Source organism: Neophocaena asiaeorientalis, unplaced genomic scaffold (assembly GCF_003031525.2).
Source record: "Neophocaena asiaeorientalis asiaeorientalis breed wild unplaced genomic scaffold, Neophocaena_asiaeorientalis_V1.1 scaffold64, whole genome shotgun sequence".
NCBI classification, from domain to species: Eukaryota; Metazoa; Chordata; class Mammalia; order Artiodactyla; family Phocoenidae; genus Neophocaena; species Neophocaena asiaeorientalis.
In genome coordinates, this window is record NW_020185334.1 from 5,562,468 (window position 1) to 5,634,556 (window position 72,089).

Sequence of the window (72,089 nt, forward strand, 5' to 3'; positions counted from 1 at the left end):
TCCAATAGAACGTTCTGTGATGATGAAAGTGTTCTATGTCTGAGCTATTCACTATGGTAGCCACTAGCCACATGTGTCTATTGAGCACTTGAAATATGGCTAGTACAAAAAAGGGACACCATTTTTAACTTTATATAAGTTTAATTAATTTAATTTAAATTTGAAATAGGCACATATGACATGGCTCTCATATTGGACAGAACGGCTCTAGCATAATGTATCTTTGTTTGATTGACTATTTACTATTGATTACAGCCCAGACTCTGCAAAGTTAAATGTTAACTTCTAGAAGACTTATAATTTGCAAATGATTTCTGTACTGTACTACAGGGCATAAAACAATTTTATTGCCCTGTAGTACATTAACCAGTTTTGTATTTAATTAACAATCTTATTTCAACATTTTTTTCTTTCATTGACAATACGTGCTTCAGTCTTTTGAACTCCACTTTGATCCAACTTTACCATCCTGCTGATTATACCATTAATGAGTTTCTGCTATTAATTAACATATGTTCCCTATATATTTGAGAGAAAGTAGTGCTTTTGAAGTTTTTGAAAATTATACTCTGAAGTTTTTTGCCATCTGACTTCATTTACTATTTACTGAGTCCATCTAGTCCTAAGATTTTGCTCCTGGATATAATCCATAAGTAACCTCTAATTAATTAGCTGTTTGGGACCCAGTTCCTGTTTGTATTTGGTAGAGGAAAAGAATATGGATTTAAAAGTCAGAGTGGGTTTTATTCAACAGAGTATTGGAAGTCCAAACCACACAAATCAAACCAGAAAAAAAAAATTAATAAAAGGAATTCAAATTGGAAAGAAAGATGTAAAACTGTCACAGTTTATAGATGTCATGATCTATAGACATGACATGACATAGAAAATCCTTTAGATGCCACCAAAAACCTATTAGAAATCATCAATGAATTTGGTAAAGTTTTAGGATACAAAATTGATATATAGAAAATTATTGTGGACAACAGGGGAAGATGGCGGAAGAGTAAGACGTGGAGATCGCCTTCCTCCTCACGGATACACCAGAAATACATCTACACGTGGAACAACTCCTACAGAATATTGTGTTTCTATACACTAACACTGAACAATCAAAAAGGAAATTAAGAAAACAATCCCATGCAAACAATAAAAAAAGAGAAAGAAAAAAATCCCATTTATCACAGCATCAAAAAAATTAAATACCTAGGAATGAGTCTAACAAAGGAGGTATAAGACCTGTACTTGGAAAACTATAAAACACTGATGAAAGAAACTGAAGATGACACAAATATATGGAAAGATATAATGTGCTCAAGGATTGGAAGAATTAATATTGTTAAAATGACCACACTACCCAAGGCAACCTACAGATTCAATAAAATCCTTACCAAAATACGAATGGCATTTTTCACAGAACGAGGACAAATAATTCTAAAATTTGTTTGGAAACAGAAAAGACACCAAACAGCCAAGATTATGTTGAGAAAGAATAAAGCTGGAGGTATCAGACACTCTGATTTCAAACTATACTATACAGCTACAGTAATCAAAACATTATGGTACTGACACAAAAACAGACACATAGATCAATGGAACAGAAGAGAGAGCCTAGAAATGAACTACATTTATAAGGGCAATTAATCTATGACAAAAAGGGCAAGAATATACAATGGGGGAGAGGACGACCTCTTCAATAAATGGTGTTGGGAACACTGGACAGCTACCTGCAAAAGATTCAAACTGGTTTACTTTCTCACAATTCAACATGGATTAAAGACTTGAACATAAGATCTGAAATCATAAAACGTCTAGAAGAAAACATAGACAGTACACTCATTGACATCAGTCTTAGTAATATTTACTTGGATATGTTTCCTAAAGCAAGGAAAACAAAAACAACAAAAAATGAACAAATGGGACTACATCAAACTAAAAAGCTTTTGCATGGCAAAGGAAACTCAACAAAATGAAAAGGACTCCTATTGAATGGGAGAAGATATTTGCAAATAATATATCTGACTAGGGGTTAATATCCAAAATATGCAAAGAAGTCATACAACTCAACAACAATAAGCCAAAAAACCTGATTAAATAATGGGCAAAGGACCTGAATAGACATTTTTCCAAAGAAGACATACAAGTGTCCAACAGGCACGTGAAAAGATGCTCAACATCACTAATCATCAGGCAAAGGCAAATCAAAATCATAATGAGATATCACCTCACACCTGTCAGAATGGCTATTACCAAAAAATATTTTTTTTAAAATAACAAATGTTGGCAAGGATGTGCAGAAAAGGGGGCGCTCATGCACTGTCAGTGGGAATGCAAATTGGTGCAACCACTATGGAAAACAGTATGGAGGTTCCTCAAAAAATTAAAAATAGAATTACCATACAATCCATCAATTCCATTCTACTCCCAGATATTTATCCAAAGAAAATGAAAACATTAACTAGAAAAGATATGCACCCCAATGTTCACTGCAGCATTATTTACAATAGCCAGGTATGGAAGCAACCTAAGTGCCCATCAATAGATGAATAGACAAAGAAGACATGTTATACATATACAGTGGAATACTACTCAGCCATAAAAAAAGAATGAGATCTTGCCATGACAACATGGATGGACCTAGAGGGTGTTATGCTAAGTGAAATACGTAAGACAAGTAAAGACAAATATTGTATGATTTCACTCATATGTGTAATCTAAAAAACAAAAAAAATGGGGTTTCCCTGGTGGTGCAGTGGTTGAGAATCTGCCTGCTAATGCAGGGGACACGGGTTTGAACCCTGGTCTGGGAGGATCCCACATGCCATGGAGCAACTAGGCCCGTGAGCCACAACTACTGAGCCTGCGCGTCTGGAGCCTGTGCTCCGCAACAAGAGAGACCACGATAGTGAGAGTCCCGTGCACCGCGATGAAGAGTGGCCCCCACTTGCCACAACTAGAGAAAGCCCTTGCACAGAAACGAAGACCCAACACAGCCAAAATAAATAAATTAATTAATAAACTCCTACTCCCAACATCTAAAAACAAACAAACAAACAAACAAAATGAACAAACATAATAAGCAGAAGCAGAGTCGTAGAAGCAGAGAAAAATCAGGTGGTTGCCAGAGGGGAGAAAGTGTGGGGAGAAGGATAGGTGAGGGAGATTAAGAGGTGCAAACTTCCAGATACAAAATAAAGAGTCATGGGTGCAAAATGTACAGTGTGGGGAATATCGTCAATTATTATGTCATACCTTTGTATAGTGACATATCATAACTAGACTTTCTGTGATCATTTTGAAATGTATAGAAATACCAAATCACTATGCTGTGTAGCAGGAACTAACATAGTGTTGTAAGTCAATTACACTTCAGAAACAAACAAACACACACACACACACTCAAAGAAAAAGAGATCAGATTTGTGGTTACCAGAGAAGGCAGGGTGTGGGGGGAGGGAGAATTGAAGGAAGGCAGTCAAAAGGTACAGATTTCTAGTTACAAGATAAATATGTACAAGGGGTGTAAGGTACAACATGATAAATATAATTAAGACTTCTGTATGTTATATATGAAACTCGTTAAGAGAGCAAATCTTAAGAGTTCTCATCACAAGGAAAACAATTTTTTTTCTTTATCTTTATATCTATATGAGATTATGGGTGTTCACCAAACTTACTGTGATAATTGTTTCATGATGTATGTAAGTGAAATCATTATGCTGCACATCTTAAACTTATTCAGAGCTGTATGCCAATTATATCTCAATAAACCTGGAAGAAAAAAAAAACAGAAACAAAAAAACTGGAGTTGCAATACCAAAAAATGATAACAAGATGAAGGAACTGCATGTGTGTTACAAGCTAGAGGGAGCTTTGGGTTGTTTGGTGGTGGGTAGTCCCTAAATGATTTAATCCAAAAAAATATGAAGTACAAGAGAGAGAAAGAGAGCCAGAAGGAGAGGAAGAGAGATTTACTGCCAGCATGGTCAACAGGCAAAGACTGTGTTTTCATAGAGGAAATGAAGTTTGATACTTTGGAGGGAGAAAAATAGGATTTAGGTGAGAAGGAGAGAAAATGAACCGTTTCTCAATGAACGTCCTTTAGGAAAAGCCCACAGCTGAAACTCGGTAAGAAAGGAACAAACCTGTTAAGTTCCTGAAGATGAGGTGTTTGAGGTAATTGTCTTTAGCAGAGTATTCCTTTCCATGAAGAGATGGCAATTGACAACACAACCGATTTACAAAACTTTAAAGATACCTTAAAATAAACAAAGATTGTCAAATAGGAACAGAAAATTAAAGCAGCAAAGACTGTGTGTGTGTGTGTGTGTGTGTGTGTGTGTGTGTGTGTGTAAATCAGGAGACAATACAAACATCTCTCTGAGGAAGAGACTCCATAAAGATTCCAATCAGCATCTTTAAAAATGAATCAAATAATAAATGAAATGCTGGTAGAAAGCATACTTGTTTGGGGAAACAGGAAGTATAAAACACAAAAGCAAACAAATAAAGGAAACAAAATTAAACAAACAGAACAAGGTATTGGAAGGTGACAAGTCTATGGAAATATCACAGATATTTTCAAGGAATTCTATAAAACTCTGAAAGTGAAAAAAAGTTCTAATGCAGCTAAACTCGGCAAAGAGAAGATGAAGTTTAACTTCTGGCAGGTTCAAGAGAAAAAGATCAAGACCTAAGGAGAGCATGGAGCAGTTCCTATAGGAAACGTCCAACCAGAATGAAGGGAACACTGAGCTGAGAAAACCAGTAAAATTACAGTTTATTATAAAATTCAGAAAGAACTCGAGGAAACCCTTGTTTACAAAGAAAACGAATTTGAAGTTTTGAATAATTGCATTGGGCAGCTGAAATAACTGGTAACTCATCAGAGTGAGGAGATAAAATAAATCAGAGATGACAGATGATATATATCTCCTGGATATAATCTTTGTTAACAATACCTGGAAAAGATTGAGGCCATTTCTCATCCAAGCTGAGCGATGAGGTGTCAACCAGGCATGAGCTGGAAGAACAAAGCCAACATGAGATTTGTTCTCTGCATTCAACAAAGTTCTACTGGAAAATGTATGCAAAACCTTGCAGCACAATGTAAGGATCTTAAAAGCAGATAAAGATGTGGCTTTGTGAAAGAAGCTGATTCAGGAAGAGAAGAAATAGGAAAAGAAAGAGCAAAAACAATTGGCTGCAGAGGAGATGAAAACTTAACCGGTGAAGAATTGAAGAAATGGGGGGGGGAATTATACAAAGATCCATACACAATTCATAAGAAAGTTGCTTAAGATTAAAATTAACACCATGATATAAAAAGAGGAATGCTTCAAAAACCAGAGACTCTAAAACAAAAACCAGGAAGACTTGATTCTGAAACAGCCCAAAAGAAATTTTTTAATCAATGGACAAACTACATGGTGCATAAAATCATTTAGAGGGCTTGTTGAAATAAAGATGGCTAGGCCCCATCCCTGAATTTCTGATTCAGTAGATCTAGGGTAAGGCCTGAAAAACTGTATTTTAACAAGTTCTCTGGTTATGATGATACTTCTGGTCTGAGGACCGCACTGTGAGAACCACTGCTCTAAACCAATCCCAGTTGCTTTTTAGAATTGCCTGGGCCCCTTGTAGACCTATTCAATCGGCATCTTTGTGTGTGGGGCTCAGGCATCGGTATTTTTTGAAGCATCTCAGATGATTACAACACAGCCAGGGTTGAGAACCTCTGCACTTAGCCACACTGGTTCTTCTGACCAGTTCACTGAAATTGGCAACATATTGCCTCTCATCCTTACCTATGACACATTCATTTTTGATGTCTTTCTTTTCGCTTAACAGAAGAGATTTGTCCAGAACTAAACAAGTCCAATGCATGGGTCTCCACTGAGTCTTAGGGAGTCCTGCCTCTGTTTGGGCTTGTTGAAGTTTCATTGAAAAATCCAAGGAGCCACTCTGATGATAGGTCATGGGTTTAAGTCTTTTTGTGGACATACATTTTCATTTCTCTTGCATGCACTTTCTCCCAGGAGGGCACTTACTGTATCATAACCATAAATTTTTAATTTTATAAAGACTTTTTTCTAAAGTTGATCATACCATTTTACACTCCAAACAGTTCCAGTAGCTCTACATTCTCACTAGTATTTGGTGTGGCCAGTCTTTTTTATTTTTAACCATTCTGGTGGGTTTGAAGTGATAACATTTATTATTTTTGAACAATTTTTTTCAATGTATGCTGACCTGAAATTATCCCTATTTGAGCCAAAGTATTTAATGCTATGGTTCGTATTTTTTTTTAAGTTTTCTACAGATGGAAATTAATTTTTGAGCTCCAGTCTCCTTCTATAATATGACCTATTTCATTTTTAATGAAAATAAATAAATTCCTTTCAAATAAAAATAATTTAAATCACCAGAAAAAGAAACATGGGCTAGAAGAGAAATTTGGAATACAGAGTGTAAATAGCACTGATTTAAGTAGGTTAGAATTTAAGTAGGAAACCAAAGGAAGGCTAAAAAAGGAAGGTTATGATATCGTAGATCAGTATTTAATAAAACCACTATTCTGAGAATAACGTGCAGGTTTTCCATGAGCATTTAGTACACAATTCAACTATAGCTTCTTCTGCATTAAAACAAAATAAAATGTTACTCCTTCATTAGACTAATACTTAAATTGTTTCCACTTAAGATTAAAATTAATACCATGATATAAAAAGAGGAATGCTTCAAAAACCAGAGCATTTAGTACACAATTCAACTATAGCTTCTTCTGCATTAAAACAAAATAAAATGTTACTTTTAATTGTATTTATTATGTTGTTTATTAATTTTTTGGAGTAATATAAATTTAAAAACTTTTTTCATGGGTGTTCTGCATAAAACAATTGCTCAAAATATTTGAGAAAAACGTGTTCATAATCTATAGCAGTGATTCTCAAACTTCAGTGGGTGTGAGAACTTGGTAAAAATACAAAGACCGAGGCCCTGCCCTGCTTCAAGAAACTTGATCATGTGTGTTCTTTATTAGCTCTTCAGGTGACGCTGAGACACACCAAAGTTCAATAACCACTGATCTGCAGCATATTCCAGCATGAGGCCACATGGAAAGAAAACAAAATGCAACTCAATTACGGTGCAGTTGTCAGCTATGACCAACAGGTGGCTCACTCGATCACGACACTGTTTAGCAAAACGAGTTCATTTGCATATCAAGGCATCTCCAGAAAAATAAGTAGTAAGTAAACATAAAGACTACACAAAATGCCCTTTCTTCACTTTCTTTGAATGTGTGATTCCTCACAAGTCTTCTAGACAAACATGTAGGAACTTCCATTCTTGAATCTGAAAATATTTCTTTAGACTTTTTATGTTAGACTGCATTCCTTCTTAAGAAAAATTCAGTAATGTCAAGATAAAATAATCAAGAAAATACTCCATACATTATCCTGCACTTCACTTCACCAAAAGGTCAGGAAGTGATTCATTCCGCTCTGGTTTGGGTTCACCGGGTAGATAACCTTATAGGTTCACATTGGGAATCACTTTAAAGATTAAAAGACTGCCTCTTAGGCCTGGATTTAATTACAGATGTTCAATTGCAGTGATTCTGGCTGCAAAGTTGGCTTTCTTTGAGTTTACTCAAAAAGAACATGCTGTTTAGAATTGTACAGCATGTTCTTCCTGGGTGACAGCTAGGTAGGGATTATTGCTTCACATTAAGCCCCCGGTCAAGGTGGCATGTTCCAAATTAGGCAGTGATTTCCCAGATCTCTGTTTATAGGTAGAATTTCAATGCTCAATTCACTCGGAATTTTCCCACGTGCTCACAATTTCCAAATAAAGGGCTCCAGATAAGCCTGAAGAATATACTTCATTTTTTCACTGATCATGGTAAGCATTTATTGACTGCCCACTCTGTGCCAGATAATGAGTAAGACCTGAGAATTAAGACATAAAAGATATATTTTAGTCTTGGAGGCAGACAAGTGGTCAACTTGTTATAGTTGTGTGATACTCATCACTTCTGTAATTGATGGGTGGACGCCTGCCATTTTCACTGTTATATCCTCATTGCCTAGCACAATGCCCAACCCAGGGCATCAACTTAATCAATATTTTCTCAATTATGTAGCTAGTATGCTTTTAGAAGTTATCAGAGGTCATCAAGAGAACACAATGAACAGTTACATAACTCAAATGAGGGAGAAAGATCTTTGGAGAACTTCTCTTGGGTTAGTTTCCTTTGACAGGGTATGTTTACAGAGGAATCCTCTGTAAACATTTCCAATTTTATAGTGAAACTGACATTATCCTGCCCATATGCCCTCAGCACTCATTTCTATTCTACAGACAACTTACTGGGAACACCTAAGACTCAACACTTGAGGGCTGTTTTCCTGGCCTTAGAACACACCCAGTTGCTGCTGGAAGTCCTCCCAAGAGCAGTAACTTCCAGGAGTTTGTGGATAAATACCTCACCCTTTTTCCTTCACAGTTGAGATAACTCTGAAGTTGTTCTACACTGTCTCTTAGAGTTCCTCAGTGGGATAGAATTTCTCTAATTGCCCACAGTGGTAAGGGGCTTGATAACACACCTTTTACTAGATTGCTTCCACTCTGGTTCATTTTCCTTTCCCTTAGCTGTGCTTCCTGGCATCAATTCTCAAATAAAACTCTCACACTCAAGTTCTTGTCTTAGGGTCTGCTTCTGCTTCTGCTTCTGGGGCAAACTCAACCCAAGGATAAATATGAGCTGTCCATGTACAGATGCATGAGAGATGGGGAGAAGGTGAGCGACATGTGCACATACATGGAAGCAGGAGGGAACTTGAGACTGTGAATAGTTACAATTTGTGGTACAGAGGATGAAAAGTCTGGAAATGATGATAAGGGATCTTGAATACTAATCCAAAAAATCTGCATTTTATTTTGAAGGCAGTGAGGATCCACTAAAATATTTTTAAAAGGAGGGGAAGGGACGTAGCTGTAAGACACAGAGAAGTGTAGATGAGGCTTCAATAATGAATGGAATAACCCAGGACAAGGGGTACTACTTTTAGAATCTGACAAATTCCTCCACATAAAAATGCACATAAACACATATGCATAATTTGGCAAAGGAATTTCCAGGTGTTCACTGACTGCCTTTGAAGTATAACCATAAATGACCTCAAGGTTTCCAGAAGAGTGGTCAGGAGCTCCAAGCATTGAGTGAGAAGAGGGCTGGGAAGTTTAAGTACACACAGGCATAAAAAAAGTAGAATAAGAAAATGTCACTGGGACAGGAAAAGACTCAAAGCAGAGTTTTACTGGGAGAAAAACAAAAAGATGCTCTTGGTTGAGCCACTTTTGATTAGTAGGCGATGACAGAGAATACCGCTGTCTAGTTCTCCATTTTTTGTTATTAATCACTCAAACAGGAAAAAAAATGGTAATCATCAATCAGGAAATATTCCGTGGCAGAGGACAAAAATGAAAGCTTTCAAGTGAAGTTCAGCTAATAAATGTATTGTTTGGTTCTAACAATGTTAGTTGTTTGGTTTTCTTTTTTTTTTAATTGAAGTATAGTTGATTTACAATGTTGTGTTAGTTTCAGTTGTACAGCAAAGTGACTTAGATATATATAGATATCCTTTTACAGATTGTTTTCATTATAGGTTATTATAGTTATTATAACATATTGAATACGGTCCCCTGTGCTATACACTAGGTCCTTGTTGTTTCTCTATTTTATATGGAGTAGGGTATATATGTTAATCTCAAGCTCCTAATTTATCCCTCCCCCAACCTTTCCCCTTTGGTAACCATAAGTTTGTTTTCTAGGTCTGAGTCTGCTTTTGTTTTGTAAATAAGTTATTTTGTATCATTTTTTTTTAGATTACACATATGTGATATCATATGGTATTTATCTTTCTCTGTCTGACTTACTTCACTTAGTATGATAATCTCTAGGTCCATCCATGTTGCTGCAAATGCATTATTTCATTCTCTTTTAGGGCTGAGTAATATTCCACGGCATATGGACGACATCTTCGTTATCCATTCATCCATTGATTGACATTTATGTTGCTTCCATGTCCTGGCTATTGTAAATAATGCTGCCATGAATATTGGGGTGCATGTATCTTTTTTTAATTAGAATTTTCATCTTTTCCCAATATACACCCAGGAGCGGGATTGTTGGATCATATGTTAATTCTATTTTTAGGTTTTTAAGGAACCTCCATATTGTTTTCCATTAGTGGCTGCACCAATTTACATTCCCACCAACAGTGTAGGAGGGTTCCCTTTTCTCTACACCCTCTTCAGCGTTTTTCATTTTTAGACTTTTTGATGATGGCCACTCTGACCAGTGTGAATTTTTTTGGTTTTCCCTAAGCTAGTTGTTAATATTTAAAAGTAAAGTGACTTCCCTGGTGGTCCAGTGGCTAGGACCCCATGCTCCCGATGCAGGGTACCTGGGTTCTATCCCTTGTTGGGGAACTAGATCCCACATGCCACAACTAAAAGAGCATGTGTGCTGCAACTAAGACCCAGTGTAGCCGTGTAAATAAATAAATATTTTTAAAAATTAAAAAATAAAAGTAAAGACATTTTTAGATTTTCTTGAAAAAAAGAAAAAAAAAACATCTAGGACAGCATTCCCATCCAGTTCGCACTGACTAGCTGTTGCCCCCATAAGATGTTGTATGGGATCTCCAACTGAGCACAACTCTTTTACCTGTACTCATTTACTGACCCTCAAAAACTTTTCAATCTTTTTGAATCTTAGGATTCTTACAGTGAAGTCTCATATCTCAAAACTCAACTCCACTATTCATTCATTCATTCAGTTACTCATTAGCGTTCATTGAATGTCTGCTCTATGCTAGGAACCATGCTAGAAGCTAGGAATAAGAAAGACAAACATGACAGTTCTTACTCCAAGCTATTTATAGCATAGCCAATAGAAGCCCTGCAAAAATTGTAGACTTAGAAAAATCCTGTTGTCAGTTGTACAACAACAAAAGGGTCCCAAGGCACTGTGAATTTGTGTGCTTTGATCACAAAATTCAGAGGTCTACTCTCTCCTGATAAGTCATTACATTCACAGGTTGGGTCAATTATTCAAGGAATAATACAACCATTCATAACTTTTAGGAGTGGAACAAAGAAGAGCATGAGTACTAAAGAAAAATGAGAAGGGAATATGAAAGAATACTACAAAGGAAGGCAAGCAGGAAGTTTTCCCAAATGTAAAAGAGAAAGGAAAATGCGGTGGATGCTTTTTGATCACCAGTACCAGCCTGGCGCACCCATGGGCCAGTGTTCCCATATCCCAGCTTCTCTAAATACTGGTTGCTAATGGCTCACAGCAGCTTAGAACTACCTTCGGTCAATGGGAGCCACCTTCTATGGGAGGTTATAAACCAAGAGAAGAAAGATATCCCACAGTCAGCAACTGATGGACACAGGGGTACAAAAGCCCAGGTGAGAAGTTACAACCCACACTCCAGAACTCCCTGTGGGATCAGATGAGGCCAGATTTCAGCTGAGACCATGTCCTTGCTTACTTTATTTCCCCTGTTCTAACCTGGTTTCCCCATTCCTCTTCTGAGAACTCTTCCTCAATTAATCACCTACTCCTGAATCCCTGGCTCATGCTCTGCTTCTAGGGATTTCTGTACAACATAAAACACAAAGACCAATAAAAACTTTTATTAATAATTGTCTCATTAACAGAGAATAGCAAAATATGATATTCTTAGAGTGCAATCAGATTTTGAGAAACTAGATCAGGGTATAACGATATAGTAATTGTACTTCATGATTTATGTGACACAAACTCAAAATTCAATTTGTATTTCTCTTTAGGGAAAACAGTAAACCGTCCTAGAAGTTCATATATTTCCATATTAGAGATAAGACATTATTAGCTTTAATTCCAATGATAAACAATACCAGTCTCCATAAGCTTCTTTTTTTTTTTTAACATCTTTATTGGAGTATAATTGCTTTACAATGGTGTGTTACTTTCTGCTTTATAACAAAGTGAATCAGCTATACATATATCCCCATATCTTCTCCCTCTTGCATCTCCCTCCCTCCCACCCTCCCTATCCCACCCCTCTAGGTGGTAACAAAACACGGAGCTGATCTCCATGTGCTATGCAGCTGCTTCCCACTAGCTATCTATTTTACATTTGGTAGTGTATATATGTCCATGCCACTCTCTCTCTTTGTTCCAGCTTACCCTTCCCCCTCCCCATGTCCTCAAGTCCACTCTCTAGTAGGTCTGTGACTTTATTCCTGTCCTGCCCCTGGGTTCTTCATGACCATTTCTTTTTTTTTTTTTTAGATTCCATATATATGTGTTAGCATACAGTATTTGTTTTCCTCTCTCTGACTTATTTCACTCTGTATGACAGTCTATAGGTCTATCCACCTCACTACAAATAACTCAGCTTTGTTTCTTTTTATGGCTGAGTAATATTCCATTGTATATATGTGTCACATCTTCTTTATCCATTTATCTGTTGACAGACACTTAGGTTGTTTCCATGTCCTGGCTATTGTAAATAGAGCTACAATGAACATTGTGGTACATGATCCTTTTTGAATTATGGTTTTCTCAGGGTATATGCCCAGTAGTGGGATTGCTGGATCATGGTAGCTCTATTTATAGTTTTTTAAAGGTAGGTTTATTCCTAGGTATTTTATTCTTTTTGTTGCAATGGTAAATGGGAGTGGTTCCTTAATTTCACGTTCAAATTTTTCATCATTATTGTATAGGAATGCAAGAGATTTCTGTGCATTAATTTTGGATCCTGCTACTTTACCAAATTCATTGATTAGCTCTAGTAGTTTTCTGGTAGCATCTTTAGGATTCTCTATGTATAGTATCATGTCATCTGCAAACAGTAACAGCTTTACTTCTTCTTTTCTGATTTGGATTCCTTTTATTTCTTTTTCTTCGCTGATTGCTGTGGCTAAACTTCCAAAACAATGTTGAATAATACTGGTGAGATTGGGCAATGTTGTTTTGTTCCTGATCTTAGTGGAAATGGTTTCAGTTTTCCACCATTGAGGATGATGTTGGCTGTGAGTTTGTCATATATGGTCTTTATTATGTTGAGGTAAGTTCCCTCTATTCCTACTTTCTGGAGGGTTTTTATCATAAATGGGTGTTGAATTTTGTCGAAAGCTTTTTCTGCATCTATTGAGATGATCATATGGTTTTTATTCTTCAATTTGATAATATGGTGTATCACCTTGATTGATTTGCATATATTGAAGAATCCTTGCATTCCTGGAATAAACCCCACTTGAACATGGTGTATGATCCTTTTAATGTGCTGTTGGATTTTGTTTGTTAGTATTTTGTTGAGGAAGCTTCTAAGGGGCTTCCTGTTTGTGATAATGACAGGAAAGCTGGTTTATGTTGGTTTGTGCTAGGCAGATGGGTTTCAGTCCAAGGACAAGGACAACAACTATTAACTCTGGACTTCTTATTTCTAGGAAATGCTTGACCTATAGATTATCTGGATTCTCACTTAATCATTAGGTGAGGAAAATGAACTCAAAATGGAAAGTGCTGCAAGATCATGTCTTTATACATTAAGGGAAGTCTTCCTGCCCTTGTGCAAAACATTTAGCCGCTACCTCACTATCTTTCCTTCCACTGCTTTCAAATTTTTTCCTGCTTCTCTTTCCACCTCCACTTACTTGACAGACCACACACACTACTGGGAGCGAGTCTGCATTTTAAGAGGACTGAGAGGAATTAGGGTTGAATATTTAGGAATGTCCATCTTTTGACCAAATAAATATCAGGATGGTCTTGTTGGTTGCAGTTCCCATTTCAGATATATGTGCACATCTGGAGTATGCAGTTGGTTTAACAAGGTAAAATTTCACTTGAGGAATGAAGTACTTGAGCTTCTGATGGAATGACATTCACATTCACAGCAGAGAGGAAAGAAAAGATAACACAAATCCACCAATCCCCAATTGGGATTGGTGGACAGCAAATGTTCAGACAAGTCTACAGAAAAATTTTTAAGTTATGAAGAATAATGTAGAACATTTTCAGAAATGTATCAACTCTGTCACCGGGATATATATTAATTCTTAAACTAAAAACATATGTTGGCGCAGTGGTTGGGAGTCCGCCTGCCGATTCAGGGGGCACGGGTTCGTGCCCCGGTCCGGGAGGATCCCACGTGCCGCGGAGCGGCTGGGCCCGTGGGCCATGGCTGCTGGGCCTGTGTGTCCGGAGCCTGTGCTCCACAGTGGGAGAGGCCACAGGGGTGAGAGGCGTGTACCACAAAAAATATATATATATGTTGACAGCCATATATGGAAAACAAATGTTCCTCTCTTACCTGTTTTAGGTAATTTTCCCAACCCTGGCAACCCTACCCACCTTGTTCCAATTTTCTCCATAAAACATACAATAACTGACTTTTATTCATTTATTATTTGTACTCTCCTCATACCCTTCCACACAAACACCATAATATTAGGACTATTGGCTATTTTGTTCACTCTTCTGCACCCAGCAACTAACTGGTTCTTGGCATACAATAGGTGTCTTATAAATATTGAATATTTACCAAATGAAAGTACAAATGATAATGACAACTTCAGATGTATGATTGCAAGTAACAAAAATGTAGAGTGCAGGAACACTAATAAATAAAATAAGAATCTTGAAAAGCATTTCCACTCTTCAAGAAACTTTCTTTACTACATTTTCTAATTATTTAGGGGGAACACCAATGTATTCCTGCCTTCAGTCTGCTGGATCTGAAAGGAAATTCTGGGAAGGGATATTTTAGTACAGAAAATATACAGTTTTTTTTTTCTTCTCAATAAGGAGTTCGTTTTGCATCCTAACTAAGCAGAACATATAATGTGCATATCATGCGGTCACGCACTGAAGCTTGGAAGAAAATACGAAATTGCCTAGAACTTAATCTCGGCAATATCTCTGAGCTCTGAGACGTGCTTCACTTAGGATAAGGCCAGGCTATGAGTGAGAGAAAGTCCAAAATGACTGAAATAGTATATATTAACTTCTCTCTCATGTAACAGAAGTCTACAGCAAGTAGTTCTATACTAGAAGTGTAGCTTCCAGATCATCAGGGACCCAGGCTCTTCCTATTTTCTGGCTCCACCATGCCATTGGATAGCCTTCATCCCCCAGGTCACCTGCCAGAGCTCAAAGTCCTTAAAAGGATCATTCAAGACCTAAAGAAGGAAAAACGTCAGAAGGGTGACAAGGACTTCTCTCAGAAAAATGTTTCTCTCCTCATAGCCTCAGCTTCCTTTATGCATCCTCAAGTTCTCTACCACATTAGGCTTGCATTGGCGATGCCCTAGTCACATGCAAACCTACCTTCAAGAGAGGCTGGGAAAGGTAATTTGACTAAGGTAAGCCAACTGCATTGCTGCCCTAATTGTAATTGTGATTCTATTGCTAGAGAACGGGTATTGGGTGGCAACTGACATGTCTCAAGTAAATTCTTTATCCCCTTTAAGCCTTAGTTTTCTCATCTGTGAAATAGGGATAATAAAGGTGTCAAGAGTACTGTGTGAATTAATGCACAGAAAATCCACAGGACAATGCCCGACACATAGTAAATATATGATTGTTAACTGATGTAGTTGTTACTCTTACCATCCGTGACTTCCAAGAGCTTAACAGTTTCTAGGGGAGACAAGTCAAGCATGGGACATAAATAAATAGTGGTGAAATCCAGTAGATGATAATATCTCTAAATCAATAGGGCAGATGAGTATTACAGATATGAGCAGGGACTCCAAGGCTGGGGAGATTTTAGCTGTGCACTATGCAGTACGGGGGGTTGTAAAAGAAAGACAAATTAGGTGCCCTCAAATTTCTTCAAAAGCACTTTTCAAAAAAAAAAAACTTTTTATGCTTGTAATTTAGTTTGCTGAGGACAGTTAATTAACATATCGCCATTGAAGGAAGCCATATTTTCATTTCAAGCCAGCTAGCAGCCTCTCTCCGGTGGGTAGGGAGGAAAGTATTGTTTTGCTCCATGGGTCTCTCTCTCTGGTTTATTCTGCTCTCTAGAAGGAAGAAAGAAGAGCCAGTGAAGGGACTTTTCTCAAATGGGAAATTTCTTTATGAAAGGCAGTCAGGGAACTAATTCCTGTAATTAAGAACCCATAATAAACAGCTGTGAGATACTCATACTCTGATAGATGATCTTTCTAGAGCTGTATGCTGTTACTCATGTGGTCCATAGACTGGCAGCATCAGCAACACCAGTGAGGTTTTTGGAAATGCCGATTCTCAGGCTCCACCCCAGACCTGTTGAGTCAGAATCTGCAGTTTATTAGGGATTTGCATGAGCTCGGTTTGAGATTCACTGGTATATAATAGACTCCTGTTCTCACGTTAATAGTATTTGGGGAGAAATAAAGCATAAACCTATTAAAAAGAGAAAAACATTGAACACACATTTCAAGTGATTCAGGAATAACAAAAGACTTGACATGAAACCTATCTGAACATTAAAACTGTGTGCCAACCTGAGAGAATTTCATTAAAAACAGCTATTGTTTGTTTGCCTAATATCTCTTTTCTGAGAACTGCACCATCTCCTTCTGGCAAATTCCAGTGCCCACTCCATCCACATTGTCCTCATATTGTAATCAAAGAAAACCTTTATCTTCTAAGTCAATCTCCAGCCCTGTTCATTAACACAGGCAGGTAGTTTACACTCTCTGGGAGGAGGCTGTCTTTGGGAGAATATTCATTAACTATGAATATGTGAAGTGCCAGGTCCTTGTTGGTGGCTTCAGCTTGCTATATTAGCATCATCTTCAGTCCAAGCTTTGCACCTCTCTCTGTCACTGCCCCAGCACCAACATCCACATTTTGTGAATACAATATGTTGAATTGTCAAAGAAGACTCACAGAGTTATAGGTTCTACCCCAAACTAAAACTTATTAATAATTCAAAGGAAGCAGGAAGTTACCAGTCACAGGTGAAACATTCATGTCTTGGAAGAATCTGAGACAGTGAGACACACATCCCAAAAGACCATTTTTTTCTCCCTCATTTAACTGAATTTTGGTTTCATATGTAACAGAGAAAATTCTTTCTGAGCACTGTATATGGAGACACTACTCACAGAGACCCATTTCCATGTTAGAAACACCCATGTCACACTCTGTTAACTACAATCTATGATATGACTTTCCATTCTTCAGCCATCCATGACCTATAAATCCATAAATTCCAGTTTTGTATACTGTAATCAAGAGACACCAGGCACGTCCCATAAAAAAAAAAAAGGTAAGGACTCTCTGGTATCTTCCACCAATAAACACCATTAGTATGTTTACCAGGAGGTCTTGTCCTCAGGTCATTACCACATTTACATGGAGATTTGACTGAATTCATTACTTCTAGGTATCTCTGCTAAGAGGGGAATGGGTTACTGACCTGCTGTTGTTTCATGCCCACTAACAGACCTGGCTGAGCTCCTATATTTTCCATTTATCTCAATCAGTTTTGTCAGTAATCTAACCCAGAAATCTCTAAGCCATTCTCAATTCCATCTTCTCCTTCTCCATCTATAACCAATAAATCACTATCATCTACACCTTATATCACTCTTGAATCCATTCTTGTTTTCACTGTCACTATAGTTCAAGTTTTCACAACCCGTTAGCCAAATATTGTGATCTTGTCTTGTCTGTCCATTTCTAATCTCTTCCCCATCAAAATTACTGTCAAAATGGTTTCCAGAGTGATCTTTCTAAAATATAACTCTGATAAACTCTTCAACAGCTTCAATGATTCCTGTGTGACTAACTATTCCTGCATAATCAATCACCAAAACTGAGAGGTTGAATGCAACAATAATTAGTTTTCATAGGTCATGAAACCAGGAATGAGCTGGGCTTTCTCATGCATCTGTGTTGTCAGTTGGGCTTGCTGCTCTGGGCTAGCTTGGCTGAGGTAGCTTTGCTGGAACAACTTTATTCCACATGTCTCTCAATCCCCTCCTGGGACCAGCAGACTGACCTGAGCATCTCTTTACAGCAATGATAGCAGCACAAAAGCACAAGCTCCAATGTGAAAATTCATCCTACACCCTGCCTGTATTATGTCCACTAATTTCTCAGAGTTAAGGGATGTGAAAGGTGACTGCCCCCTTGAGGTCATGTCAAAAATATATATACAGGGAAAGGTGAAAAAATGGGGCCAATAATGCAATCTACCATATCTTCTAATGGCCGAAGGACAAAATCCAGGCAAGATGTTTATGTAGCCACTACACACAGAAGCTTTGTCATCTCAATGTTTTCCTCCCAGATGGTTGACTACTCTGACTAGGTACATATGTCTAGCTCTTAACACAAACTGTTAAAGAATATTTGCCTCTCATTCTCCTCAACAAGACAAGGAACTTCTTGAGAGCATTCTTTTTTTTTTTTTTTGGTACGCGGGCCTCTCACTGTTGTGGCCTCTCCCATTGCAGAGCACAGGCTCCGGATGTGCAGGCTCAACGGCCATGGCTCACAGGCCCAGCCGCTCCGAGGTATGTGGGATCTTCCCGGACCGGGGCATGAACCTGTGTCTCATGCATTGGCAGGCGGACTCTCAACCACTGCACCACCAGGGAAGCCCTTGAGAGCATTATTATGTCTGATTCATCTTTATATTCCCAGACTCTAGTACAGGACCTGAACCCTGAAGTTGCTTAATAAATCTTCTTAAGTTGAATTGAGCAGAACTGAAAATATATCTCCTAGAGTCTGAACCCAGTTTGTGTTTTACACAGTGTTTCTAGCAGTTCTGAGAAATTCAACGATGTATGTGGGGAGTGGATGAGGAGATTCTTGGGGAGTAATCCCCTGTCCCTGGGAGGTTAACCTTTAAGAGGGGCAGGTTCCCAGGTTTCAGAGAGATTTGGAGATCAGCCTATTTGCTATGACAAGGAAAAACATGAGGTTCAGTAGCAGCAACTGGGGTGGAAATTGGGAATCTGTTCCCAGGAAAAAATTGCAGAGGCCCAGCATCATTCAAAGCTGGAACAGGAAGGATTTGATTCTAAGCACCAGAGAGTGGTGAACACTTCAAATCTCTCTCTCTTGAGGTCAAAATTGATTCTTAAAGAACGATGGTAGAGTCAAATGACCCCATCTCTGAGAAGAGGAGGCAAGTGGAGAAGACACACCAATCATTTTCTGGCAATTCTTAAAGCCAGAATATTTATTAACCTTGTCATTAACAATAACATGGTCTAATACCAGGAAATAAGATCAGAGTCACAAAGTAATAAGATGTTTGACTGAATGTTGAGTGAATCTCTGGTTGGCCTAGGGGTGAAATATGATCTATATGACATAGTTTGCCAATTCAGTGACAGAGACAGGAGAAAAATAGAACCTACAGTAAAAAACTGTTTTCTACACAACCTCCACCCCCCACATGCACGCACACAAACTCATACAACTTAAAAGTATTTTGAACGGTCATGAAGAAACTAGGGGCAGGACGGGAATAAAGACGCAGACCTACTAGAGAGTGGACTTGAGGACACGGGTAGGGGAAGGGTAAGCTGGACAAAGTGAGAGAGTGGTATGGACTTATATACACTACCAACTGTTAAATAGATAGCTAGTGGGAAGCAGCCGCGTAGCACAGGGAGATCAGCTCGGTGTTTTGTGACCACCTAGCGGGGTGGGATAGGGAGGGTGGGAGGGAGTGAGACGCAAGAGGGAGGAGATATAGGGATATATGTATATGTATAGCTGATTCACTTTGTTATAAAGCAGAAACTAACACACCATTGTAAAGCAATTATACTCCAATAAAGATGTTTAAAAAAAAACACTTAGAACTGCTGAAAAAAAAATAAAGCATGCCTAATTAAAAAAAAAAAGTATTTTGATGAGAAGATATAAGTTAATATGGCCAGCTAGGCTTCCTGGCTAGCACGTGCAAAAAGAAAAAAGAAATCAAAGAGCTTATTAGACATGCTTTAAAGAGTCTAATTTAATCATTATTGAAGAAATATAAAAATGGAGTCTCAATAGGAGAGAGGAAAATGCCAGGGCTGAACATTTCTCATAATTAAAAGAACAAAACAAATATTACAGCCTTATTTATAAAATGAATAGGTTATAATATTTAACCTGTTCTGTCATGAGTTCATTTGTTAATACACTTCTAATGGCCTTTTTACTTTCTAGGACATAGTAAGAGAATAAGAAGCTGGCTGCTTCTTTAGAATGGATTAATTAACTTAGATTATAAGACCATTCAATCCGTCCTGTGAGAAAGCAATTTTGTAAGGGACAGGGAAGGAATTCATACATATTTTACACCTACAATGTTGTAAACACTCTTCTGCATGCTTTATTAATTTTGTTTCCTCTTAAACTACCTTTTTTGTAATGAGAAGATCTAAAATTATTTTTGAAATTAATTAATTTTCACAAAGAAAATAATTGCCTGTTTTAAGATGTGTAACTTCCCATAAGAGGTGGCTCTACTGTTGATTCTCTGTGTAAAGAACTATAAAAAGTCCTATGTAAAAAGAATTAAAATAGGATCCTTCTTTTAGAGCACTTACAGTCTAGCATCAACTATAATGAAGACATAGAAATTAACATAATCTATGAGAAAAAAGAATATATGATACAGATGAAAGTCTATGCAATTTCAGAAAAGTAAAATATTCCTTCTAGCTTAGGATGTCAAGGTTGATTCTATGGGACAAAGGAAAATTAAATTGAGACTTAACAGGTTAGATTTGGACATGAAGCAAACACTTCATACATTCAAAGATAAGGGAACATATGTACGTGTGTGAATCCATGCGTATATACACCTCATAATTCTGTCCACAGAAAAGACCTAGAAGCAGTGACAAGATAGTAACAATGAGCACACATAGTGCCCAGATCTTGGTTTCTAAACACCATTCTCTAACAAAAGCAATCAGCTTCCTTATAAAAGTGGTTTATTCCAAGGCCAAGTCAGGAAAAATACGAGATTCCTAAGGAGCAAGTCCCAGTCCTTGGAATATCTTATAGTGCAATAAAATATAGAAGTGCTTGAAAAAGGATGGGTCATGTTAAAAGGGCACAGTAGCCACCTGAATGAGCAACCAATGGCCAAAGCCAGAACTAGCTGATACGATAACATTACATGATAACTCAAAAAATAAAATAAATATCCATGAACCTATGGTAACATAAATAAATAATTAAATATACTCTAATGGAGGAGCAGAAATATTTCTTCCGTATCATCATGATTAAAATGTGCTATTATTAATATGTTATTAATATAATATTAATACACAACACTATATGTTATTAAATATATTTAACATATAATTAATAAATGTAGAAGAAATGAAGGAAATGCAATCTCACCATTAGGCAAAAAACACAGACATAATTGTTACAGGCACCATCTACAGGAGGATGCTAAAATTAATGGGTAAATGTTTGAGGAGAAATAGGACTTTTTCATGGTCTCAAAGAACCTCCTCCAAGATGGTTATTAATTAAAGAGGGGAAAACAGTAACTTTATAGTAGAGAACAATTTGAACTGACACATCTTGTATCCAAAGGCTCACAGCAACATTGTTGGTAATACAAAAGTATTCGGTGGGGGCGAACTCTCAATGCCCAAAGACAAAGAAGGCATCAATAGAGAAATTTATCCAAAAGAATATCATACAGCAATCTCATGGATGAATCTTAGGGACCCAATATTGAGTGAAAAAGTCTCAGAAGACCACATAGAACATGGGAGCCTTCTGAAAAAAGTCTAAGAACAATTAAACTAAACAATATGTTGTTTAAGCTTATATCCATTTTTTAGAACTCTATATAAACATTTAAAATTTATATAAATTATCAACACAGAGTTGAGGACAGGGGTCCCTTTAATGGAGAAGGGAAGATGAGAGAAGGAAGAAACACATTGGTAGATGCAAGTGCTTGTTAATTTCTAGTTGTTGAGTTTAGTGATGGATCCAAGACTGTTCATCACATCATCTGAGAGTAAGTGAATAATGAATAGATGAATGAATGAAAGACGGCTGTGCATGGATGGGTGATAGTACATCATGAACCAGGGATTATGCTAAATCCCATCCTGAGCAATTGAGGTCAAATTATAATAAAAAGCCAGAGTACACAGAGAGGGGAAATATCCCTAAGATTATCTTTAATAACACTCACTGTACATATTTACTGAAATTTATCAGCACATGTGTCTCTCCTCACCATTTATTAATCATTCCTGATAGACTAACCATATGCATTGAGTTAAGTAAAAGAAGGGCTCTAGAACAGTTACAGTTTTCTGAAAACAAAAGTGAAAACCAATGTATGGCCTTCAACCTTTTCATCCATTTCATACGTGCAAGGTTGTAATCATTTTGAGTAAGTTAAGCCACCAGCAAACCTCAGACACAGGAAACAGTATGTACTATGGGTTGAAAAGCAGGGTCTGTCAGGTAAGCTACTTGCTTGAGAACTCTTTGGAGGTTTGAAAATCGTTAGAGAAACAGAGAGCTCTCAGAAACCACATGCATTTTTAGATCTTTTTTCTTTGAAAACTTACAAAGATATAGTGGTTCAGGAATTTCAGTCATAAAAATAAAAGTCTAAGACCCTAACAGGGAACATCTCCTTAAACTGTACGCCTTTGGGGCCTCATTTACCTGGCTGGTCCTAGGCTTGGGGCTAATTCTAGAGGTAGTCAAGGAGGTGGGTGGGTGGCTTGGCAGTGAAGCAAAGCTGGCTCACACAATCTATACTATTGTGGAGGTAGACCATTTGTTAGCAATCGCCAAGAACAAGTAGCAAGTTAATTAATTAAAAGCTGAGTTAGACTTCCAATTTATTCAAGAAAGCATAGCTATTTAATCAGCTTACCAAAAAAACCATGTGCTATCATTGACCAAGTCTGGTTCTCCACGTGTTGAAGGATATGTGCTCAAAGGAAGCGGAACAGTTTATTTAGACACAATGAATGACCACTGAATTCGTAGAATGGTTTCTGCATTCTTAGTTCATAAAGAGTTGATTGTATTTAAATATCAGTCTTAAATGAAGCAACAAGAAAATTCTGTGGACTCTCCTCCCCCTAAAATGTACAGGTGAGTATGCAGAACAGGGTTCTCCCTCTTCTGTCTGCTTTTTCTCTTCACACCTGCACATTTCCTTCTTTGTCTGAGGTTATTATCATTTTTGAAAGGTTTTTTTTTTTCTATTCCCTCACTGTTTCTCTGTCTCTCTCCTCCAGTTTCCTTTTTCCATCTGACCAACTGTTTTTTTCTCCTCTTTCATTCATATTAGAGTGTTCCTTCGAATGTCTTTTATTTTTATTCTTTTATTTATTTTTGTTTTATTTTTATTCTTCTTATTAAAGAAGTAGGGTGTGAGTGGGGCTTATGAAATGCACCATATGCAAGTTTAAATAAGTTACTCTGTTTTTCAAGCCCAGCTTTTTCACCTTTCCTTCTGACATAACTGCTGCCTCCAAATCCTAAACCTTCCAGGGTTCCCGAGTGAATCAGCTTTCTTCTTTTGCTCTATTCTCCTGCAGAGCTGAGTCAGCAGCCACTCCTCCACTGACCCTCTGGCTTCCACGCAGCAGTTGAGATTACTCACCTGAGAATGTCCCCTCTCTTTGTTTCCCCATCCTTGTGGGTTTAGGGCTTTTGAGAAATATCTGTACTTTATCTTAGTGAAGCTTCAGGAGGTAGAGGAGAGAAATGCATGTGGCCATATTAAAATCAGAAGTGGTGGATTTTAACATTGGAAAAACCAACATTATAAGAGACATTGAGACAATGAGGCTTATCACCACAAGGAGGGACAAGAAGAGTGTGATCACGCTTACCCTGGGGCTAATAAAATTCCACGTAAGGTGTAATCGTATATGTCTGTGCATAACAGATTTATATTATATTATATATAAATTATTATTAATTTATAAATTATTAATTAATTTATATAAATTATTGTCAATTATATAAATATCAAATTTATATTCTATTTTACACCCATTTGTATACAGTTTCATTACTTTAATTATGAAATTAAAAGTCATAGTCATAGCACATGTTGAGGAACCTTGGCATTTTGGTAGCACAAAGACAAGAGAGGGTTAGGAGAAGTGGGCATTCAAATTACAGGCATCATCAAGTTCAAGTGTGTTCCACCTGGAGAACTTCAAGCAGGGAGGTGGGACATCGCCTTGTGAGACATTCAGCAAAGAGCATTGTGCATGGTCTGCGGAGTAGCAAGAGCCTTTTGTTCTAGGAATCAGGCCTTCCATAGCCAGATGCTAATCAAAGAGCCAGGACCCTGCCAAGGCCTTCAGGCTGGGACTGAAGGAGGGGGATGCAGGATAAAAATACACTAGGCTGAGGGTTGGGGAAATTAGCTAGAAGAAAATGTAAGCAGCTCTTTGCAGGAAACCATGAGCAGCGTGACCCAACTCATTCGGTAGCAACACTAGTCCTATGGCTGGGACACCATAGAATGGGTGCTGGTGGAATTGGAGGTGGGGGTACTTGAGGGCTGTGACTTGGAGGTTTCACCCCCATTCAATACTCCCTCTATTCCATCCTCTCTGGAGTTCTTCTCTGACCAGGTCTATCAGTTTTCTCACTTCCATCAGTGAAGTGAAGTATGACACATTTTAAGTTCTTTTCCTGAATTTTTCAAGCAGAAAACATTGACTATGGTTCTAAGGGTCCAAAGATAAGATTTATTTATTGAGTAAATGGAGTATTAGAAATTTGCTCTCCAATTGTAAGAACCCTCAAGACATGTAGAGAAATCATTCAGCTTGATGTTAAGGAAAATACGACTCTAATCACATAGCCTAAGCTCCAGGTCATTATTATTATGTTATTGCCAATCTAAATCATCTGCCACTTTCAAACGATTGTTGGTTTTTTTTTTTTTTTTTTTTTTTTGGACCTGATTGTTGGTTTTGAGTCAGAGACTAATCACCTCTTGGTGTAACCTCTGAAATCGTTTCTGGACCTCCAAAAAGCTAACATCCACACAGTGGAATATTACTCAGCCATAAATAATGAAATCGTGCCATTTGGAGCAACATGGATGGGCCTAGAGATTATCATGCTAAATGAAGTAAGTCAGACAGAGGAAGACAAATATCAAATGTTATCACTTATATGTAGAATCTAAAAAATGATACAAATGAACTTATTTACGTAACAGAAATAGACTTACAGATATAGAAAACAAACATGGTTACCAAAGAGGAAAGGGGGGAAGGGATAAATCAGGAATTTGGGATTAACATATACACATATGTTACTACTATATATGAAATAGATAACCAACAAGGACCTACTTATAATAACCTGTAATGGAAAAGAATCTGAAAAAGAATGTGTATATATATATGAATCACTTTGCTGTACACCTGAAACGAACACAACAGTGTAAATCAACTATGCTTCAATTTTTTTTTAAAAAGTAGCTAACATCCAGTTCTTCAAAAACATAACACTGAATTCCATGGCTTTCTAGCTGACACCTCTGTCACATCTGACATTTTAACTACTCACATCCCACACTTGATCGTTTAAATTGACTTCTTGTTCAAGTTGTCCCCACAGAAAATTTCATTCAGGAAATTTTATTTCAGTAAATGAGTGTTTCTTTTTAATATTTAGATATTTTTCAAGTTATGCAAAAAAGTTAGGAGCAGGCCTAATGTAAAGTTTGTGGTATGACGGCCATTTAGACAGCACATGTTGTAGAAGGGGTGAGGCATTAGCACTGAGCCAAGCACAGGCTCTTCTGTGGGCATCACATGCCACTCCAAGAGGAAGGTTTGGATACTGGGGGTGGGGGGAGAGGGGGCAGGATATTTCATCTTCTAACACTGTTACTAACGAGCAGCGAGGCCTGCTTGTGAGTTCATGTTAAGGAGGAAAAAATCAATATAATCAAGGAACATGATAACATATTATGCTCCTGGTAAAAAGCCAATTAGCTTTTTAGTTGGTACCGCTTGATCCCCTACCCCTTTATTGCCCCTCCCCTCTTCCCTCCCCCTTTCCCTCTCCTCACTGGTAACCAGTAGTTTGTTCTCTATATCTGTCAGTCTATTTTTTTGACCCCAAATTCTGACTGTAACTCCAAAGGCTACTTTCAAGCCATAAGTCACATTGTGTTTTGAAGGATAGCAGGATGGCAGCTAATTGCATGAGCATCAATCCACCTCCAGGCCTACTCTCCCAAAGATGCCTAAGACTTGCTCTCCTTTTAACTTGTTATTGCTCATTTATACCAATATCAAATCCTGCCCTGTTCAAATTGGGACAACTACAAACACCACTCAAAGTATTAGAAGTTTTGTTATGACTTGCCCTAAATGGAAAAAATAAAGAAGAAAAAAGGAAGAAAAATCCCATCTAAGTCAGTATTAACTGTGTTGCCTTTCAATTCAATCAAATTAGAGTTTTTCCCTTATACACACACTGGGAGGAAGTGTCTATATGAGAGAACTTGGCAGATCTGGCATGTACATGTAATTCTAGCTCAGCCAGTTACTAGCTAAACTGTACTTGGGCAAATCACTTAACTTCTCTGAGTTCTTATTTCCTCATCCATAAAAAGATTATAGTAATACCTTCAATCTCATAGCAGTGTGAGGAGAATTAATGAGTTTAATTAATGAGAATTAATAGGTAAAGCACTTAGATAAGAGCTGACAAATGTTATATGCATAATAAATTGCTATTATTGGCCAGAATTACTCTTTTGTTCTGCTCTCAGCCTATCAATAACCAGTGTCGTAGTTGGACCAGCACTTGGGGTTCTTGTTATGATTGCAAGACACCCTTCAGTAATAATCATCGGGAAACTTTGAAAAAATAAAGGTTTATTACTTACAAGACCTGGAAATTACACAGCACACCTGGGGTCACACAGTGAGGTTGCAGGTAGAGAGAAAGAGAGCCGACCTGGGGTTCTGCTTTTACCGGAATTGAGGGTGGGGGCCTAGGGTTTTGTGGGCTCACAACTTTTGGTAAATTTAAAACATAAAAGGAGGAATTTAAAACATGAGAAGAGAAAAACAAAAATAAACAAAAAAATCAGTGACCTAAATGGTGAGTTATCAAAATCATGCAAGATCTCTGAAGCAAGGGAGACTCCGTGGGGGGAAATGGCCTGGCTCTTCATCTAGTCTTGTTGCTAGCAATGTGTGTATTCAAGATTGCCATCTTTGAACTGAGCGCCTCTCTGAAATGGATGCCTCAGCAATCAAAGCTGAAGTCAGGCACTTGCATTATGAAAAAAATTTTAAAGAACTATCAGGGCTTATACTACAACTACCATGTAGTAAACTTAATATTTTAATTCTGCTTTTCACCAAGCAAAAGAAAAAATTATCTTTCTACCATTAATAAGTTTTGGTCTATGTATGTTGACATTTCCATTGAATTTTTAAAGGTCTTGAATAGTATCTTACATTAAATTAATTGCTAAATTAAGTGTTAGCAAATTGTGGTTTTCTACAATTTGTGACATTCTGCAGTAACTCTATAACATAGACCAAAATAATTACATATTGTGAATATGGTACATGCTCACGTACTAGTGACAGGTTTATGTTGAAATATTTCAATTCTCTGTCTTCTACTTACAACACAGGTATTTACCATGTGAAAGGTCTTGGGCTACATATTGAGGAACACAAGGTAGACAAGATGGGATTCCTGTTCTCAAGGAGCTTCAAATCTAGTGAGAGAAAAAGGCTTGGCTTGTATGATAAATTATAGACAGGATGTATTATGTGTCAGAGCTGTGTATTGACAGAAGCTCTAAGAAGAGGGAAAGGAGATAGCCTTACTCCAAAGGAAGATGATCATAAATTCTTTTAAAGATTGGGTGATGTTGGGTCTAGGCCTTAAAAAATGGGTGGAGATTGCTGGGGTGCAATTAGAACAGGGCAGGTATTTTGATTCAAACCAGTAGCTTGTTTACAACAGATTCAGCCCTAATTGCTTGGTTATTCTATTTGTTTGACATCCATTCCAGGTTTAAATAGTTCGAATATCACATCTGAGGCACAAAGAACCAGTTCCTATTCATGGTTACCTCACCAGTACCTAGGCACAGAGTAAATATTTGGAAGGAATGTCTGAAGCTATGAGTGTGCTCCACTAATCTTGAGTGTCCTTTATGACTGGCATCTAAGGTGTCTGTGTGGACCAGAGGATGTGAAAACATTGGCAAGATAAATTGGCACATGTCACAAAGATATTCCAATTCTACCCTAAGAAAGTTTGACTTTATTTCATAACAAAGGATAATACTGACTTTTTTTTGGTGGAAGAAATTATATGGCCATTGCTTATATTCAAGAAGTTTACTCTGGCAACTATGAGAGGGTAAATTAGAGGGGTAGGATCATGATTTGGTAGAGGGAGGAGCAAGTAACCAATAATAGGTCATTGCCACTTCCTAGAACAGAAATAATGAAGGGACAGATCATACCATAGGAATAGAAAGAAGGCATAAGAGACAGTACAGAAAGAGTCTGCCTAGTATTCAGCACCAGAATGGAGGGCCTTAAGCATTTGATGCAATCAATCTACCATTATAACTATTATTTTTATGTGGTTATTAGCAAGTGGAGGTAAAAAAATAATTTTTTCTCTACCCTTCTAAGTTCTTGGCTGAGACATCCCCTATAATAAAAGAGAGATTAACAAGAGAAAAACAATTTTAATTTAATTTTGTATGTACAGGGGGCCTCAAAGATATAGGACCTAAAGAAGACCAAAGCATATAACTTTTATGCTTTTTAGACAAAGAAACAATAAATATGTGAAGAATTGACAAGACAAAGGAGTTTAACCTTCAAGTAGGAAGGAAACAACAAGTTTTGTTGATAAAGCCTTCTCTGCCCTGAATTCCCTATCCCTGCTGATAAGGACGTCTCTTTGTCTCCTGGTACAGGCAGAGTACCTTTCACTTGGTTTTCTGGATCCAGGAGAACAAAGGAGGGTCAACGTGTCCTTCTTGCACTGGCTGTTTCTTAAGTAACTTTAATTTAAAATAGTCAATATACCAAAGTGGCATATTTTGAGCTGTCTTGCCCTGAGCCCCATCACAAGCAAATATCCTTCCCACTTAGGGAATATCCCAAAATAAGTAGAATGCAGAACTGAATTCCAACCATGGAAGAGAAGGGGGGTAAGCTTTCTCTTTTCTCACTCCCTGGCACCTAGGGATGATCGTATTACCTAATTTGGGACAATGAAATGCTCCCATCCAGGATTTTGAAAGATCCAGACCACTTGCTATGGCAGCTTGGAGACTGAGAGCCAGAAGACCAATGACAAGTGTCCAGTGGTCAATGATGGTACCCTATGAGGAGTCCATGATGCAGCCTTGGCTGTGTTCTCTTCCCAGACACACTGCTCCCCTTGATGACTGTTCAATTTCCAAAACTGGTTCTCCAGAACTTTTTTTTTATTCCAAAAGCTAACAAATATATTTCCAAAACATTCATTTTTTAATTTAAATTAGTCAAAGTTGGTTTTGGTGGTTTCCACCAAATCTGTGGCCTGGTACCCCAAGTCTCCCATAAGGCAACACACACAGTCCTGCCTTCTGTCAAAAAACTGACATTACTGTGTCTGCAAGCTCTAAAGTAAAACAGCTACTTCTCCAGAATAGCCAGTGTCAGCTGGGCAAATAGCATCACAATCATATAATTAAGAAAATGCCTATTTACATGTTTACCAGTCAATTTTCATTCTCAAATCAGAGCCTACTAACTCAAAGGAATTTCCCAAAGGAGGAATACATATATCGATTATTCACTCAAAAAATATTGAATTCTTACTGTGAACCAAACTTCTCAGGTTCTGGGAATAAAAAGACAAATAAGATATCATCCCTCCTTTTCAGGAACTCACAATCTCAGTAAGAGACTAATACCAAGCAGGGTCCTGTCGGGCTCCTGGGCACAAAGCCTTTCTGTGTCCCCCATTTCTTTGATTATAGGAAATAGCCTTTATCCAGCCTCCATGACCTTCCCTGAGTTCCAAAGGGCCGATTCAAGCAGTTGTTAATTAGGGAAGGGAGGGGAATCGAGACCAGGGAGAAACAGTCAAGAGAAACAATGGTGCAGCCTTGGGCAAGGTCCTGGTTCCCCATCAATGGATACACACAACAATATCTCTGAGCTGCTTTGCGTATACTGAAACCCCCTCCAGGTTAACGATGGTATGCTGCCTACAAGTATGTAGACCCCAGACCAGCTGGAGCCTGAAGGTTCATGATAATGACTCCTATTTACCTCACCACCACCCATTAGAAGAATGTCCACAAGCTGATCACACCCTCCTTGAACCATTACTATAAAACTACTCACTATCCTCTCCAAGTTGGGACACAGTTTTTCGAGGCAGGAGCCCGCTGTGCCCCCTTTGCCTGGCAAAGTAATAAAGCTATCCTTTTCTACTTCACCCCAAACTCCCCAAACTCTTGTCTCCGAGATTCAGTTCAGCACTGGTGTCCAGAGAAGCTGAGATTTTGGCATCAAGATCTAGATGTGAACAAGTAATGGTGGGACCTTTTCTAGGTGCCAAGATGGCGACAGCCTCAGAGAATTCAGAATGTCACAGGACAGGTAACCTCTCAGCGGGGTCTAGAGGATGAGTCAGAAATTTTTCAGATGCATAAGAATGATTTCGGATGCACGCAGCAGTAAGCAGCAGTTTGCAGCAAAGCGGCAGGGAGCAGTAGCTGGAAGCAAGATCTTAGTTACTGGACGGGGAGCCCTAACTGTTAGACCACAGAGGCCAGTGGCTAAGGACTAAACTCCCAGTTCTTGCCTGCCTTGTCGGGAAAGAATTCAGGTGAGGAGGCAGAAGGTAAAGAGAAAAGTAAAAACTTTACTGGAAAAGCAGGGTATACCCAGAAAGAAGCATGGGCAAACTCAGAAAGTGGGTTGCACCTTTGGGAAGTTTAAATCCTTTGTAACGGTGCAGTTTTCCAGGTCTTTGTCTTCCTTCTGGCCAATCGTTGCTTTGTTTCCCCTGGCTAATTTGTCTCAGGACCTTCCCTTAGGTGCGCACACACCTCTCAGCCAAGATGGATCTCCACGCAAAGGAGTCTGGGGGAAGCAAGACTCATTATGACCTGGTGTTGTCCCCTGACTGTTGACCCCCAAGGAGCCTTTCTGTGCATGTGTAGTGCCTCCTTTGCCCCAAGGAGGGAGAAAGCAGAGATGCCTTGACTTTTTACTCAAACAAGGTTTTGTCCCTCTGTTCTTGCCAGGACTGTTATCTTAAGGCATCCACAAGAGACAAAGCTTGGCTATTTACCTTGTCCATTGTCGTTGCTTCCATTTCAGAGAATAAACAGGAGGCTGATTTTAAATGTCTAACCTGGAGCCCATCTATCTCCTGTCTCAAGAAATGCAAACAGGAGACTAGTTGTAAGGGTCTGCCCTGAAGCCCACTTTTTCTTGTCCTATGAAATGTAAAAAGGAGGCCAGTTGTAAATGCCTAACCTGGAGCCCATCTACCTCCTGCCTCAAGAAGTGGTGTAAATATTCATGAGTATAAGGAAATGCTTTAGAGGAAAATAAGTTTTATTTTATTTTTTTATTTTTTTTTAAACATCTTTATTGGGGTATAATTGCTTTACAATGGTGTGTTAGTTTCTGCTCTATAACAAAGTGAACCAGCCATACACATACATATGTTCCCACATGTCTTGCCTCTTGCGTCTCCCTCCCTCCCACTCTCCCCATCCCACCCTTCCAGGCTGTCACAAAGCACCGAGCTAATATCCCTGTGCCTTGCGGCTGCTTCCCCCCAGCTATCTACCTTACTACGTTTGTTAGTGTGTATATGTCCATGACTCTCTCTCTCCCTGTCAAAACTCACCCTTCCCCCTCCCCATATCCTCAAGTCGGAAAATAAGTTTTGAGTCAAAGATGTGGCCATTCATCCACAATGATTTTAAGTTTCATTTTCCTAACCTCTAAATAGGAGATTCCTGGAGGAATTTTCCATTTAATGAAGGTTAAATGAGAAAGCACAGAGGAGGTTCCTGAGACAATGTATGTGTTCACCAAATATTAGTTCCTTTCCTTCGTTTCTGTTACATTTATTTATTATTTTTTTAACATCTTTATTGGAGTATAATTACTTTACAATATCCCGTGTCCTCCAGTCCATTCTCTATGTCTATGTCTTTATTCCTGTCCTTCCCCTAGGTTCTTCATGATTTTTTTTTTTTTAGGTGCCATATATATGTGTTAGTGTACGGTATTTGTTTTTCTCTTTCTGACTTACTTCACTGTGAATGACAGACTCTAGGTCCATCCACCTCACTACAAATAACTCAATTTCATTTCTTTTTATGGCTGAGTAATATTCCATTGTATATATGTGCCACATCTTCTTTATCCATTCATCCGATGATGGGCGCTTAGGTTGTTTCCATGTCCTGGCTATTGTAAATAGAGCTGCAATGAACATTTTGGTACATGACTCTTTTTGAATTTTGGTTTTCTCAGGGTATATGCCAAGTAGTGGGATTGCTGGGTCATATGGTAATTCTATTTGTAGTTTTTTAAGGAACCTCCATACTGTTCTCCATAGTGGCCATATCAATTTACATTCCCACCAACAGTGCAAGATGGTTCCCTTTTCCCCACACCCTCTCCAGTAAAGTTCCCTACTATGATTGTGTTACTGTCGATTTCCCCTTTAATGGCTGCTAGCATTTGCCTTATGTATTGAGGTGCTCCTATGTTAGGTGCATAAACATTTACAATTGCTATATCTTCTTCTTGGATTAATCCCTTGATCATTATGTAGTGTCCTTCTTTGTCTCTTGTAATAGTCTTTATTTTAAAGTCTATTTTGTCTGATATGTGAATTGCTACTCCAGCTTTCTTTATTTTATTTATTTATTTATTTTGCAGTACATGGGCCTCTCACTGTTGTGGCCTTTCCCGTTGTGGAGCACAGGCTCTGGACACACAGGCTCAGTGGCCATGGCTCACGGGCTTAGCTGCTCCGCAGCATGTGGGATCCTCCCGGACTGGGGCACAAACCCGTGTCCCCTGCATTGGCAGGTGGACTCTCAACCACTGCACCACCAGGGAAGCTCCTAGCTTTCTTTTGATTTCCATTTGCATGGAATATCTTCTTCCATTCCCTCACTTTCACAGACCATGTGTCCCTAGGTCTGAAGTGGGTCTCTTGTAGACAGCATATATACGGGTCTTGTTTTCGTGTCCATTCAGCCAGTCTATGTCTTTTGGCTGGAGCATTTATTCTATTTACCTTTAAGGTAATTATTTATATGTATGTTCCTATTACCATTTTCGTAATTGTTTTGGGTTTATTATTGTAGGTCTTTTCCTTCTCTTGTGTTTCCTGCCTACAGAAGTTCCTTAGTCTCCTTTTCACAGGCTGCAGGTTCATAGTTCCCGTAGTCTTTGGTGTCTGCCCCCAGTGCCTAAAGTTGGTTCAGTGGGTTGTGTATGCTTCCTGGTGGAGGGGACTAGTGTATGTGTTCTGGTGCATGAGGCTGGATCTTGTCTTTCTGGTGGGCAGGTCCATGTCTGGTGGTGTGTTTTGGGGTGCCTGTGACCTTATTATGATTTTAGGCAGCCTCTCTACTGATGGGTGGGGTTGTGCTACTGTCTTGCTAGTTGTTTGGCATAGGGTGTCCAGCAGCGTAGCGTGCTGGTCCTTGAGTGGAGCTGGGTCTTAGAGTTGAGATGCAGATCTCCGGGAGAGCTTTTGCCATTTGATATTATGTGGAGCCTTAAGGTCTCTGGAGGACTAATGTTCTGAACTTGGCTCTTCCACCTCAGAGGCACAGGCCTGATACCCAGCCAGAGCACCAAGACCCTGTCAGCCACATGGCTCAGAAGCAAAAGGAGAAAGGAAGAAAGAAAGAATGAAAGAAAGAAGGAAAGAAAGGAAGGAAGGAAGGACAGAAGGAAGGAAGGAAAGAAAAAAGAAAGAAAAATAATGAAGGAAGGAAAGAAAGGAAGAAAAAGAAAGAAAGAAAGAAAGAAAAAGGAAGGAAGGAAGGAAGGACGAAAGGAGGGAGGGAGGGAGGGAGGAAGGAAGAGAGGAAGGAAGGAAGGAAAGAAAGAAAGAAGAAAAAGAAAGAAAGAAAGAGAGGAGAAAGAAAGAAAATACAAAGAAATAAAGCTATTAAAATAAAAAAATTATTAAAAATAAAAAAATTAAAAAGTAATTTAAAAAAAAAGAAAGAAAGATGTCTGTTCTTCGCTCAGACAGGATGGGGTGAAAGGAGCTGCTGATTTGGGGTCTCTGGCTCACTCAGGCCGGGGGGAGGGAGGGGATACGGAGTGTGGGGTGAGCCTGCGGTGGCAGAGGCCGGCATGACGTTGCACCAGCCTGAGGCGCGCTGTGTGTTCTCCCTGGGAAGTTGTCCCTGGATCACGGGACCCTGGCAGTGGCGGGCTGCACAGGTTCCCGGGAGGGGAGGTGTGCATAGTGACCTGTGCTTGCACACAGGTTTCTTGGCAGCGGCAGCAGCGGCCTTAGCGTCTCATGCCCGTCTCTGGGGTCCGCGCTGGAGCTGCGGCTTACGCCCGTCTCTGGAGCTCATTTAGGCAGTACTCTGAATCCCCTCTCCTTGTGCACCCCGAAACAATGGTCCCTTGCCTCTTAGGCAGGTCCAGACTTTTTTCCGGACTCCCTCCTGGCTAGCTGTGGTGCATTAGCCCCCTTCAGGCTGTGTTCACGCCACCAACACCAATCCTCTCCCTGCGAGCCGACTGAAGCCCGAGCCTCAGCTCCCAGCCCTGCCCGTCCCAGTGGGTGTGCAGACAAGCCTCTCAGGCTGGTGAGTCCTGGTTGCCACCGATCCTCTGTGCGGAAATCTCTCTACTTTGGCCTCCGCAACCCCATGGCTGCGCTCTCCTCTGTGGCTCCGAAGCTTCCCCCATCCGCCTCCCGCAGTCTCCGCCCGCGAAGGGGCTTCCCAGTGTGTGGAAACCTTTCCTCCTCCACAGCTCCCTCCCACTGGTGCAGGTCCTGTCCCTATTCTTTTGTCTCTGTTTTTTCTTTTTTTTCTTTTGCCCTACCCCGGTACGTGAGGAGTTTCTTGCCTTTTGGGAGGTCTGAGGTCTTCTGCCAGCCTTCAGTAGGTGTTCTGTAGGAGTTGTTCCATGTGTAGATGTATTTCTGGTGTATCTGTGGGGAGGAAGGTGATCTCCGCGTCTTACTCTTCCGCCATCTTCAAGGTCCCCCTGAAAATATCTTTTAAATGATTATTTAGATAAGCAAAACACATAAGTGGAACGAGTAACTGAAAAAGTATTTAAGTTGTTTGTTTAAGAAAATGCTGGAAAAGTTCTTCACACAGTTACCAAAGACAGGATGGCACACCATCTCCCATCCAGGATTCAGGTTTTGTATTTTTCAACTCCAGAGTTCCCGTTTGGTTCTTTTCGATAATTTCTATCTCTTTGTTGATATTTTCTATCTGATGCAATATTATCTTTGTACCTTCTTTTACTCTTTAATCACAGTTTGCATTCGTTCTTTGAACATATTTATGATGGCTATTTTAAAGTCTTTGTTGAATCCGACATCTGGTTGCTCTCGCAAGTTCTTTCAGTTACTTGCTCTTTTTCCAGCTTATGGGACATGCATTCCTGTTTCTTCGTGTGTCTTGTGATATTTTGTTGGAAAATGGATATTTTAGATAATATATTGTAGTCATTCTGGGTACTTCCCCCTCCTCACCATCCCTACTTCCAGGGCTTGTTATTGTTATTTGCTTATTTATTTGTTTAGTGCCTGAATGGATTATTTGAGTGGAGTCTATTTTGTCCACACAGTGTGAAGCCTCTTATGATGCTCCTGGTGGTGGGGGAGTGCAACTTCGGATAAGACTATAGTCACCCAGAGAGGACAGGGATTTTAGCAGAGCTCTCTTTGTCTCTTTTCCTGACCACACCCAGAGGTTAAGAATCACTGATTTCTGGCTGACTGCTCTTTTTTTTTTTTCAACAGTGGCCTCTGGCATAAATGGCTTTACAAACTAATACCATCAAATCCAGGCTCCTTTGAAAGGTTAGTTACTAAAGTCAGTGTGTTAGATATGTTCTGACCCCAGAGGGATCCTCTCTGCCGCCCCAGTTCCTCTGGCAAACTACTGCTCCCACAGCTTAATATCGATCTCCAGTGACTCTACCAGTCTCCTCCCAGTTACCTCTCACCACAACCTCCATAGTTTTTTTTTTTTTTTTTTTTTTTTTTTTTTCCGGTACGTGGCCTCTCACTGTTGTGGCCTCTCCCGTTGCGGAGCACAGGCTCCGGATGCGCAGGCTCAGCAGCCATGGCTCACAGGCCCAGCCGCTCCGCAGCATGTGGGATCTTCCCAGACCGGGGCATGAACCTGTGTCCCCTGCATCGGCAGGAGGACTCTCAACCACTGCGCCGCCAGGGAAGCCCGACCTCCATTGTTTTTGAGAGCACCTGAAGGCCTGAACTTCTCTGCACTCTGTGGCAAATAAAGTCAGTTCCTTGGTGAAGAGATTAGGAGCTATCTGTTTGGGGCTCCCATCCAGGATTCGGGAGTGCAGTTTTGTCTCACTGAACTAGAAAGGAAAGAGAGGGAGTGGTCTTCGTTCAAATACTACAGAATCTCACTGTTCTTACTGAATTTTGGCAGATTTTCTTAAACAGATATTTCTTCATTTGCTGTATACCCTTACCGTTTCTAGAGACATATATAATTTTTACCAATTTTCCCGGGGAACAGATCCACAAAGACCCTCAGCTCCTCATGTTGCATACTGCAAAATGAATTTCCTTTCATCTAATACTTGTGTCTATACATTCATCTTTGTCTGGTGTTAAGACTGTGACCTCTGTTTTCCAATTTAGATTAGCATTAGATATTATTCTTTTGCCCATTTTTTTTGTTATTCTCTTTTCACATCTGTCTTGTGTATTCTGCAGATAGTTAGATTTTGTTTCTTGATCCTAACATATGATCTTTTATTTTTTAAATTTCCTTTTTATTGTCAGTGCCTAGGACCATACCTAACATTCATTAGATATCTGTGGAACAAGGATTGTTTCCTCTCTTGAGGCCTGTGTGGGGAGGGTCCTCCCCAGGACTCAGTAAGAAAGCCCAAGGGTTTGCCAAAATCATATATCATTCCCACTGGAAACTCTTAGGACTCACCAAGATCAACCTCATTTAGAAAAAAAAAAATTAACATCTTTTTGAGGTATAAGTGACAAATGGCCAACATTTAAAGTATATAATTTGGTATTTTGTTATATACAGCAGGAGACAATCACCACAGTCAAGATAGTTAAAATATTCACTGCTCCCAAGTTTTCTGGTGCCTCTGGTGTTCCTTACCCAAGCCATAACCTCTGCCCTCATGCAGCAGTTCTAACGTTTATTGACCATGATACCACATAGATCTAAGCAGGCCCAACTGAAGAAAAATCAGAGATCTATCAGGCCCTTCAGTATGTTATGCTCTAATAGTTTTATCCTCTTAGTCCAATAACTCTTCTTAAGGATTCAGGATATAGCTCCCAATGACCTCACCTAGTACTGGGTAAAATAAATAATGGAATTGTTGAAGTCAGTTCTCAAAAACCAAATCTCATGTATATGATCTTACTACTTACAGAACTGCCAACTGTTGGGACCCAGGACAGGCCACCCCAAAATGTGCCTCAGTGGAATATTACTTCAAATTAATGTTATTAAAGAAACAGCTGATGCAGGAGGGACACTTTGACCCTCCTCTTGTCTCCCAGAAAGCAGGAAATCAATATCTCACATGAAAGGTGCCCTCCCTGTACCAGAAGATAAAAAAAAAACATCCTTAACACCAGAGATAGGGAATTTGGGGCCAAAATATTTATGTATAAACAAACCTAGTTACTTTTTAAATTTACTACCCCAAGCTCACATTCTGTTTGGATTCTTCATCAGCTAAGCAGTCAAAGCCTAAGTTTCTTTGCCCTGTCAATTCCTCTTAAATTAATTAATTAATTAATTAATTAATTTATTTATTTATTTTCCAAAAGGTATGAAAAGTTGCTTGCTTTTGCCACTTCTTAGGTCCCATTTCCATGGAACCTCCCACGAATTAAACTTGTTTCTTTTTCCCCTGTTAATCTGTCTTGTGTCAATTTTATTATTAGTCCAGCCACAAGAAGTCAAGAGGGGTAGAGGGGGAAATTTCCCCCTCCCCGAAAACCTTGTCTCTCCTGACTTTTCCATATTTTAATATTTTCTGTTTGGATTCAACTGTATGATTCTTTGAAAGAGAATTTTTTGATGGGAGTGATTAGGGGAAAAGAGGAGCACCTTGCTAGGTCCTGCCAGCTGCTAACTCTAGTTCTCTGAAGCCGCCAAAACAAATATATTTTTTAAACTTTCCAGAACATATTTGTTGAGAAGTGTCATGGCTGGCTAAACTCACCTAATTGGGATAACAGATGTTAATTTGTTTATCAAGAATAAAGTAAAAATCTAAGTATATTTTCCATACAGTGTCCCATATGGATGATACAAACATTTAATCAGTCCAAACAGTTTTTGTTTTATCTGAATATTTTACCTAATACATTATGTATGCTCAGATATTATAACTTTATAGGATTATTTTTTAAGTAAAAGTAAATGTGTAAAGTATCTCCATTTAACCAAACTTCTCTATTGTGCTTAGTTAATTTCAAATACTGGTAGGAGTGGAAGAGAGAGCTAATACTTGAATTTAAGAGAAGTGACTTTGGAACAAGACCAGAATTGAGTAACTACTGTCTGTTACTAGCTTTGTGATCTCAGGCAAATTACTTAACATCTCCAAGGGATGATTTCATCATCTTTAAAATGGAGGAAATAACATCTACCTCACAGGGTAATGGTGAAAATGAAGTGAGACAATATATGTATAATATTTATAATGGGGTCTGAACCATAATAAGTGCTATTTATGTTTGGAATTCTGTATATGGAAATAATACCATTTGAAATGAGTGTTTTCTTTGATGTTATGATTTAAAAAACAAGCCAAGTGGATCATAGATTTGAATTTGAAATTTAGCTTTAAATATACTGATATTTAGGAGTTACTCAGTTTTCCTGGGTCTCTCCCGTGTATACACATTATTAAACTTTTGTTTGATTTTCTCCTGTTTAATAAAAGTACTGACATTCAAATATAATTATATAGTTTACATTGTTGTCAAATATTTTTTCATCACTTTAGGATAAAACGATAGCTCTAAAAATGTTAGGCAGGGAAAGTTGAAAATAGTTCAAGACTATTGGCCGGGGAGCTCTGTACAAGAATGTTAAATGAGAAAAAGAAAGCCCACTTTCATTGTTTTATTTCATTCTTCTGAACACTTGCTACTCAAGTAAATGCTCAGCTTTGTGGTCAGAAGTCTTTGTTTTAGTGGGATCTGACTATTTTTCCTTATTTTCCTTAGCCCAGTGCACACATATGAAGGCATCCTGTAATCTGTTGACTATCTGAAGTGGAAAAAAAACCAAAAAACCTTCCCCTGCCATGCATTTCTCTGTGCTCGTTGATCCCCAGTACCCTTGAAGCCAAGGTAACCCGGCATGAATAGGCCAGAGAGGGAGAGGCGGTGAGGGAGGATGCTGCCACAGTAACAAACACACACATGAGCTCTCTACTTCCTATGATGATCATGCTCCAGAAATGGTACCCTAATTCCTGAGGACAGGTGTGTATAAAATGCACTGATGGCCAAAACCACAAGTGTGCACTTGTGTCTATGTTCTCTCCTTTCTTTCCCTTAGCTCATGTTACATCTCCCAGCCTCCCTTTCAGCTAGCTGCAGTCATGTGATGAGTTCTAGCCAATGGCATGTGACTAGGGGCAATGAGTGCCACGTCTAGTCTTGACCCATTAAAAAAGTGGGACTCCTGATATTCATCCCACTTTTCCTATTCTCCAACAGAATGAGCAGACTTCAAAAACCTAAATGGGAGACAAACATGGAAAGAGCCTAGATCCCCTCAGTAACTAACTAGGTGTCTGGTCTATTTTAAATAATGCCACCACTTTATTATGGCCAAAAAGGAGATCCTACACAAATCCACCTCTAGATAAAATCAGGAAGAAGGCAAATTTTTTCTCTGATTCTTTGTTTCTTTTTCAACACCTCCTCCCTTTTATGATAATAATTAACATTTATTCAGTACTTAATATATAACACCCATTATACTAATTTCTATACTAATTACAGATATTATCTTTTTTAACCTCTCTATGAACTATATGCAGTATGATCTGTTATTAATCTCATTTTGCAATGGAGGAAATGAAGAACAGAGACGTTAAATTACAGATCCCTAGTAGACAATGGAATCAAGATTTGAACTCAGAACATTCATGTCTAATAACTAAGCTATATGACTTCCCAATGCATTCTAGGTATCCAGTTTCCTTAGCTATGCAGAACCTTCTACAGAGGTTGTTATCTCAGATGACTCACCAAGCACATAATTTTTCCTCCTCTTATGCCCTTCATAGCACCCTATCCTAAATTCCACTTCTTCAGATATTTATTATACAAAGAAACTAACATATTAATTAAAATTTTATTACTGAGCACTCACTATGCTAAAAGATTAGTATTAACTATAATGAGCATAGTAAAAATGTGCAGGTCCTGATACTTGATTTCAAGGGGATTTCAGTGTCTTCATCATCTGGTGACTCTACCCTGGACTGGAATCCAGAATGTTCAAAAGTCCTGGGGTGGGGTTTGGAGTATCTTTGGCCCATTATTTTGATGAGTGATATAAATCATATCTAAAGGTAGTAGAGAAGTATGTCCAACTGGACTGCAAAAGCAGAGGGTCAGCAGTGAGTAGAGTGTCAGGAGTACATATGCTGAAACAAGTGGGGATTAGAAAGTAGGAGGTGGGAGAAAAGGAATGTGGGGGAAGAGGTAGGTGGCTCTGTTGTGATTTCAGAAATGAACTCCTAAGCATGCTGTACATTTTTTCCATCTCCTTGTGTATATCTGTACAGTGGACCTGGATCACTTGAAGGGGCTAGAACAAGCTGAAGTATGGAAAGATATCACTTGTATACAGGGAAAGGTAATAAACTGTGGGGGAGTTCATATAATGTAGTATGAAGGATAAGTGCCTCTGACTGAATGACAGCTGGAAAGATTTTATGGAAGAGGTAACTGTGATGTTGGGCTTTCCTGAATGCACGGGATTGCGAATGTGGATATTGGAAAAAAGGCAAGAAAAGGCACCAGAGGCAGTGGAACCTGCATCAGCAAAGGTATGGAGGTAAGAAAGTTCAAGATGTCCTAGAGAAACAGCAAGTTGTTAAATTTTTAAGAGTGAAAGTTGCACAGGGGTAGCACGAAGAGATAAAAGTGAGAGATGGGGAGTGAGAGGAAGAGTTCACAGGTGACTGAGACTTGGAGGGAATCCAGAGTGATGGTTGAGCCTATCAGAGCAGAACTCAAGTGAGAGAATTTAGGCAAAGAAGGAAAAGGGCCAAAGACAGAAGAAAATTTGGGAAGGAACTCTAAATGTATTAGAAAAAAGACCTAAAGGTGAAAGGCTCTGAACCAGTGGAATGAAGAAAGCAATGGAGATAATCAAGAAGTACTGGGGTAAGAAGAAGATAAATTGCCAAGTGCTGACCAGCACTCCCTCAATAAGTGATCAATCATCCCCAGTGAAGTGACCGGAGCTGTGCCACAAGCTGGCTATAAAAGATTATAAGCTAGAGAAGGCAAGAAGGATTAACAGACAAATGAGGAGGAGAAACTGGAGGTGGAGATGCAGGTTATTACTCTCCAGAGACACATTTAGAGGCTCAAAAGAGTAAAATGATGGGGAGCAGGTGAGTTTTTAATCTAGGGACAACTGAGCAAGTTTCCAGCCAGGAGAATGAAGAAATGATTGAATGAAGAAACGAAGAAAAAGCTTAACATGCAGGAGGGGGTGGGTAGGAGAAAACAACTGATGGAAGGAGAAGAAGGGACGGTAGAAGGAGAGTGAAACTTAGAAAAGATGGTGGGTTAATACAGAAATTCTTTTCGTGGATAAAGTGAAAATGGGGGAACCAAAATCAGATGACTTTGAACTTAATAAAGTTGGACATCACATCATCTTCAAGGGAGAAGTGGGTGAGGATGGGAGCCCAAGAGAGTGAAAAGTTTTGGCATAAGGTCTGTGAGGAATGTCTACAAAGACTGTACTAGATTTTAATCCATCAATCACAAAGCATTTATAGAACATGTAGAATATGTCACATGGTCTACTAGATATACTTTCACTTTCCAAAGTGCTGGTGGTTACTGCCAACTAGGTGATAGCAGCAAATGTTGTAAAATGTGCTCTCCACACCATTACAGAAATCACTAATAAAAATAAGGAGTGATTTTGGATTTAGGTCTTTAAGGCAACCAACATGCTTTCTCTTTTCAGTGTAAAACCAAAGCACTGACAGCTACATTTGGGCAATTTAAGTCAACATTATTTATAGCACTATTTCATTGTAACCTCTATTTTGTATTTCTGGCTATGAGTCCATCTTCTTAGCTTTTCATCATAACTTTCACAGAATCGTTCATGGCTTTATACTTAATAAGTTACTGTCTCATAAAAAAGATATGAAGTTATGGGTATGGAATGTGGAATGTTACAGAAAGTACCATTTTAACTTGAAGTTCAAAGAATTTGTGGATCAGTGATTCACTCAAAATGCGGCAATGAAAGAAAATTGAGAAATGGGCTGGGAATTGAAAAAGACAAAAACATCAAGATACAGTAAATACACTTAGAGAAATGGTGAAATTTGTAATATTGAAGGAGGGAACTCAAGGACAACAGACACTGTCCATGCTCCACTAACATCCTTTCGGCATTCCCCTTCCAAATGCACTCTGATGTCTTACTAAGAAAGCTTGAGACTTTCTCTAGCTCCAGAGCATTATTGGCTAAAGCACAGGACGGGACAGAAGTGCTATGAATTAATGCCCCTGGGAGGGTCCTTCAACCAATAATATATAGAATTTGACACATAAATATTCCAGATTCCTCATCCCCCACATGAGACAATTCAGAGGCACTTCCTACCCATCTCCCAGAGGACCCCAGCAGGATGAGCCTCAGTTGCCTACAGTGGTAACCTGTTCATCAACAGGTAATGGATTGCTTTCCTTCCCTTCCTTACTTCCCTCTTCCTTACTCATTTTCCACATTTGCTTCCCCAAAACAATGACTTGCATTCAAATCCTTGCTCACGGGGAATTGAGCCTAAAACAGAGAGTGCAACCAAATTCTTTTGCAGAAGAGAAAAAAAATCGGGACTTCCCTGGTGGCGCAGTGGTGAAGAATCCGCCTGCCAGTGCAGGAGACATGGTTTCAATCCCTGGTCCGGGAAAATCCCATATGCCGTGGAGTAACTAAGCCCATGTGCCACAACTATTGAGCCTGCACTCTAGAGCCCACGCGCTGAAGCCCGCGCGCCTAGATCTCGTGCTCCACAACAAGAGAAGCCATCGCTATGAGAAGCCCGCGCACCGCAACAAAGAGTAGCCTCCGCTCGCCTCAACTAAAGAAAGCCCGATGACAGCTTACCCTTCCCGCTCCCCATATCCTCAAGCCGTGACAAAGCAAGAGAGAGGCATGAACATATATACACTACCAAATGTAAAACAGATACCTAGTGGGAAGCAGCCGCATAGAACAGGGAGGTCAGCTCGGTGCTTTGTGACCACCTAGAGGGGTGGGATAGGGAGGGTGGGAGGGAGGGAGACACAAGAGGGAAGACATATGGGAACATATGTATATGTATAACTGATTCATTTTGTTATAAAGCAGAAACTAACACACCATTGTAAAGCAATTATACTCCAATAAAGATTTTAAAAAAGAAAGCCCGTGGGCAGCGACGAAGACCCAACGCAGCCAAAAATAAATAAATAAACAAACAAATAAATAAATTTTTTAAATGGTCCACATAAAAAAACTTTAAAAAAATAAATTAAATTAAATAAAATTCTAATATCCTTTAAAAAAAAAGAGAAAAAATCTAATCCATCACTGTAGACTACATCTTCTTTGTAAACTTAGTCCACATCCAGTTAAACCATCTATCCAATCCCCAAAATAGAAATGTAAAAATTATCTTTGACAATTTCCTCTTTCTCACATTTTATATTGAGATCAAAAAGTTCTGTAGGGTTTACCTCCTAAATATCTCTCAAATTACTTCTCTCCATCTCTGTTTGCAAAACCCTAGGCTGCCTCATTTCCCCCTTAGACTCTTGCACTAGCTTCCTAACTGGTCTTCTGCATTCATTCTGGTTCTCCTCCAATCCATTCTCCACTCAGCATCCCTAGGTGAACTTTTCAAAGCCAAGTCTGATTTTTTTACATCTTGCACATTGCTTAAAACTCTTTAATGGCTACCACAGACTGAATGTTTGTGCTCCCGCCCAAATTCTTATGTCCAATCCTAATGCCCAGTGTGATGGTATTTGGAGGTGATTAGGTCATGAGGGTGGAACTCTCATGAATGGGATTAGTTAGTACCCTTATGAAAGAGACCCCAGAGAGCTCCCTTACCCCTTCCACCATGTTAGGACACAATGAGAAGACAGCTATCTCTTTCTACCAGGAAGTGGGATCTCACCAGACTCCAAATCTGCCAGTGCCTTGATTTTGGACTTTCTTGTCTCCAGAGCTGTGAGAAATAAATTTCTGTGTTTTTAAGCCTCCCAGTTTATGGCATTTTATTATAGTAGCCTGAGCTGACTAAGACTATGGCTTTCCAGCTCTCTTGTATTACAGCCAACACTTCTCAACACAGCCTGCAAGATTTTGCATGATCTGGACTCTCTCCCACCCCCTACATCTCTGGTCTCAACTTCAACCACATTCCCCTTCCTTTCAACTTTCCAGCTATCCAGCCCTTCTTACGTACAATTCCTCCAAATTTCTTGGTCTCTTGCACCATGGTTATGTTTGTAAAAACTGTTTTGCTTTCTTAGAAAAAGTCCTTCTCTGCAATCTTCCCCTCACCTAACCCCTTGCCTAGTTAATGCCTGCTCTTCTTCAGATCTCAGGTCCAGCGTCACTTTTTTTGAAAAGTCCCCAAACATGACTTATTAGGTTAAATCTCTCTATTACGGGCTGTTATAGAACTATGTAACTCTATGTTCACTTTTCACTATTATAATTTTTACATTTATATCACTGGTTATTTTATTAAAGTTGGTCTCATCTACACTGTATCTCCTATAATACCAAAGACTGTTTTTTTTTTAATCACTTTTTACTTTCTAGTTCCTAGCACAGTAATTTGCATCCAGTAACTGCTCAATTTGCTGAGTGAATGAAAGATGAGATAAGCCAATGAATGTATGTGTGATAACTCTGCATTTATCCCTCTAGAAGTATGTTTTTGTGAGAAAAAGGAACATGGCTTTTGGGGAAGCAGAAAAGTGTACATAAGAAAGAACCGTCAGACAGAGAAAGACTAATACTATATGATCGCACTTATATGTAGTATCTGAAAAATCAAAGCAAAAAACCTCACCTAACCCATAGGAAAAGAGATCAGATATGTGGTTAAGAGAGAGGGGGCTTGCAAGGAAGAAGAAATTAGAGAAAGGTGGTCAAAAGATACAAACTTCCAGTTATAAGGATGTAATGTACATGATGAATATAGTTAAACACTGTTGTAATGGTATACAGGAAAGCTGTTAAGAGAGTAGATCCTAAGAGTTCTCATCACAAGAAGAAAATGTTTTTCTTTTCTTATTATTGTATCTATATGAGACGATGGATGCTAACTAAACTGATTGTGATAATCATTTCACAATATATGTAAATCACCCATCATTCTAGTATATAGCATGAAGGGTGGTTTAAAGTTAAATCCATATATATAGATTTATCTTAAAGTTATATAGTGATGTATGTCAATTATTTCTCAGTAAAGCTGGAAAAAAAATTAAAAGAGGGAATTGTATATGAGCTTCCATGTAGGAAAGTATTGTCTTTCTGCACTAATGTTGTAGTATTACAGAAGCGAAACTTGTAGTGAGTCAAATCTGCTTGCTTCTCTGACTTTCTCCAGCAATATGATAACAGTAAAAATAAAGCAGATTATCTAGTGTTGAGGATGGTGAATATAGCAAATTAGAAGCCTTAGGGTATATAGAATGTTAAGAGGTGATTATTCTTGTAATGGATTACTAAAGCAACCCCAAGGTTTCTTGTTTTCTCTTTGCCCATTCCTGGAAGAGATCTTTCCTTATCATAAAACTGTCCCTAATCTATGTTTTAAGGGTTGGTCTCTATTAACAGAAGAACATTTTGTTGAACTTGGAACATTTTTCTGAGAGGATCTAGAGGAATTGAAGCCATCTCCAGAGGCTTCACAGTATCTGAATGACCCGGTAAAGATTCTTCATCTCTGTAGTGTGGATGGAGGACCAGAGAGAAACTATTGATGGAGTAGTGAGACCCTGCTGGTAAGTGGTCCAGAGGGATAAAACTATAGAGGGGACCAGGGGAAGAAGCAGGAATGAGGGTGACCACTTACCCTGGAGGGACTGATGAGCAACTTGATGAAAAAAGGACAGCTCTGTTTTTCACTAAGCTCCAAACTCTGTTTGTATTTGTGATCATCTGTTGTGGCTTTATTTTTAGTGGCGTTATCCCGTGTCTTTCTGTCTCTGAAATTTAGGGACACTACTAAAGGGTTGTGTGAATCTTTATACTCTTGCTGGATGAAAGAGTAAAACTAAATGTGACCCTTTTAGTCAACATGGAAAGGAAGTTTCAAAAGAAAGGCTAAGGGTTTTAGTGAACTGAGTGGGGGCCTGAACTTGAAATAAGTTTCTTGAGGGAATGGGAGAGATAGCAGATAAAGGAGTTCTTTTGTAAGACTTAGAGGGAGCTGATTTGGAGACCTAGGAAAAATGATTGTAGGTGAACTATTTCTCAGTATATAATGTAAAGTAGTATACAATATAATGTATATAATGTAATGTAGTATACAATATATACAGTATATAGTATAATGTAATGTAGAAGTCAAGGAAATAGGATCAATGCAACTAATATTAAAGATAAGGAAGAGAAAAACAGATGATAATGAGATAAAGTGAAGGAAAAGTATTAATTAAGTTATGAAGGCTGCTGTAAGTATAGATCTGGGGTCTATGATGAAGATTTGGGAAAGAAGATAATTGCAAATAGGCGAAGCCAAGTATCTTTATGTTTAAAGTATGATAACTGATATATTATATGAAGAAAGTTCATTTGCTTTACTTGGCACAATTTACTTAGGAAAAATTATTGTTGCTGCCCATTTTCAAGGTGCCTACTAATGAGCATTTAATGAATTTTCCAGAACCTTTCTTGACACAAAGTCTTGCTAGCTTGTCTCTTTTTATTCTCCAAATTTTAAAAAAAGGAAAATACTGAGAGTATTTAAGGAACTTTCTCTCCTAGCATGGAGAACTCACAGCCATAACAAATCTGGAAATAAACCATAAGAAAAAAACTGATCTTCCAGGTCTCCAGTATTGTTATTCTTACAAAAAACACCATTGGTGGACTGGGATAGAGAGAACAGCTCATTGTCACATGGTATAACTCCATCTGCTGTCCTTTAGCAAATGTCCAGATGGATTCCATTTCTGGGCTCCCAAAAGATGAGGCCAGTCAATATGAAAAAGCTGTCTTTGATTATCCATCACAATCACCCAAGGAGAACCACAACTTTCTGGTTTCTACCCATCGTTCTTGTCAAGAGACTCATAGTTTTATTTTCAACCATGAAATCTGCTTCTGAATTTATGAACAATAACAATGCCAGTGGTCTGTTTTTCCTTGGGTTTGTTTCTTATGGTGATACAAAAGTCTAGCTTGAAAATGTCTTTCTTATTCTTTTTCAATATCTTTCACTCAGTTTTCTGAGGAACAATTTATTCTTCCAGAATTGTGGGACTTTAAAATATCTATCATATTATTATTGCTTGAAGAGTACCTTAGATTTAGAAGTCAAATAAATGGCTTGAATGGAAATACCACTCTGATGCAGAATAAGACCTATAAAAAATTCATATTTGAGAATTTTCCCCTAAGTCCTCATAGTTCAGATGTCATTTCTTTTTCACACAGGTTAAAGTTGTATGACTATCTGTAACATTGCTGGTATCAGAAAAAATCCCCTGTAGGATCCTAATTTATACACATTCAGATTCACACACACACACACACACACACACACACACACACACACACACACACACACACACTCCTTAGAATAGGTCCATGCTGTTTGCCTACTGTATTTTGATTTAACATTTTTTTTCTAAGTTGAAAGATTCTGACCTAAGTATGAATTCAGGAGGGTTCTAAGAAAAACACTGCACTAGTTTCTCTTATGTCCATATAATCACCAGTTAAAGCTAAAACTATCTGCTGGAGGTTACTTACAATTTAAATTTTTAAAACTTCACGTTTCATATTTTTGAATTTGAGGCAGAGAATGATGGCTTTCTCAAATATCTCTTTACCCATTTCTTCAGTAGTGAAGCTTCCATGTTAGTTGAGCATGTGGCCACTTATAATAAAGATTCTTTTTCCAGCCTCTCTTGCAACTAGTTATGGCCATGTGACCAAGTTCTTGGCAATGAGATATAAGCAAAGGTAGGGTGTGCAATGAGAAGTACACTGCATCTCTTCTTCAAACCTTCCTCCTTTCTTTAGGCCTGGAGCCTCAGGAGCCATCACAGACAATAAGAAAACTTTGTGAATAGAAGCCATGCCCACCAGAGCAGCGAGATAGCAATAGCTTGGGTCTCTTATACCATAGAGAATCATTTTTAACCCTAGATTGACAGACTTCTTGAATCAGACTTATTGAATGTGAGAGAAAAATAAATTTTTATTTTATAGCCTTATTATTTGGGGGCTTTCTATTACTCATAGCCTATATTTTTTTTTTGATTGGATAGTATCCTACTAATAAAAGATTCTAACAGATGCCATTTCCATCTAAGATCCAAGTATCAATATGTATAATTGTGATGGAAATTTATAAGGAAAATCATTAGGCAGTCAAGATCTTTTTACATGAAGAAAGACCAAAGGAAAATAAAGTTTTGTGCAAGTTATTTTAATCCTTTAAGATGTATATTTTTTTCAAGTTCTTCTTTAGTATTCCATCTAATGAAACTGAACTTATGTAACTCAGCATGAGAAAATCTGACTTCTAACTGCGAGCACCTGTGATTTTTTTTTTTTTTTTTTTTTTTTTTTTTTGCTGTGCACTTGATCCATCAACAGAACCTCCTCTTCCTGAGGATAAGGCAGGCTGGATGTGTCGGGGAATTAACACACATCCTCCAACTTAGGAACAGCCGTGAACCAAAGACGGAAAGGAGACCATTTATAAGTATCTCAACTGTTTTGCCCTATCAGGTGGATTAACTCAAAGGCATTTATTTCACACTGATTCTCAGAGTTCCTCACCCAGATTAAGATCCAGTTATCCAGAGTAGTAACCGGCTTGATAACATACCCTTTATTGGTTGCCTGCTTTTCCTTACCTCACTTTTCCACTCCTACCCAATGTTTTCTGGGTTTGCATCCTCAATAAACAATTGCACATGAATCTTTATTTCAAGGTTTGCTTCTGGGGCACTGGAACCAAGGCAAAATATTTACATATTGTGGGAATGGCAGCAAAAACATTTATGGCCAGGGGAATGGTGATAAAAATGACATGGAACGGATGCAAAATAAGTCAAGAGTATCTTTTCTCTCTCTTTCGCTTTCAGTCCTCAATGGTAGAACAGAACGAGGCTTAAAAATATCCCTAAAAAAAGCTGGTTAGTAAATAGTGTGCTTGGAAAATATAACCCTAAACACTGGGAAGAGTATGTTCCCACATCCTTTCAGTAATTAAGATGAATTGGCTCCAGGTGAAAGCAAACTATGTTAATTTCTTCAGGAAGAGTATAAACAGAAATCATTGTGCTTATTATTTTCTCCCAGTATCTACACAGTGCCCAGATATAGAGCAGTTAATGAAAAAAATATTTGTGGAGTGAAAGTGTGGCAGAAAGAGAACTGTAGTAAAGTTATTAGATCTGCTGATCAAACACACTATTAGGGATGGAAAGGCAAACCACAGAGTTGGAGACAATATTAGCAATACAGAGCCAATAAAGGACTCCAATCTGGAGTATGTAAAGAATTACAAATAAATTACAAAAGCGCAAGCCCATAGGGAAAAAATGGTCAAAACTACTTTACATGATTATATGTAAATGGCCAATAAACATGAGACAATGTGCTCAACTTCATTGTCATCAGAGCAAAGCAAATTAAAACCACAATGCAATACCATATCTTCTGACTAGATTGGTTTAAAATAAAAAGAGATGATGACAACTGTTGGCAAAGATATGGAGCAGTTGGGACTCTCATATGCTGCAGTTGGATGGATAAATTGGTACAAACATTATGGAAAAATTCGCTGGCAACATTTACTAAAGCTCAACATATACATTCCCTATGAGGCAATAACTCCACTCCTGGTATATATGTGAAGTGTGTATACATGTTCACCAAAAGACATGAATCAAAATATACACAGCAACTACACTGATAATCATCCAAAACTTAGAACAACCCAGATGTTCATCTACAGAAGCATGAAAACATAAATCATAGTATAGTCAATGAAAATACTCAATTCAGCAATGAAAATGAATGAAATACAACTACACACATAACATATATGACTCCCACAAAAATATTTGAGTGAAAGAAGCCAGGTAAAAAAGAGCATACACTGTATGATTCCAAATACGTATTGTTCAAAAACAAGGAGAACTACTCTATGCTGTTAGAAGTCAAGACGGTAATTATTCTTGGGAGACATACTGATTTTAGGGGAGGAAGAAGGGATTTTCTCAGGTGCTAGTTGTCTCAGCCATCCCATGATGACTTGCTAGCTTGGGGGTTCACTGGAAGGACTAACATGACCCAACATAGTTTCAGTCATGGCTAAGATTTATTACTGCAAAGGATACAGGGCAGGAATAACAGAAAAAAGATATGTATAGGCAAAGGCTAGAGAGGTCAAAAGCAGGCTTTCTTGTCCTCCCTATGCAGGGGATGCATGGATGCATCTTCTTCTCTAGCTGGGAAGTACAGGAATATGTGTGACATGACCATGCTTAGGAAAGTTGGCTTGAGTCTTGGGGTCCAAAGTTCCTAAGTGGAATTGGTCACATCCTAGCTGTGGGTGTGAACCCCAAACCAGGCCCTGGGTACACATCATGAAACTTGATGTTTACCTTAACATACTGGCTCATCTTGACTCACTACTTTGGGTGTATAGACTAGTACCTTTACCCAGCCACTATGTGAACATTCCAGTAGTTTAGTTCTCAGAGTTGACCAAGGGTCATTATGATGGCTATAGATTTAAACAAGAACTGAGTAAAACAGACCTGCTTCATCAACTCCCTGTGCTCACTAGTAATGTTATCATTCTTGCTCTGGGGACTGGTTAGATGGGTAGGTTTTGTTTGTGCTTATGTATGCATATAATATTTCAAACATTTAAAAAAATTAGTCAGGTAGCAGTCCAGACCCATCAATTAGACCCCAACATTCTTGTAAGATTACTGAAACCCTGGGAAGTTATCAAAATAACATTAGGAAACCATTAGGGAATATAAAAAGCTGGGGTAACTCTAAATCTAAGTAGATGTCAAGAGAATGAGGAAATGAATTAAATTCATGACGATGAGTTTCAGAGTATGTTAAGTATGCAGGTAGCAGTAATTTTGTAAAAAATTTTGTATTTGAATGTTTGGCTCATCTTTAATGTGTCTGAAGTGATCAAATAACCAAATGATGAACAAATTTGTAATTCAGATACAACTTTTATGGGAATTTAATTGATTGCACAATCTGTTAAAAGTTACCAAAAACAGGTTTTCAAATGTTTATCTCTTATGTTTTTAACTTTAAAATTGAAGATTAAAATAAATGTGCAATAAAAAGTCAACAGGTCTGAGTTCCATTTACTATTTATTAATTTATATGACTTCGGGCAAGTCCTTTAACCTTCAGCTTTCTTATTTATGCAATGCAAAAAGTCAATAGCTTCAACAATATAGGAAATGGGGTCCTTCTAGCATTACGAGTTTATGTTTTAGTAAATTACCATTTCAGTACCATTGACTAATCCAACAAATGCTTTGTGTATCTACTATGAACAAGGCACCAGGCTAAGCGATGTGGGCAAATGAAGTGCTGGAAAACACAGGATTCTGTCTTCAAGGAGCTCAGTTTGATGAGCAGGGACACAAATAACACAACTCGTAACAAGGGAATGAGATCAGAGTGAGACTGGGGAATCAAGGTAGTACCTGAAAAGGGACCTTTATGAACCAGTAGGATTTCAATAGGAAAAGGAAGAGTAAGTTAATGTCAGGGGAGCACTTCAGCAAAGACTTCAATCACAAAAATGCTCATCTCCACAGAAAACAATACGGTCTTGCTGGTCTGAGGATTAAGAAATGAATACGGAGACATGAGGCAGGAAAGAAAGATTGGTACTCAATCATAAAGGGCCTTAACTTCCATGAAATTGAATTTATAGGCAATGAGGACCCAAGAAGTCTTTTAAGATGAAGGAGAACACAGTTAGCTCTGGTTTCAGATTCATGGCTTCCAAATGTCACAGGTTGGGTTCCCCAGAAGCAGACTCTGAGACAGAGGTTGGTGTTTGGGATATGTATTAAGGAGTGCCCTTGGGACACAACTCCTATGGACAGAGGGGAGGGAAGCAGGATGGGCAGTGGGAGAAGGTAAGAGTAATGCAGACCCAACTACAGTCTTGGCAAACCTCACAGGGAGCTCCGGATCCAGTGGCCCTTCAGAGTTGCACCAAGTTGGACTGAGGTGTCTAGGGCTTGACAACCCCACATTGATCCGTCACTGCACATGGTCAGCCCCGGGAAGGGTTGTGACCTGATCCAGGGCAGCTCTCTCTGGTTGAAGCAGTCCCTGGAGTTGCTGAAAGCTGAAGCTCATCTACTAACTACACTCCCAGGGGCTGGATAACAAGTTCTTCCTTGAAGGTGGGGCTGGGTGTGCATGACAGCATCCATCACATCAAATGTATGTTTTAGAATCACTCAGGGACCTTCGGAAACCCAGATTTCACTCTGAATTGGTAGACATAGAATAAAGCCAGATGCTTTTATTATAAATAAACTTCCCAGATGATTTTGAGGCACAGAAGTTTGATAATTACTCTTTTAGATATTCATTCAAACCCTTGAGCAAAGATTCTGGGCCAAGCCTATGTCCTTTGCTTGTAGGACATTCCTATGGCTTCAAAGTTCCTTCCTTTGATACTCACAACAACTCCATGAAACAAGCAGAACTGCCATCTGTATTTTGCAGATAAGAAAACCAGCTTAGAAAGCATAAGTTACATGCCCAAGGTCATGCAGCTGCTAAGTATTACTCAGGTTCAAACTTGCCTGGCCCTGCTCCAAGCCTCTCTCTCTCTCCCCCTCCATCTCTCCTCTCAATCTCCTTCTTTCCCTCTCCCCCTCTTATGCACTTAAAATTTACTACTGTAAAAGTCATTGTTCTTAAAGTAAAGTAAATCCCCTGTCATCCTTAGAAACTTCTTTAATGTTCTATTAGTGACCCTTCTTATAAAAATAAAATTTGACCCTGTCATGATAATAATAGATTTCCTACTATATTCTATCTGGCATAGATGGTCACACGGTGCTGTCTTTGATCCTGGCAATAGCTTTGCTTTAACTCAAAATACCAGATACTGAAAAGAAAATGCAACTCCCTCTCATATGTTTTCATTAAATAAATCCCTCCTAGATCTTATAAGACGAGTTGGGTTTTCCAGAAAAAGGGAAGCCTATTAAATTCCCTTCCAAGAGGCAACTGAGGCTTTATGTGGCATCAGTAAGGATGTGTTTTAAATGAAAAAGCAAGTTAAAATGAGGATGGGGTGGGTTTAATGGGCAAAGAAACTGATTTTTGGGGGGTTGGTTTGCTTTTGTTGTTGTTGTTGTTTTTGGTGTGAGCATGTAGTGCGTTCTTCAGATTTCTGATCAACTCTCTGATCCTGATCCTGTGTAAACCAGCAGATCTGTGCAAAGCAAGGAGAAGTGACCAAAAATCCTTCCAAAAGAATCCATACTACTTTCCATGCTGACAGCTTTACTAAGTGACAAGTGGGTCACAATCTTTCATCACCTGGGCATGGCCCAGGGGGCATGGCCCAGGGACCATGACTAAGTCACTGTAGATGCTGCTGTTAAATGAGGTTGTACTTTATTTTCCACCCTTCAACCTCAATATTAAATAATGGCTTGGAAATGCATTGAGGGATAGCCTTTACATAGTGGTGTTGATGATAATGTTTTTCTTCTTCCAGAAAAAATCCGGCATTGATATTCATCAGCATGCTGGGCTTTCAGCAGGATGGAAGCAATTATACACACTTGTGTATGAGTGACTTAGGCCTTAATTGCTTAGCTGGCATGCCTTGTAAGTTCTGAGTACCTATCATATATAAGCAGCCAATATTTTAAGTTTCCAAAATCTGGCATCTCATTCTGAATTCTTAAGCTTGTTCTGGAGTGAAATTCAACATAAATCATTCAAGAAGATTTCATACAAATTTCACTGAAATCCATGACCTTAAAAGTACATGGATTTCCCTTTCAGAGAGAGGATAGAGCTCACTAAATTGGATAAAGTAATTTACTGTAGCTTGAGGCCACTGGCACTTAGAGCTCAATTCTACAGAACTTCAGCCATACTCTTTCATCAATAGAAATCCATCTTTTCTCCACTGACTTAAAGGGCCACCATTATTATAAATGAAATTCCCATATAGATTCAGATTTATTTCTATACTCTTCTGCTCTATTGATGACTATTTCATGAGTCAATACAAAAATGTTTTAATTTCAATTTTCTTCAGACCAGGAACAAAAAAAGGCTTCTATGAGTATCTCTCAAGGTAGACTCCTTCATCCTCGTGGAAGCCATCACTCCATTTGCTTTCTCTTGCACACTCCTGGTTTTCCTCACATCAATTCTCTAGCCACTCCTTTTCCTTTGTAGCCACTTTTTCCTCCATTCACTTCTTTTATATTGGTGTTTGCCTGAGTTCCATGCTTTGACCATTTTCGCTCCATGTAGTGTTCTCAACTATATATCTATGTTTTCAGCTGACAGCCAAACTGGTATGCCTTTCGCACTTCCTTGTTGAGCCTCAGATTTATTCTTCTAAGGGACTACTTGACATCTCTGAGTCCTGGGGGCTTTCTCAGGCCCTTCAATCTCAACACATTAACAAAGTTGAGCCATACATTTTCTACTCCAACCCATTCTTTCTCTTTCATTAACTATCTCTGCCAATAGCACTATCACCCATGAAGTTATTCCGGTCAATTGCCTGGTAACCATCTCAATTATTGGTTACCTTTATCACTTACATCCATTTGGAACACCACATCCTCCCGATTCTACGGGCTTTTATTTTTTGCCACACCACACAGTATGTGGGATCTTAGTTCCCTGACCAGGAATCGAACCAGCATCCCCTGCATCCCTGCATTGGAAGAGAAGTCTAAACCACTGGACCACCAGGGAAGTCCCTGATTCTACTTTTTAAATGTCTTTTGAATCTATTTCCTTCTTCCCTCCCCTACTTCCACTGTCATATTTGAGCCTTTGATTTTTCTTCTCAGAGGCTGCACCAATTTACCTGGAGTCTCGCCCTGTTCCAATACATTGCTGGGAGAATGGTGTGTTAAAGATGCAGACCTAATTAGGTCATCCTTAAAGTACCTCAGTGTGTCTGAACGATCTTCACGATGAAATTCAAGTGCCAAGGCATGGTATTTGAGGCCCTTCACCATCCAGCCCTTCCCTCTCTCTCCAGACACACTGACGTTGCCCAAGCTTATCAAACACTTGCCTTTCCTGAATGCCTTCTTATGCCTGTGTGCCTTATGAATCTTGCTCCCTCTCTATTTCTCCTCCCCAGATCCTGCCTTAACTCACCTGGCCCACTTTAATTGCCCTCAGGACTCATTTTAAGGGTTATTTCATTTTGCCAGCATTTCCTCATGACCTCTCTAGCCATAGCTAGATGAGGCATCCTACATCTTTGCTATCGAAATGCTTATGAGCAACCCAACTCTGGCATATAGTTTCTAATATTGATATTTTTATTAGCCTCCTTCAAATAGACTTTGAGCTTCTGGAAGATAAGGATCCATTTTAGGGTCTTCAGTGACTCGCTTAGTGCTTGACATATAGGACTGTGGTGCCCACCATGGGAGCTGTTGGTTACATGTGGCAATTTAGACTTAAATGATTTAAAATTAAAAATTCAGTTTCTTAGTCACACTAGCCTCATTTCAAGTGCTTAGTAGCAATATATGGCTAGTGGCTACTGTACTGAACAACATAGATAAAGAACATTTCCATCATCACAGACAGTTCTGTGGGACAGCACTGATGTGGGAAGAGCTCAGTAAATGCTGGTGAGTTAAGAATACATGAATTATTTTTTAAATGAAATTTTTGTTGAGACACTTGTAGAGTCACATGTAATTGTAAGAATAATACAGAAGGATGAGTCTACCCTTTATCCAGTTTTTCCCAACATCTTGTAAAACTATAATACAATAACACAACCAGTATATTGACATTGATCTTATCCAGATATCCTTCACTGATCTTATTCAGATATCCTCGGTTTTACTTGTACTTATTTCTCTATGTGTGCATGTGTGTGTGTTTAGTTCTATACAATTAAATCATCTGTAGAGGTTCACGCATTCACCACCACAGCCAAAATACAGACAATTTCATGACCAGAAGAATCCCTCTTGTTGCCCTTTCATAACCACACCCACTTCTTTCTGTACCTCGTACCCCACCCCCCAAATCCTGAAACTACGAATCTATTCTGCATTTATAAAATGTTGTCATTTCAAAAATAACTGTGAGGGAGATCAGCTCGGTGCTTTGTGACCACCTAGAGGCGTGGAATAGGGAGGGTTGGAGGGAGGCGCAAGAGGGAGGGGATGTGGGGATATATGTATACATATAACTGATTCACTTTGTTATACAGCAGAAAGAGGTAGCATCTCATTGTGGTTTTGATTCACATTTCCCTGAATAGTGATATTGAGCATCTTTTCATGTGCTTATTAGCCATCTGTATATCTTCTTTATAGAGGCGTGGAATAGGGAGGGTTGGAGGGAGGCGCAAGAGGGAGGGGATGTGGGGATATATGTATACATATAACTGATTCACTTTGTTATACAGCAGAAACTAACATAACATTGTAAAGCAATTATACTCCAATAAAGATGTTAAAAAAATCACTGTGACTATTTGTGTAAAACTATCTGTTTAAGTTCCCTACTTTCAATTATTTGGGACATATATCTAGACGTAGAATTCTTGGATGCTATAGTAATTCTATGTTTATAATTTTTTGAACAACTGCCATACTACTTTCCACAGTAGCTAAAACATTTTACCTTCCCACCAGCAGTGCACAAGGGTTCCAATTTCTCCACATTCGTGCCAACATTTATTTTCTGCTTTTTTCATATATATATATATATAATTAGCCATCTGTATATCTTCTTTGGACAGATGTCTATTCAAGTTCATTGGTTATTTTTTAATTTTTGTTGTTGAGTTTTGGGAGTTCTTTATATATTCTGGATATTAACTCTTTATCAGAAATATAATTTGAAAATATTTTTTCCCATTTTGTGGGTTACCTTTTCACTGTGCTGATTGTGTCCTTCGCTCAGAAGATTTTAATGGTCCAATTTATCTAATTTTTCTTTTGTTGCCTGTGCTTTTGCTGTCATATCCAAGAAATCATTGCCATACCAAACTTCTGATGAGTTTACCCTATGTTTTCTTTTCAGAGTTTCATAGTTTTAGCTCTTTTGTTTAGATATTTGAACCATTTTAATTTCTGTATATGGTGAAAGTAATTATTTCTTTTGTAAGAGGATATCCAGTTTTCCCAGCACCATTTGTTGAAAAGACTGTTCTTTCCTCATTAAGTGGTCTTGGAATCCATGTTGAAAATCATTTAACCATATATTGAGGGTTTATTTCTGGACTCTCTATTCTATTCCATTAGTATTTATGTCTGTTTTTATGCTAGCACCACACTGTTTTGATTACTGTAGCTTTGTGGTAAGTTTTGAAATCAGGAAGTGTGAGTCCTCCAGCTTTGTTCTTTTTCAAGATTGGTTAACTATTCATGTTCTTTGGGATTTCATATAAATTTTAGGACAGAATTTTCTATTTCTGCAAAGAAGTTATTGGGATTTTTCTAGGCATTGCATTGAATCCATAGATTACTTTTGGGAGTACTGGAGTCTTAATAATATTAAATCTTCCAATCCATGAACATGGGATGTCTTGATGTCTTTCCATTTACATGTCTTCTTTAATTTCTTTCAACAATGATTTGTAGTTTTCAGTGTATAATTTTTTGATCTCTTTACTTAAATTAATTCCTAAATATTTTATTATTTTTCATGCTATTGAAAACGGAATTGTTTTCCTAATTTCAGTTTTGCCTTTTTCTTTCTTAGTATATAGAAATGCAACTGATTTTTGTGTGTTGATTTTGTAACTGCAACTTTGCTGAATTCATTTATTAGTTCTAACAATTTTTTGGTGTGTGGAATCTTTAGGGTTTTCTAATATAAGATCACATTTTCTGCAAACAGAGATAACTTTAGACTGTCTTTCCAATTCGGATTTTATTTCTTTTTCTTGTCTAATTGCTCTCAGTAGAACTTCCAATGCTATGTAGAAAAGAGGTGGCAGGAGTGACATCCTTGCTTTGTTCCTGATCTTAGAGGAAAATATTTCAGTCTTTCACCATTGAAATGTTAGCTGTGGGGAGATTCTCTTTTTTTTTTTTTTTTTTTTTTTTCTGACTATGAGTCTCTTTCTGGGTTCTCTATTCTGTTCCATTGATTTATATGTCTACCCCTCAGCAAATACTACACTGTCTTGATTACTGTAGCTATAGAAAAAGCCTTAGTATGGGAAGAGTGATTCTTCCCACCTATTCTTCTTTGTCAAATTGTTTAGCTATTCCAGAACCCATGCCTTTCCATATAAATTCTTGAATAAATTTGACTATGTCTACAAAATCATACTGGAATTTTTATAGGAATTTTATTAAATATTTAGATCAATTGGGGGCAAAACTGATATCTCTACTGTGTCTTCTAATCCATGACCACAGTATGTTTCTCCATTTTTTCAGTTTTTCTTTGGTTTGTTTAATTTGTGTGTTGTAATTTTCAGCATACAGCTCTTGTACATGTTTTGTTAAGCGTATACCTAAGTATTTCCTTTTCTTTGGAGCAGTTGTAAATGGTATTGTGTTTTGTTTTGTTTTGTTTTTTGCAGTACGCAGGCCTCTCACTGTTGTGGCCTCTCCCGTTGCAGAGCACAGGCTCCAGATGTGCAGGCTCAGTGGCCATGGCTCATGGGCCTAGCCACTCCACGACACGTGGGATCTTCCTGGACTGGGGCACGAAACCGTGTCCCCTGCATCAGCAGGCGGACTCTCAACCACTGCACCACCAGGGAAGCCCTGGGTATTATGTTTTAAATTTCATTTTCTGCATGCATGCAGAAATAGAATTGGCATTTGTATGTAGATTTTGCACCCTGCAATCTTGCTGAACTTTATTAGTAGAGTCTTTGGCATTTTCTATGTAGACCATCATGTCATCTGCAAATAGAGACATTTTTATTTATTCCTTTGCAATCCATTGTCTTTTGTTTTTCTTGCCTCATTGTTGTGGCTGGAATTTCTAGTACTATGTTGAGTAAGACTCGTGTAAACAGACACACTAACCTTGTTCTACATCTTAGAGAGAAAGCATTTAGTCTTTCACCATTGACTTTGATGTTAGCTGGAGAATTTTTTGTAGATTTTTTAAAAATAAAGTTGAGGTAACCCCCCCATTCCTAATTTGCTAAGACTTTTTAATCATGAATGTGTGTTAGATTTGTCATAGTTTTCCTGCATCAATTGATAAAATTATATTATATTTCTTTTTGAGTTTGTTAGTATAGTGGATTACAATAATTTATTTTTTAATGTTAAACCATCCCTACATCCCTGGGGAAAATTTCACTTGATCACCATGTATAATTATTTGTATACATTGTAAGATTTGATTTGGTAAATTTTTTTGAGGATTTTTGCATCTAAGTTCATAAAACATATTTGCCTGCAATTTGTTGGTTATCTTTTTCTCCCTACTGTGTTTGTTTAGTTTTAGTATCAGGGTAATACTGGCCTTATAAAATAAGTTGGGAAGTGCTATCACCTATTTTCTAGAGGAGATTGTGTAAAAGAGGTGTTAATTCTTCCTCATATTTTTGGTAGTTTTCTCCAATGAAACCATCCAGGCCTGGAGATTTCTTTTTGGAGAGCTTTTGAAATATGAATTCAATTTTTATTAATGATTATTTTAATAAAATATTAATTTTTAAAAACTATTTTGAGTATGTATTTCATCTTGGTTGAGGTTTTTTGGTAGTGTGTGGTATTGCCCACTTCTTGTAAGTTGTTGAATTTATGAGCATAAAGTTGTTCAAAGCATTTGCCTATTTTCCTTTTTATGGCTGCAGAATCTGTAGCTATATCCCCTATTCCATTCCTGATACTGGTGATTGTGTCTTCTCTTTATTTTTGTCTAAATAAATTATTTTAATCTAGACTAATTTAAATTATCTATCTCATTCTATTTTTATATTTTACAATGTTTTGATGTCACAAAAAGGAAATGTATTTTGAGATTTTTTTGGAGAATAATGACTTGTTTTTAAAATATATACATTCATTATTAAAAATTTCAAACAGTTCTGAAAAATATAGAGGAGAAATTATATAAACAACCAAAATCTTTCCATCAGAAATATATCTTGGTTTATAATATTCCACAAATCTTCCTGTAGAGAGAGAGATAAAAGCATAAGGTTGTAATAAGTAAGATAAACTGAAAGATGTGTTTTTTATATATGGATGGTACTACATTTGTTATTTTAAAAGTAAATTACATTTAATCTTATTAAAATCAAATTTAAAAATAAAAGGAAAAGAAACTGAAGTGTTCCTATAGTATTTTCTAAACTTCAGGAAAATGTTTTTTTCACAAGAGAGATAAGCTTTTAAAATATTTCCTTAAAGACAAGAAAAACAGACTCTGAAAAGTCATGATGAAATTGGAGGTGGTTTTTTTGTACATGATATACATATATATCTCTTATATATATATCAGGTATATATGAAGCATATATACCTGTATGCTTCAACATTAATAATATCTATTGACCTCTTGCTAAGGAAAATGAGGACACATAATTTTCAGTCTTAGATTTATTTAAAAATAGATATGATTATCATTGTCCCATTTGATCATGGCTTCACTATTCTTAAGATTTGTTTTTAAATTTATCTCTTTGTTGGGTGAATTTCATGATGAAGTTTTTTTTTTTTTTTTTTTTTTTTTTTTTTCTTTTGTCCGTTTAAGGTTTATATCTACTATATATCCTAATGTGTTTTATGTTTGGGAACAATTGACTCTTGCCCTGAAAACTTGAAGAACAGCCTGACTAGGCAAAGCACACCTTCCTGGGTCACTGTTTCTTTCCCTCAGCACATTCCCTCAGGCATTATATGATTCTGTGAAGCAATCTAATGCAGCCTGATTTTCCTTTTCTTGTATGTTAATTACCTTTTCAGCCTGGATGCACCAAAGATTATTTGCCTTTGAAATTCTATAACTTCACCAGAGTCTATTTCAACTGTGTTCTTTTGTTCAGCAGATTTAAGACTCTTTATTTCAGGAAATTAGCTTCTATTACTTCTTTAATTTGTCTATTCCATTTTATTCTGTTTTTGTTTGTTTTCTTTCATTTTGTTTTTCCTCAGTGAAGGTTGTAAAAACTGGTATTCTGGTAAATGAAAATAAACAAACAAAAACCTCTGATGTGCAGTGTCTGTCAATTTATGTGGTGTAAATACTCCCACAATGGTTAATTTTAAACTACCAATGTGATGTTATTGAAAATGGAGTTAGGGACAGGTATGTCTAATCAGCTCTTGCAAGCTGGTTCAAGCCTACATGTGTACATGCGTTAGATCTCCTTTGTTTGACTTCTATATAATTTTCCTACAATTGGTTTTATGTTCTTTTCTTTCTTTTTTTTTTTGTAGTCAAGAACTGTCCATCTATCACTGGGTTTCAGCTGTGTTTAGTCTTATTTCCTATTTTTAAAAATCTTTTGAACAGTTTAATAATTTCCTTTTTATTTCACCCTGAACTCTGCCAGTTTCCCTTTCATTTTGGTCATGTTGTCTCTTCTTCAAACCCTTGTATTTCTTAATTTTTTTTTCTTTTTTTGTTAGATCATATTATCTTTCGTTACTTTAGAACATAGGGGAAATATTTATTTGAACTTTTGTTCTGTTTCCTGGGAGTAATCCTTCAGATGCCTATTCTTCTTTTTATTTATGTTCCTTTAAACATTCATTTCCATCCCCTATTCTTCCCTACCCCCCCTCACCCCATTATCTAAGCACATGTCTGGTTCCTTTCTGGAATCCATGCTGGTTCCTTTATAATCGTGATTCAGCTTTGAAGGATTCTAGCGATCTGCTGATGAATAAAGAGTGAGGGTAAAGAGTGAGCTGGGGCAGTCTGAACCTTGATTCCAGAGTGCTATCTCAAACATCCTTCTCAACCAATAATTTACTAGGTTCTCTACCTCTCAGGTATATCTTTTCATGGTTTTTGTTAATAAAGTTGGTTGAGATTAGTTTCTCATGAAATATTCACTAGTAGGTAGCTTTATTATATTAAAACCCCACAAACTTCTAGTTATTATTTAACAGTTATTTTCCCTTCCAAAATTACAAATTGCAAATATAGATTTTGATAGTAGACAAAACAATGTCTTAAATATTAGAGAATGAATACATGCCAGATTAAGAGATCAATTTCACATACAAAAAATGTACAGAGCCAGATACTTAAAGAGGCAATGTACTCCTGTTTGTTCCCAACAAGGGGACTTCTTGGGTGAAATCTGAAACTGTCCCCCACCCCCACCCCCGTGGGCAAGTAGAGACTGAAAAAAGGGGCAGAGTAGTCCAGATTATTAAGATTAGTAGGTGGCAAGTTTAAAAACCAAGGGAATTTACATACGAGGCTTGTCTTGGGCATGGCAAGATGAGCAGAAATCTATACTAGACCACCAGAATCTTAAAAGTTTATATAGAGGTCTTATCTGGGTTTGAGACAGGAGGGGAGGGGGCAGGGCACAACCTTTAAAAGAATAACCATTGAGGACATGACATAAAATGGTTAGAAACAATTAGGCCCAAGATGGCAGAAGATTGGACTTCCAGTGGACCTTGAGCCTCATTATACGTTCATTGCAATGCATTAGCATCTAAATGACAGACAGGTGCCATGACAGTTCCAAGGCTGACCACAAAAAGCCAAAAAGTGGGCAGTGGCCCAATTCCTGGAAATCCCTGACCCTTCCCCAAAGTAGTTGGAATATTCCTCCCACTCGTTAGCCTAAGAAATTACCCAACCCTTTAAAAACTAACCACCCCCCGCACCCCGGCACAGCTCTCACATTCTGAGACAGACCACATTCTCTCTATGGAGTGTGTATCTCTCTAAATAAATCTACTTTTTTAAAAATTAATTTTTATTGGAGTATGGTTGCTTTACAATGTTGTATTAACCCACTGCATAACAAAATGAATCAGCCATACATATACAGATATCCTCTCCCTTTTGGACTTCCCTCCCAATTTACTTACCACAGTGCCTTAGGTAGAGTTTCCTGTGCTGTACAGTATGTTCCCATCAGTTGTCTATTTTATACATGGTATCAAAATGTATATGTCGGGCTTCCCTGGTGGTGCAGTGGTTGAGAGTCCGCCTGCTGATGCAGAGGACACGGGTTCGTGCCCTGGTCCGGGAAGATCCCACAAGCCGCGGAGCGGCTAGGCCCGTGAGCCATGGGCCGCTGAGCCTGCGCACCCGGAGCCTGTGCTCCGCAACGGGAGAGGCCACAACAGTGAGAGGCCTGCGTACCGCAAAAAAAAAAAAAAAAATTCACTTAAAATGTATATGTGTCAATCCCAGTCTCCCAGTTCCTCCCCCCCCACCCCTTTCCCCCTTGGTATCCATACATTTGTTCTCTACATCTGTGTCTCTATTCCTGCTTTGCAAATAAGATCATCTATACCATTTTTCTAGATTCCACATATATGCATTATTATACATTATTTGCTTTTCTCTTTCTGACTTACTTCACTCTGTATGACACTCCCTAGGTCCATCCACATCCCTACAAATGACCCAGTCTCATTCCTTTTTATGGCTAATAGTCCATTGTATATGTGTACAACATCTTCTTAATCCATTCCTCTGTTGATGGACATTTAGGTTTCTTCCATGTCCTGGCTATTGTAAATAGTGCTGCTATGAACATTGGGGTGCATGTGTTTTCTTGAATTATGGTTTCCTCTGGGTATAGGCCCAGTAGTGGGATTGCTGGGTCATATGGTAGTTCTATTTTTAGTTTTTAAAGGAAACTCCATACTGTTCTCCATAGTGGCTGTATCAATTTACATTCCCACCAACAGTGTATGGGGGTTCCCTTTTCTCCACACCCTCTCCAGCATTTATTTATTTATTTATTTAACATATTTATTGGAGTATAATTGCTTTACAATGGTGTGTTAGTTTCTGCTTTATAACCAGCATTTATTATTTGTAAATTTTTTGATGATGGCCATTCTGACCGGTGTGAGGTAATACCTCATTGTAGTTTTGATTCGCATTTCTCTAATAATTAGTGATGTTGTGCATCTTTTCATGTGCCTCTTGGCAATCTGTATGTCTTCTTTGGAGAAATGCCTATTTAGGTCTTCTGCCCATTTTTTCATTGGGTTGTTTATTTTTTTTGATATTGAGCTGCATGAGCTGATTGTATATTTTGGAGATTAATCCTTTGTCAGTTGCCTTGTTTGCAAATATTTTCTCCCATTCTGAGGGCTGTCTTTTTGTCTTATTTATGGTTTCCTTTGCTGTGCAAAAGCTTTTAAGCTTAATTAAGTCCCATTTGTCTATTTTTGTTTTAATTTTCATTATTCTAGGAGGTGGGTCAAAAAAGATGTTGCTGTGATTTATGTGAAATAAATCTACTTCTTACCTATCACTTTTTGCCTCTCACTGAATTCTTTCTGCGGCCAGACTTAAAGAAACTGAGCTTCAGTAAGTCCTGAGATGAGTTGTGTGGTTTCAGTTGGAAGATTGTGGGTTCGAGTCCCTTATGAGGTACGGTTTCAGGTTCAGTCAAATACCCCATTCTGATGGTCCCAACAATACATTTTCTCTCATGTGTCCTTGGAACTGGCTCTCACTGTGGGAACAGTGGGAAGGGTGTACATTTCAAGGGCATGGGAGGGGGTGAGGAGCCTCTGGTCATCCAGATCCAGCTTAGGGGTCGACCTGAGGTCGTGTCCTCTCAATTACCTCCTCCAACAACTCCCAATTGCTGATTACAGGTTATTTTCCAACTTTTAGTACTGAGCATTGGAGAAAGTCTATTACCTATTTAAAAATAAATTTTGGAATCCCTCTGACAAATTAGTGCAGTCCTAGTTTGTGTATTCAAAATTGATATAGTCAATAAATGTATTAGTGTGTAGTGGACAACGTAACGTATTCCCCAGATCCCCTTAAATAAAAGACCTGTTACTCCAGCTGTGGAACTACTGCCAGAAGAAGGCCTCCAGCTGTTCTCTTCTTCAGGGATTGTCTCAGCTTCAGGGAGCTGCCTTGTCTCAAGTTCAAGTCCCTTGCAAGGCAGCTCAAACTCAGTAATTAATGTTAGTATATAAAGGACTGGACAACTCAAACCAACTCAGGACAACTCTGAAGGGTCATCCTAGCTCCAGAGCTCCCTGGAGGGCCCAAGACTGTTACTGGCCTATTTATAGCTTGACTTCTACCTCTACCCATCCCTGCCCCCTATATCTCCCACCCACCAGTGCTGGTCCTTAGTATCTTGCCTGCTAAACTCTCAAGAAATGTCATTGTCTGTATAAAAAGAAAACCCCCAGGATCTAGTGCAATGCAGTGTTTACAGAAAGAGTATTACTGTTCATTTAGAATGTTTACCTTGCATAACTCCTAAATGAATTTGAGGCAACTAACAATAATCATAGTATTTAACCAGTAGACACAACCACAAAAACACAAGCTTTATGTAGGACAGGAAAGATAGTTTAAGTCAGTGAAGTTCAATATTTCAAAGCAAAATTTTAATTGATTGATACCAATCAATCACAAATGAACAACACCTCTATAATTTATGGGTTTTGCATCTGTGCAAGAACACATACAAGAAAGTAAAAAACAGAAATATTTATGCAAATAATTGTGGGAGTGGGAGTGGGGGTGGTAGGTGGGTAGTTAGGTCTATGTGTGTGACTTAGAAAATAAAGAGTTGGATTTAGAGACTCCTATTCCTTTAAACAGAAAAAGAGGGTATGATATACCGGACATATTTCTCCTTTATACATAGGAATATTGAGGGAGAAAAATAATCATCCATTTATCATATGGTTCCTGTTTTGATATGACAGCTACTACACAGAGGGTACTGAGCAAATGGGAAACAAGCAAGAGGGAAATGATAAATATTGTACCATTAACTAGAAAACTGTTGAGAGTTATTGAGTGTAACAGGGTACCCACAGATACAAACCTTTATTTTTAATCTGCTATCCAGTTGTGGGATCAGATACCATATCGCTAGCTTCTGAGGGTATTATTGGGGCAGTTAAGGACAGAAAAGGGCGTGAATTCTTCATTTCCGAGGTTGAAAATGCACGATTCGTTTTGTGAATCTCTCATTGTAGCCTGTATAGTAAATATTCTTAAAGATGTTGGAGCCTTCAGGGGTTGGGAAGGGAGTGGGCAAGCGAGGGATTTAAGATGAACTGCAAGGTATCTTTGCAATCTTCAATCCAAACATCACTCATCAGAAAGCACTGTCATCTCTTGGTACATAAATGCCCTATTCTTATCATGCTCTGTCAGTCTTCTTAATTGGGCAAGCCCAGCCTTACCATTACATGTACAATAAATTGACACTTTGATGCCCAGTCTGAGCTTTTGTCCCATATCAGGAAAGGCAGGGGACAGTCAAGGCAGGCTGTTTCAGACTTGAGTAGAGGCTCAACTAGCAACTAGTTTGCTACCCAACTAGCAAAGTAAGCATGGACAAGTCCAGCTTCCCCTAAGCCTCAAATTCTAAGTCAGAAAGTAGCCAGTTTGTGCTGGGCACTCAGACCCCAGCCCTACTGAGATACCTCCCGGGTGGGCACAACATCCCGAGGGCATCTTCACTTGTTAGATGCCAAACCGTCTGTAGGTAGGAGGGGCCTCTGTGGGTGCCAGCGAACGTTTCTGGGGTGGCTGACTGAAGGAGGGCCACTCAGAGGTCACAGAGAGAGGGATTCTCTCGATCCTTGCTGCTCGGTGTGGTCGGAGGACCAGCGGCATCAGCGTCGCCTGGGAGCTTGTTTGGCCAGTAGAATCTCAGACCCCAGGCCAGACCAACTGAATCCGAATATGCATTTTAATTCCTAGGCACCTTGAAGTTTGAGAAGCACGGGTCCAGGTGATAGCAATGAGGCTAGCGGAAGGATCTGCCTCTCAGCCCCGCCCCTCCTCCCTTTGCTCTCCCCTTAAGCATAGCTCAGCTTTGGTCCTGCACAAAATTTCTGCAAACCCGGAGCGTGTGGGGAGGAGGCGTGCAGGAGCTGCCGGGCCGAGGAGGGCAGAGGCGAAGTGTGAGCGGATGGGCGAAAGGCGGCTTTCTCCAGCTCGGAGCTCCGCGACGTGGAGACACTCGCCCGACCCCTCTCCACCCCCCCACCCCGCAGCTGCTACCGCCTGCCTCCAGCCGGCTGCCACGAAAACCCGGAACAGCTGCGTGCGCTCCTAAAAGCCAGGCAGCTGGGCATGCTCAGTAGCTGGGGGAGGCTTGCGTGGAGAGTAGAAAGCTTTGGCTTAGCCTCCCACCCCCTCCCGCTGGCCCCCTCCCCCCTTGCCCCTACCCTGCCTGTAGTAGTTGCCCGGCGTGCGCCCGGGGAGACTCGGAACATGGCGCTCCAAGCGTTGTAGAAGCCGAGGAGGAGAAGGGGATGAGGCACCGCCGCCGCGCTGACAGCCAGCAACCAGGTAGGCAGGCGCGCCTGGCGGGGCTGCCTGGGTGGATACGGGCGCGGGGACGGGCGCTTGCGGGAATGCGCACGGCTGGGACCCGGGCATCTTGGTTTGCCGGGAGAGGATGAGAAGCGGACGTCTGTGACAGCGCGCAATTGTGCATCTCCTAGGAGATGCCAAAGGCTGGGGACCGGCTGGCTGGAGGAAAAGGATCCGGGGACGCCCCCCCCCCGCCCCCCACACCCATGCGCTGCCATCCAGCCTGGGCTCTCTATGGGTCAAATAAAGGGTAGTTCTTTTCTGCTGGGCAGGAGGGCGTGGGGGAGAATCCCGGATACCAGTCCTGTGAGTGCACTGGTCCCCCGGACCGCTGGCAAGCCCAGCACCAGTTCTTTGTGTATACAGCCGCGCACGCCCGGGGGGTGCCAGGGTGCCTGCTTCCCCCGAGAAGTGTTGGACATATTGCTAGGGCAGGATTCCCATTTGGTTTTTGTCTCTTGGCAGGTGTAGACTGGAGGATGCAATAGCTGAGCCTTTATGGGGCTGTGTTTTCCTTTGTTACTTGCCTTGGTGTATGCGTGTGTGCGCGTGGTGGGTTGTAATGGAGAGACAGAACTTCTGCTCGTGGGCACGGGTGTAGACAAAGCGTGGAAGAGAATCTAGGATCCAAACTCTTGTCAAAATTGCCTGCGATGTCGACCTCCTGGAGGGTAAACTTGAAAAGTCCAGAGATCATCAGTGCCCAGTTTGAAGGAGAAGCATGTTCGCCTTTCTTAAACCCATGTGTGTGTATCTGGAGCTTTAAACCTGGGACGCGAGGCAATTCAACATTAGGTATCAATTAAGGGAATTTGAAGCATTGGGGTTTTCTATGCTGATCTTTTTTTTTTTTTTAAGGCCAAATTAATTAAAAAAAGAAAAGTTGGCACAAAGCCAGAGGAAAGTGTCATCGTTAATAGTTAATGACAGTTTGGAAGGCAGAATACACTTTTGGGGAAATCAGGAAACCTGGCATTCCACAGGGTTCGACCAAGAAATAGCCATAGGGTCTTAGGTAACTCACAAAACCTCTCAGTGCATCCCTTTCCTTTCTGGGGTTAGGTAGATACTATGTTAACCTGAGTCCAGATGGACTAGACCACTCTTTAGAAGTCCCTCCTACACTAGAATTCTATGAAATTGACACCCCATAATAACAGCTCTGCACCCTACATTTGTATGTGTTTTATTCAGCCCAACAACTCACTGAGTTAGGGAGGAAAGGTAAATTTAGAATATGCTTTTATTTTTTGCTTTATAATTTAAGGGATGGACATCTGCGACATCTGAAGTTTAGAGACACTTCCCTCTGTACTTACAGTATTTATTTTTATGGGCTTCTTAGGTGGCAAGAATGAGTTAGTATCATCAAAATGAAATGGGAGATGCTAGAATAAAATGCGTTTAATTAAAGTAAAGCCATAAATGTCCAGTCTGATGATAATACCTTGACTTGGAATACATATGTGCAAAGCAGACGCACTGCTAATGGAAGCAGTAGAAGTTGATGGCAAATTCATTGATAGAATTGCTCTTATAATGACGTTTTTTGTGCTCCTCTGTGAATGGGTAGAGACTGATTGTACTAGGTCCCTGAACTTGTTGTTTTGCTAATAAATATGAGTTTTAATTGCAGGCACTGAAAACAGTATGACTGTGCCTCCCCCCGCTCCTTCACTTTGCTATTTTGCTAAAATGTTGCAGGTGTAAGAGGCAGGTGTTCTAGGCTGTCTAGTCACCTTGGTGATGAGACAGCTGAGTTTGAGCTCTGACGCTTTCATATTTAGCTTTGTGATCTTGGGCAAGTTATTTAACTTTCCCAAGCCTCAGTTTCCTCATCTGTAAAACAAGTCTAGAACTAGTAAGACTTAACCTTAAGACTTAAATGGGTAGGTGTGTGGATTACTCATAATCTAAAGCACAACCAATGGTGGTGATCATTATAAGAGGAAGGGAAATGGAGGTTTGTTTAACCTGTACTCTGTGCCCTGTATTAAGCTAGACAAGTTCAAACATGTAATCTTCCTAACTGTATTAGTTTCCTGGGGCTGCCATAACAAATTACCAAAAACTAGAGGGTTTAAAACGGCAGAAATTCATTCTCTCACAGTTCTGGAGACTACAAGTCCATAAGCAAGGTTTAGGCAAGGCCATGCTCTCTCGGAAGCCTCAAGAGGAAGATCCTCTCTGGCTTCCCTCAGCTTCTGGCAGACGCAGGTATTCCTTGATTTGTGACAGCATAACTCTAATTTCTGCCTCCATCTTCACATGGTGGAGTTCCCCCTTCTGTAAATAAGGACACCATTTGTATTGGATTCATATTGGATTTAGGGCCCCTCTAATTTGGTGTGACCTCATCTTAACTTGATTACGTCTGCAAAGACCCTATTTCCTAATCAGGTCACATTTTTAGGTTCCGGTTAGGTATGAATTTGGGGGGCGGACACTATTCAGCCTGGTACACCCTATTATCTATATTTAATGACAATATTAGTATTATGTCAGCCTACCAGCAGGATGTAAAGGTAAAATAGCATGGGTTCAGAAAAGACTTTAAAGCTTATTTAATTCAGCTAACATATTTGAGGTTTTGTATACCCAAACATGGTAGGGAAGAGCAGCATTCAAAGGTATCTCATTTATACAAATGTCACTTGTCTGGAAACCAAGTCAATCCAGGGTTTCAATCTTGTACAGGTAACACACCTGACATACCCTGTCCCAAATGGATTTGTTAATGTTTGCCTTCCTCCCTTTTTGCTACCCCACCAACGCAATGCAAACAAAGAGCAGAAAACCATATTAAACAACAAAAATAACAGCAGTAACAAAAATACCCCAATCTTAACACCTTTCTAATCTTTCTTATCCTGGTAAATGGCACCACTGTCCATGGAGTTGCCAGAAACTCAAGAATCATCTCTGATACCTCTATTCCCTTTGTACTCCATATCAAAAACTATCACAAATTCTTGCAAATTCTGTCTTCTACATATATCTCTAAAATCTTGATAGATTCTTCTTTCCATCCCCACTGCCACCACCATCAAACTTCAAGTTGTCGTCTTCTCTCACTTGGTCCACTAGCATAACTTTCTAACAAGACTCCTGGTTCTCTGCTTGGCCCCTCCAATCCTTTATCCAGAACAGATAGAATCATGTCAGTCCCCTGCATAAGATGCATTCATGTACCTGGGACAGTTTCCAGAGACTCTTGGAGCCTTGGGGACTTGGCTGGCCTCATCTTGGGCATCTCTTCTTCTTACTTCTGTCATACTGACCTGTTTCTTGAACATCCCAAGCACTTCCCCCTATACTTTGCCAGTCCAAGCTCTACTCCCCCTTTGGGCCTCCTTGATCTCCTCTCCTCACCAACCCAAATCTATCATCACCTTTCTACTTTTCTTCCATAGCACTTACCTCAATTTGCAGTTTCCTATTTATTTCTTTGGCCATTCATTTAATGTCTGTAAGCTCTGTGATGGCCTTTTGTTTTGTGTCTTTCATGTAGAAGATGCTTACTAAATGGTGAATGAGTGA